Source organism: Ylistrum balloti, unplaced genomic scaffold (genome assembly GCF_031769215.1).
Source record: "Ylistrum balloti isolate Yb309-2 unplaced genomic scaffold, AGI_CSIRO_Ybal_v1 Utg369716, whole genome shotgun sequence".
NCBI classification, from domain to species: domain Eukaryota; kingdom Metazoa; phylum Mollusca; class Bivalvia; order Pectinida; family Pectinidae; genus Ylistrum; species Ylistrum balloti.
In genome coordinates this window covers 571,152-643,240 of record NW_026781939.1, presented here as the reverse complement: position 1 = coordinate 643,240, position 72,089 = coordinate 571,152, and the positions used below count along the sequence as shown (strand labels likewise).

At 35.2% G+C, this 72,089-nt stretch overlaps 1 protein-coding gene and 1 pseudogene across 1 annotated transcript; both read right to left on the bottom strand.

The window, feature by feature from the left end:
• Positions 1-16,258: 16,258 nt before the first annotated feature.
• LOC132565352 (orexin receptor type 2-like) lies at positions 16,259-56,781 on the bottom strand. Its single transcript, XM_060229997.1, has 8 exons — positions 56,389-56,781; positions 42,589-42,961; positions 36,923-36,955; positions 34,881-34,998; positions 34,003-34,121; positions 21,411-21,608; positions 17,950-18,053; positions 16,259-16,390 (listed from the first exon to the last, which is right to left on the bottom strand). The coding sequence occupies exons 1-8, from the start codon at positions 56,779-56,781 to the stop codon at positions 16,259-16,261; spliced, it is 1,470 nt and encodes a 489-aa protein (XP_060085980.1).
• Positions 56,782-63,743: 6,962 nt separating this feature from the next.
• LOC132565351 (uncharacterized) lies at positions 63,744-71,547 on the bottom strand (annotated as a pseudogene).
• Positions 71,548-72,089: the final 542 nt, after the last annotated feature.

The window sequence follows — 72,089 nt, the reverse complement described above, 5'->3', positions numbered from 1 at the left end:
TTAACTTGAATATCTTTTAATGTTATTTTGAAGAATTTTCTCGTTTTATTTTCGTTTTAACACAACATTTAGACTTACCCTTTGATAGACAATAACTTTCAAGCCATTAGTACTTAGTTTGTCGCATGACATATCAAGGCGTTATCAGCAGACTTGTAAGTGTAATGAATCGATGCATGGACACTTCTGATAATTCTGAATCTGAAGTTACAGATAACTTTCATGCTCGGCGTTGGTTTTGTTCATTGCAATTCATGAGCAGATAAATTGCGGCGTTCTCTGGGGACCGGAAGAGTCATATTCTGTAATCATTGCCGTTCCAGTTTCCCTCCTTTTTATTCAGTGTGTGTTGTCGAAGCAGTTTAAATCGGCCACATGCTTTGAGCTGTTGTCACTCGAACAGGATTGACAACAAAAGTATTCTAGACGTTTTGATAAGATGGTCAATGATATACCTCGGAAGAGTTATGATTTCCTTATGAATGAATATATATCATATAAAATATGATTGAAAAAAGTCTGCCAAATTGTCATTATAGTAAAAAAATTACCATAAACTTCAATCATTTCATTTTCCATTTTTCGCCATAACAATGACTTTATAAGAATATTGAACATTAATATCGTATTGTTTAGTATATAAACCACCTACGTGCGGATGAAAACGTCGAATAATTGTATTATACTTACTTTTTCGTCAGTAGAAACATTAGTCCGGTCATGTGTATTCTGATTTAATCATAAGACTAACATTATTGTCTATTTTCAATTTTGCAACCAATGTAGATTTTCTTAGTTATTAAATTTATTTATGTATACTCTTCATCGATTAAACTCATTTATATGCTTTATAGTTTGTTTTGTTTTGTTTTTGTTTTTTGGGTTTTTTTTTTTTTTTTTGTATTTTTCTCTTTTTTTGGGGGGGGGAGGGGGAGGGGGTTTGTTTTTGTTTTGTATTTTATTGTTTGGAATGCATAACAGTGTAAGTTATGTTATAAAAATTGGTACATTGGTAACTGTATGACATTTCGTTAACAAGTACAATCAAGTTAAGTCAACAAGGCAATGTCTGTTTAGTCAGTACAATTCATATTAATACATTTTGTGAAATAACCAACCAGTCACCTTATAAAATAACGATAAAATGTAGTGTCGAGTCTCTTTAAAAGAAAGGGCCGAAACATTCCTTGTGAGTTACCTCCCTTAGTGTTTATTTTTCTCCTATTCGTTACTTAACAGCTTTCTGCAATATTATCGAAAAACCAGTTATTGTAATCGATTAAAAGCTGTAACGTTACTATGTTTTATTTTATCTATTTTGGATGCAAACTAATCGACCTCGGTAATTCCATTTGTGATTGGTTTGCTATCATTTCTGGTATCCCGTCAACAGAAATAAACGTCTCTTGGAGTCACGTCGGAACAGAAGCTCTTGCCTTACGCCTTTTACCAAAATTACTATTTGTGTGTCATATAGAATAGTCGTACCAATTAACTGTAAATCGATCATATACAGTCATCTAACACTATACGAAGTTATGATAATAAAATAACTATTATTCTTTTATAGGCAATGTATGTGGAGTGTAACCTGCATTTGGTCGATAAGTAAATATTTTACCATGTCAGAAGTGGTTTTACGGATGCATGTCGCTCGGTTTTCTACCTTTATTTCGATTTGAACATAATACACACCTCGAAACGCACGTAAAGGAGATAATGGGGTAAGAGCAGGAAAGATGCAGCCAAAATCTGCAGAATAGACGATACATCCGCCAGGAAAATCACGGAATAGACGATACATCCGCCAGGGAAATCACGGAATAGACGATACAACCGCCAGGGAAATCACGGAATAGACGATACAACCGCCAGGGAAATCACGGAATAGACGATACATCCGCCAGGGAAATCGCGGAATAGACGATACATCCGCCAGGGAAATCGCGGAATAGACGATACATCCGCCAGGGAAATCACGGAATAGACGATACATCCGCCAGAGAAATCGCGGAATAGACGATACATCCGCCAGGGAAATCACGGAATAGACGATACAACCGCCAGGGAAATCACGGAATAGACGATGCAACCGCCAGGGAAATCACGGAATAGACGATACATCCGCCAGGGAAATCACGGAATAGACGATACATCCGCCAGGGAAATCACGGAATAGACGATACATCTGCCAGGGAAATCACGGAATAGACGATACATCCGCCAGGGAAATCACGGAATAGATGATACATCTGCCAGGGAAATCACAGAATAGAGAAGCTGACCATAGATATATGTTCCTAGGGCCAGGAACTTGTCATAGATCTGTGTTCCTAGGGCCAGGAACTTGTCATAGATCTGTGTTCCTAGTGCCAGGAATTATCATAGATCTGTGTTCCTAAGGCCAGGAACTTATCATTGATCTGTGTTCCTAAGGCCAGGAACTTATCATTGATCTGTGTTCCTAAGGCCAGGAACTTATCATTGATCTGTGTTCCTAAGGCCAGGAATTATCATAGATCTGTGTTCCTAGTGCCAGGAATTATCATTGATCTGTGTTCCTAGTGCCAGGAATTATCATTGATCTGTGTTCCTAGTGCCAGGAATTATCATTGATCTGTGTTCCTAGTGCCAGGAATTATCATTGATCTGTGTTCCTAGTGCCAGGAATTATCATAGATCTGTGTTCCTAGTGCCAGGAATTATCATTGATCTGTGTTCCTAGTGCCAGGAATTATCATTGATCTGTGTTCCTAGTGCCAGGAATTATCATAGATCTGTGTTCCTAGTGCCAGGAATTATCATAGATCTGTGTTCCTAGTGCCAGGAATTATCATTGATCTGTGTTCCTAGTGCCAGGAATTATCATTGATCTGTGTTCCTAGTGCCAGGAATTATCATAGATCTGTGTTCCTAGTGCCAGGAATTATCATTGATCTGTGTTCCTAGTGCCAGGAATTATCATAGATCTGTGTTCCTAGTGCCAGGAATTATCATAGATCTGTGTTCCTAGGGCCAGGAACTTGTCATAGATCTGTGATCCTACGACCAGGAACTTGTTACAGATCTCTGTTCCTAGGGCCATTAACGTGTCATAGGTCTGTGTTCCTAGAGAGAGGAACGTATCATTGATCTGCGTTCCTAGGGCCAGGAACTTATCATAGATCTGTGTTCCTAGTGCCAGGAACTTATTATAGATCTCTGTTCCTAGGGCCAGGAACGTATCATAGATCTCTGTTCCTAGGGCCAGAAGCGTATAAATGATCTGTGATCCTAGGGCCAGGAACTTGTCATAGATCTATGTTCCTAGGGATGGGAACTTATCATTGATCTGTGATCCTAGGGCCAGGAACTTATCACTGATCTGTGTTCCTAGGGCCAGGAACTTATCATTGATCTGTGTTCCTAGGGCCAGGAACTTGTCATAGATCTGTGATCCTACGGCCAGGAACATATCATTGATCTGTGTTCCTAGGGCCAGGAACGTATCATTGATCTGTGTTCCTAGGGCCAGAAGCTCATCATTGATCTGTGTTCCTAAGGCTAGGAACGTATCATTGATGTGTGATCCTAGGGCCAGGAACTTATCACTGATCTGTGTTCCTAGGGCCAGGAACTTGTCATAGATCTGTGATCCTACGGCCAGGAACGTATCATTGATCTGTGTTCCTAGGGCCAGGAACTTATCATTGATCTATGATCCTAGGGCCAGAAGCTGATCATTGATCTGTGACCAGGAGCATGTCATTGATTTTTACTGTATGAAATGTTATTGCTTGAATCATTCAGTCACAACCTCCTACTACTTGATCTGCAATCCCAGCACCAGATATTTATAATTTATCATTGATCCGTAATCACAACCCCAGTAGGGCAAACATATTTACTAGATATGTGATCACGGTAACACCCATTCAAATCTTCAATGATCAGAGGCAATGGCACATGATTGATATTTGATATTAAGGTCAATACCTCATGGTTGTTTTGTGATCCTACACTGTATGGCCAGTGACCGATCAATAATCCACCATGTTTATCAGCTTCTTTCTATTTTCTTTTTCATTGATTCACAATTAAGGTCTTGAGACTGGTTCGTTTCGAGGACATATTACTTCATCTTAGTATCCATGTGCATGTCACAGAAAATCGATTCTACACATTTTTTTTAAACTTTATCATCGAAAGATCGAGAAATATGGACGATCCGAATTTTAGGATTTTCCCGACAGTTGCATTTGGTTAATTTGTTTCTCCAGTTGTTTTCATTCATCCGTGATATCAGCACAAATCCAACATTATGTATTCCAATTTTCAACAACTCTCTCAATGCCGCATGTAAATTACCACATTTAGACTCGAAATGCAAAATTCTCTTGTGTGCCTCTTTGTTCAATACCACTGCTAGCTTTGACTTCCAACAATCACCTACATGTAACCTTATTATACACCATTTTTCTGACGTTGTTGTAATAACCAAATACCCAACTAGTTAAGTTGCCACCAGATCCTAACCTTGTTATATTGCCACCACTTCCTATTCTTGTTATATTGCCACCATTTCCTATTCTTGTTATATTGCCACTAGTCCATAACCTTGTTATATTGCCACCACTTCCTATTCTTGTTATATTGCCACTAGCCCATAACCTTGTTATAATGCCACCAGATCCTAACCTTGTTATATTGCCACCACTTCCTATTCTTGTTATATTGCCACTAGTCCATGACCTTGTTATAATGCCACCAGATCCAAACCTTGTAATATTGCCACGAACACGTGAAAATTACGGGAATGGCTGAATGATTCGGCTGGTGAACTTAACTGTCTAGATTTTATATTTCTTTCAATTACCTTGTATCATACGCCATCGCCTTTTAGGCTTTTTAGTTAGGGCCTTAGCATCAACGATGAGTTCTAGAAGGACGAAATAGCTGTATGCTCCAGTTTTATCCATTGTTTGGCTCTACTGCATCTCATTTGTATGAAAATGTGCTATTCACTGGCGTGCTTTTGTATAATCTATGCTATCATGTGTTTCAGGAAACCAAATGGAAACTAGCGAACAACATGAAATTCAAGAAGAAACAAGTTTTCAATGCATATTTCACATCCTAACGCTTTGGTGTAGAAAGTTTCAATCGTCACCCTGTTCTCATAAAATCATCACCTCTCGTAGAAAACTTTATTTGATATATTTTATATTTTTACACCACATACAATCCAACCCCTGCCTCAAAACTAGGGTTACGCTTACTCTCCTGAATTACAATATGTAAACAGAATGTATCACGTAGTTTTAATCAGACAAGAAAAAAATATATTTACTGCAAAATTGGCGTTTGATTGACAAGAAAAGCAACTATGTAAAAAGCAGTCCGTTCAGAAAGTCGAAATGAAGGGTGCCTTATGAAGGTTTTATCGAGATAAAACTATTAACTTGAATCACTTAAAAGATATTATAGCTAAGGACGTAATAAGTTATACTAATTACAGACCTGTTACAAAAGCGTTCCTAGTGGCCTACATAACAAAGATCTGCAATCATCCGTCAAAGTGTGGTTACAGTATTTCATGTGATACTGAGTGCAAGCCTCCTTATTGTGACTGTGGCCACTTCACTGAACATTGCAGTGCATGTTATTTGCAGCATCTTCCTCCAGGGCACATCCATAACGGAACTGGTTATCGGAAAATAACTTAATCAGAATACTTTTTGTCAAGTTGTTAAACATTATTATGAATTTGCTGATGCAGCAATAATATTATCAAGGTCGTGATGTGGAGAAAAATTTATTTCGTAATTTTAACGTATTTTTGTCATCAGGATTTGATTATAAATGGTTTAAAATGCAGCGGATTATAGCATAATTCTTGTCAGACAAAAATGTATCTAATGCATTGGGGTTGTAACGTGGTCTTTGTCAAATGTAGATCTAACTCAGTTGATAGTAACCTATCCCAAATACGGAATGTGTTACCGAAACAGAAATACTGTCAAAATTAAGTTAAGAACTAGTGATAAACTACAATTCACGGCCACAACATAACCATTTGGTTATCTGCACCATCTTCTACTTCGTTAACTGAAAATGAATGAGTAAATAAGATCTATGATAATGATGCATCGAATGTCGACTGCAAAGAGCGCAATACGAAGTCTTAATGTCTTAATATTTCGATGGATTTTGCAAACACACTTTTTACCGGGCCTATATTCTATACATTTGCCAACAAAATATATCTAACACAGGGTCCTGTAACGTGTTCCTTGTCTGACAAAAATATAACACAATATCTCACAATAGATTATCTATCTGTTTCCCCTCTCACCCCCATCCCTCTCAGCCCAACAACCCCACCCCACCCCTACCCCCTCTCTCTATTTCTATCTCTCCAAGCTAAAATTGTTTTATTACTGCCGATCTCTGGTACGAGCTGTTTTAAGATAAACTTATTGGTGCTGTAGCACGAACTCTTTACTTTTTAGGAATGATCGTGAATCTCGACATTACCATCAATAAGATATCAATAAGGTTTCTAATATCTTACATCGCAAGTCGTTTTTAACACGTGCCAATCATCATAAATTTAATACACAGATACATCTATCACTTCTGACCGTTATAGTAATCCCATGGTTTTGGAGTACATCACTACACTCAATGGACACTACATAATCAAATTTCAAATGGTATTTGAAACAGCCGTTAAGCCTGTTTGATTTCTTATTGACGATGGGATTAGCAAGGAGAGTGTTTAATGAAGAATAAAAACGAAGAGACTTTGACTCTCAGTTTACTTCAAGGTTCTGATAGTTATCTTAAATATAATTGGATGAACGAGAGAACATTGAATTTGTTTTAATTGCAGATATGATTAAAAGTAGCTGCTTTGAAAATGCAATTAGAAATAAAGAAACACGTAGCACAATATGTCTTGCTTTATAATTGTTTTAGCAGATTCCGTAAGCCAATAGTCATGGCCATTATTATTATTTTTCTAAACATGATGAAGAGTTTAATATTTTTTAGCAACAGTACTAACAGATGCATTTAAGAATATAGATAAAATGCAATTATCTCATTACACTTCAGTAATGTACAGTAACTTTTTTATCATTAATGCAGATGTCATCAAGAAAAAAGAAAGAAAAACAAGAAAATTCCAACATGTCAACTTAATCATTATTCAAATTCAGAAAACTAAAGAAAAAATCAACGAAAGACAGATTTACACAGAGACCTCGAACAATTACAACAAGAATAAGACCAGGTGTTCCAGAAGAGTAAGTGTTTTGAATGAAGTCAAATGATTCTCCATTAGCTTGGTAAATAATGGTCAAACGTTCTGTTATATTCAGTGACAACAACTATCGAATTGTTATGAAGGATGTGAGTTTAAACAATGCACGGGATGTTGTAGTATAATGCATTAACTATTAAAGGTACTCAAAGAGCTCCCCTCACCCCCATCACTCATCCCGCCCATCCTTCCAACCCATAACCCCAAACCCCGACGATCATCCCCAACCCCGACGACCATCCCGCAACTCCCAACCCTAACCCCAGCGGGTTCGTCTGGCGAGCGGTTTGGATAGTAAATATGAAAATACAATACTTCTAATGCCTCCAAAGCCCGGTTACGCCCCTGGAACTGTCGCACGCGGTAGACACGTGATATTGAGGATTGACTTCTTAACGATGACATTTATAATCTAATCTGCTTATAATTACACAACAGAAATAGGTTCGTGTTATATACAGCCTTAATATCAACTTTTTCATTTTTTGAAAATGGAGCATGGGATATAGAATTCCAGTACTGTTTTTCCTCTAGGATAGCTTCCATTCAACGTTATGACTGTGCAGGAAATTAACATTTATCATCGTATATCTATAACCATTGATCTCAAGTAGTGATGCTTAATTTTCAATTTCATCAGGGTTCATAACGAGCAATTTACTTACATTTTAATTGTTTGATAAAATTTGTTAATGAATCTCATCTGAAGTTCTTAATTACTCAGTTATGAGACGGAAGCCGTATTAGTTGTAAACATTTTTTTTTAATTACTTTATACCGGAAATACAAACTGAATTAAAGGGCAAGTTAGCTTGTAAAGCATAAATTGTCGAATTAAAAATATACATTACTTCTGACAGAGAGACGACATGTTGATCTCGTTCTCATATGTTTTATATTAAACAGGTGGTTGTGGCAGACAACCGACAAATTTAGGCACTAGCTGTCGTACAGTCATATATATTGCAGCAGTTATAGTTCTACTTGTACCGTGTAATGAGGATCACTCAAGGGATATATATAAATATAGATATTACCTTCAATCAGGAAAGACTGCTTTTAATTTGAAAGATTATACGTACGGTAAGCTTCGATCTTGCTGGATCTATATGGATTTTTTACAAAGTAAACATCGTCTGTTGATTTTTGTATCATCATCATCATCATCATCATCATCATGTCTTCTTTCTATATTTCTTTTCCCTCCGCTGCTTTAGCTAGACTTGTGAAACTTGCTGTGCGATCACTTCAGATGAAAATGAATTGATGAGAATTTTGTAGTTATTGTCAACTTTTCAAAAACCATACACTGTATACTAACAAGTCTTGAATTAATAGCGAGTATGTCTTTAACGGTAAGTGCCGAGTCTTGTCTCAATTACCTACGAGGAAGGAAGGAATATAAAAATTCGGCAGCTCTAAACAAATACCTTTAAATTTGAAATTATTTCATAAGAAAGCCTTACTCTGGTGGTATTGTTTACGTCAAGTGTACCCTACATAGTTCTCATCAGAGAATTACACAAATTTATTGACAGAAGTTAGTCGGCAAAGCTGTAGTCTGGCAATGGTTACAGTATTGTGAATATTTGTTCCTCAAATAACACACTTTATTTTACTCTCCCTAATTATATATCCTCTATCGTAACTTACGAAACTAGTTACTCTACTCTCATTTATTATACAAGAAAGTGGAATCCCTCTGACTACTCAAGATGGCGACTGTGTGCCCAATGCATCTTCAGATGTGCTGTGAAAAATACCGGAAACGTAAATGCCGATATTTATTTCCAAAATTAGCATAATTATTCCTAGTTTTTGCCAAAAAGGTCTGTTATTTCAACACAAATTAATGATTATTTCATTATTTCGTATCACGATGTAGAACTCCGATTGTCCATTCTTCTTATTTTGTATTGTATTAGATATCATTACAAGGATAAACATATACATTCTCCGTCGTTTATTTGCGTGTGTTTGATAACTGGTGCATTTGTTCAATATAAGCTAACATAACAATGAAAGGTGCCTTTGAAGATAGCTTCATTGTTCAGAACGTATAATTTGATATCGATGTAACACTGTGCTTCACAACATCATTAGATCTCATTTTTATGACATAAGACCCTGGGAACATTCTGACATTGTCAGAAAACAACTCCGAACATACAGCAACAAAAAAATGCTATTGAGAAAATGATTTCGTTTGACTTATTGAAGGAAGGTAACTCGATCGATATAACAACGCAGAGTTACGCCCCTTTTATCACCCATAGCGGGAAAACTGACGTTTATCTTAACATTGTAATCTTAAATCTAATATCTTTATCATTTTAATTTTTTGCAACATGTAAAAATATCTTAATTTGCAATTGGATCAATATGCTTATTTTTATGAAGACTAAGACAGATTTATATGTGCGTATATTTTTAGCTAAATGTCTAATCCATATAGTTCAGTTTTAGTAAGTCAAAGTTCAGAACACTTTAAAACTTCAACACACAATCATATATATATATATATAATATTCGTGTTCATCAACCTTTTTAAACGATTTATATCGAAATATTTTAATTTTTCTGTTCCCATAAAAAAAAATGCTCGAAACCAAAATGAAGGAATGCTTTCGTTACCGTATTCCTATATCCGGGGTATTAGATTTTCAAAAAAAAACCTCACCATGATATATTTATTTCTTTTATCTATTTACTTACCTTCACTCTGACGACCACTCGGATTTCGAGATACGAAATTATGTACGACCTTGCTACAACCAAGATCATCATGATTATACAAACGGTGTCCCTGACTGATTCCGTCTTTGGTGGACGCAATATATGTATAGTGTTAACACAATGAAATATCATATCTTGGTAACGGTTGGATGATGACCTACCCAGTCCATTATAAGCATCAGGTCAATGCACTATATTGATATCGTCTTTGCCGAGAAGGATGTCAAGCTTTTGACACATCAATAAAGAGATTGGGTATAAAAGGTCAAGAACCAGAACAGTTAAAGCGAACAACTTGCAAGGTATAACAAAGAACAGATTCCGTATATGTTTATTAAGTTACAATCAAGATTTTAAAAAACGATATCAACAAATTATTCAATCTTTACTCATTCTGCGAAAACCAAAGTCGAGGTTTTAATAAAACGTAATGATAAATGGGATGATTTTGGCTTTCCGTCATGGTTGATTAGATTTCAGTCGGCATGCTCTGATTATTTCTGAAACTACATCAGGTTCGAAACATGAAGATTGATTAGGACAAGATGAAACATTTATGGTTGCCATAACGATCTCCATGTATCTCATTGTGTTCGTTAGTGTACCTTCATGAATCACTACTCTGGGGAATGTTACAATGTACTTTAATCTGGCCTTTGTTGTCATGGTTACAGGTGATGTCGTTCACATAGCTTATAAAGTTTTTGAATATCCCCGTTACTATAACATCTTAAGTGTCTCACAGTGCAGTATAGACCCTCATTTAAAGAAGAGTTTATTTCATCTACCGACGCTCACGAATTCTGATGATCCATTTCTATGGAAACATTTATCAAATGGGCGTATTGATTTATGAATAAAACACATTATGATTCAAACATTTTGTAAGATGAGGAAATTCAGAGATTGTGTCTATGTTGATTGTCTACCTTCTTAAAAAATATTTGTTTTGTATTAATAGGAGAAAAAGTATTGGCGTAAAAAACCCAAATATACAAACATCCAAAATAAAATTAGACGAGTTTTCACTTCATATGAGATTTTATTAAACGAGTCTTAGAGGTATCTATTTATGTTTCAATCAAAATTTGGAGATACGTTTGAAAAAAAAACTTGCACTTTTTAAGAATGTGATATTTCTGTATTAAATTATTACACCTACGAAACCAAATGGCCCATGAGACCTCTATATCTCACCTGGTTTGGTTTGGTCACAATTTGCTGATCCAAACAGAATGAGAAAGATTCTAAATATTTTCTCAGTTGGCGTCAGACTTTTATACAAAATTAAACCTGCTTAATCCAATAATCTTTCCGACCAAAAGTGGTTCAAATTAACCTTATCACAACAAAGGAAGACAGACTTCCAAGCTTTTTCTCTATTTCATCTTTTTGACCGTGTCCATCTAACCCTTCACATACGTAATTAAGTCTCCTTTACTCAAAACTGCTCCAGAGCGGACACAAGTTTGTCTTTTCTGTATTTATTAAACGAATTTGCTGTATTTCTCGTATCTGGCCCCGCCATTCCCGCCCCAAGGGGCCGAGACCAACAACTTACACAAAATTGATTTTTCTTCACCCATTTATGCCCAGACCAACCAATAAGACGCTAAAATGTTTCTCAACTATCTTTTGACCGGAAATCCGTTTACTTGTTTATGAGTAACAGCGATTCGGAGAGGCAAAGATGACGGGGGACGGACAGTGCGATATGGCATAAACTTACAGGTCCTTCAGACCTGTTGAGCTGAAAACAAGTCAATGAAAAAAGGTGTTTTCATCATATGTTTTATAAAGTCATTAAACTAAAGCTTAGAATATGATTGAAAGTATTATTTATCTTGATTTTTATGGTATGTGTTGCCAGGAAGTTGAGAAACGGACCGGTCTGTTTTGGCGTGGTTGTGTTCTCTGAATGGTATGCGAGGACCGAGCTATGTTTTTTTCAGTGAGGTAGCAAACATGCAGGTACTTAAAGTCGACTTCGCCTTAAAATGACCATGGTTGATCACGGGATGAAAAAAAAATCAAACAAACGTTCTGAGAAAAATATAAACTTAAGTGCTTCCACTGAGTACTACATAAAAACAGAACTAACTCCTGAACATCCTAACTATATATCTTCTTACTTAAGAACATTACTGGAATGTTCTGAATTCTCTTCACTTTCATTTTTTTTTTCTTAGTCTCTATTTTAGTACAGGCCTCACGTTTACCTGTTTGGATTTTTGTCCGAAAAAAAGATTTAGTTTTCTTTTTGGCTAATACTTCTTGCTAATATATAACAACGGTTTAAGGGAAATAACTCTCATGAATTCCATGTTAATTGTTTGTGGTAGTTTGTAAATTGAATGATTATTTGTCGATGCAAACGGCTTAAGACTAATTTTAGGGCAAATGACTTTTCTTGGATATTTTTAGAATCAAAACGAATAGCAAAACGTGAAGATTACTATTCGAAATATTCAAATTCAAAGATTAAAGTGTTGTTTTTTTTTTTTTATACAGACGCAAGAGGATCAAAAAGGGAAAAACATCAACAATAAATTAATGTTGGAAACAAATCGATATTTGCCATTTCTTGATTACTGCTCCTATTGTATTGCAGGTTCAATGCCCCTTGGTGATTCAGGGAACCTTAACAATCACAAAAATGATCTTTTAAATCCGTCAATGATTTCTCCTCTGCACATTGATATTTCTCAAATAACACAATATTGTACGCAGCCTGTAAAAGTCCATTCCAGAACGAAGAGTCGGATGTACTGTTGATGTGATATCGAAATTGCTTTCATTTCTAATTAATATCAAGGAGCGAAAACCAAACTTAATTGAAACGGAAGTAGAATAAGAGACGAGAAAAGGTACACTTTTCAGGTACGTTTTTTCCTCCTGATAGATGTAATTATCATTATGAAAGTCCTATAATACACAGTGATTTCTCTCAAAAAAGTACATCAAGTTGGTCTACGGGGATATTCTTAATACAGTAGGATTTTTCAGTCTTGTCTTTATACCGGTACCGGTAAGTCAGATTCTATAAAGAAACAAACAATTGTTTAAAAAAAATATGATACCACATTTCGACCCTCAATTTCCATACCTTCTAGATGGAATTGCGAAAAATATGTGCTTTTTGTTCTCATTTGGGAACATAACATTATATAATCAGGTGAACCAAGGTTTAGATGGTAGGTGTATGTGATGAAACAAAAAACGGTTACACTTCCGGAACACATGTTTTTTATTCTCCTAGCATTAGTGAATCTTTCTGTTGTTTATATTTTTGAAATTTGACCTAGTTTTAGGTTTAGATTATGATTCTGTTTATATGTTGTAATTTTCTTGTTGTTTTTGTTAGTGGGATGATCACAAAGTTCTAAACAAATCATACAAGAACAATCTTAATATCTTAATGGAATATGAAAGTGTGTAAAAAGTATCAATAGTACTTAAGTAAAGCTATTGAAAGTTGCCACATGATATCCATCGTCAAGAACCTGATGTCATTTGTCAATGTGATGGCATTTACATTGAAAATAAACAACTTTTAGGAGATGAAAAAAATAAAACAAGATGTGTCTATGAAACACTATACCCCCATTGCATTAAAATCGCATGATCAAAATTTTGGTAGCACCTGAAAGATCCTGTCACAAGAAAACACATGCCAAATATGAAAGCCCTACCTCTTACGGTGCAATAGTGATGGGCAAGGTTAAAGTTGACAACAGACAAACAAACAGACAGACAAACAGACAGCACAAATACAACATGCCTCCTATCTTTCAGTCTGCTAACATAAAAACCCACATTGACCTGCATATTGTTCTGTTAATATTGCAAAAATTGAAATGCACTTTTCATATATGATCAACTTTATCCAGTGTTGAAAGCATAGCGATGTATCAAAGCGACATCTGAACTGCAGATAGAATATTTTGTTTGTTCCCAATCAGTTCCTCAGATAAAGTAGATGGACTCTTTTTGAGGAATGTATATATATTCGTAAACGGAGAAGGATCGGTTTGATAAATTAGGAGTAGAATGATATTTAGAAGAACTGTTTACAAATGGATTTCCATGTTGAATTCTACGGAGTATATTAATGTTGTTTTTAATCTGTTGATAAATTGTTTTCTGAACTAGAAGAGACAATTTACATTTAAATCAATTCACACAAATCAATATCTGTCCACAAAACCAGACGATTTTCTGTGTAGTTTGTCATTTTACATATCTATAGAACAGTGATTGATTCGACCTGACCATAACAAGTTTATCTATGTTATTGAAACATACTGTCCTACGCATAGTTAAAATATTTTCTAATTGATTAAATATCACATATGTGTTGAGACGGTTATGGTGGTTCCATGCTGTCAGAATCGTATACCTGGCCACGGTTGTTCAAAGGCTACTTTGATGACCAGTGTTTATAAAAAAAAACCTTCAAACATTTATTCAACAAAATTGGACACATGTTTTGTTTTGCTTTTTGCATAATTTGGCAGCTGTAGGTTTGTTGAAACAGGTCAGAGTGTAATTTGGCAGCTCTAGGTTTGTGAGTGATACGTTTTAAATGTAAATTTTGTATTAAACATTCTTATTTGTTCAGTGACAGCAATTTGACTTTTTCATCTACTACTGAAACATTTGAGCAACAGGAGCCTGGTATCTAATAAGAAAAGGCATTCCTCATAAAGTAATAACACTGCATTATGGGATACATTCGACCCGTCAGTTTTGTTGTAGCTTTCACATGGGCAATATCGTTTTTATGTTTATCATCGATCTGTGGAATGAGACCAATGCGGAATATTTGGCAATTTCAGCAGACTACTATTCTGTATACGTTCAGGTAAAGCCGTAGTCGCAGCAGTTTTAAGTTCTCGAGAAAAAGGGTGAAAATTCAGATATCAGATAGATTAGCACACGTAGTAGTTTATTAAGACGAGTAATTATAATCAAATCGAAGTTGAAGTACTGACATAAATACAACCCAATCTCATTATCTCGAAGTCGACGGGGCCGTGGGAAAACCGGGAATTTGATTGAAGTGAGTTAGAATGGTGTGAAATTTGGACTTGACCGATGAAGTACTTCGAATAAACGGAGTCTTCGAGTTATACATGTATGAGTTCGATATAACGAGATTGGACTGTATATCAATCATCTAAAGACTTACAGTTATCATCTATATAAGGAAAATGTGCAAGTGTAAACAGGACTGTTAGTTAGATATGTATATAATAGTGTCTACTATATGGATTGATTACTTCAAGATTGAATTATAACCATACTAAATTCACTATAACAACACACGAATTTCTACAAACAATGACAAATGTTTAATGACACGTCTCCCATAAAAAGTCTTCTTTTAGTCCAAACAGGGTATTGTCGACACTTAAAACCAATGGTTTTACACGTGTTGTCGATAATACCCAGAAAAATTGGTATTGGTGAATTTCTGTAAAACGTACAGATATGATAACCAGGATGTTCGCCGCTACTCAAATATAAGCAGTTGATTTGTTTTTAATGTCATTGTTTTATTGGGAAAAAAAGTAAATTACCAATCTATTACAGGGCAACTTGAACTCTTTTTTTTTTTTTTTTTTTGTAGTTCGGATGTGTATGACAATTGTTCTGTACATTGATAAGAATTATCCATGGACGGCATCAGTGTTAAATCTTAGATTGTGTTATATCCCATCGAAATGAAACAATTTTCTATTATATAGACAAATACATCCATCACACACGACAAGAGCATCAACTTTGTAATTTAACTACACCTACAAATGTGTCAATGGCTATAGTGTAACTTGTTGGACAACCACAGAGAAAGTACATTCAGAAAAGTCTGTAATGAATACAGATGTAAGACGAGAGACATTTCTTCACACTTATGGGATACATTAGCTTTGGTCGGGATCCTTAAATTGACAGAATTCCCATTGAATCTGGTGTTTTATTGCATATAGTAAACTGGAGCGTGATATAACTACTCTATTTTCGTCTCAATGTGTGTAGGTTGATGATCCTATATTAGAACACAGACACATGTTCCATCCATGTGACATTCAATAACTGACATGTTTATTTCACTTTGAGATAATGAACATGTGTTCTGTCATGCTTACAGAAAGTCATCCATTTAGGTCTGGTAGACCTAAAAACAAATTTCCATCAGATAACATTATCGTGTTATGCGTGTTCATCGTCATACCCTTTTTCTGAAAAGTCGCGTTTTCCTATGTCTCCTTTGACACTGTGGCCTTTTTTACCATTGGTTGAACGTTCGCCTCTGTGAGGAATGGAGGCTTTGGATTCTGGTCCCTGATAAACAGATGTACCAGTGTCTTTAAAATTGTAGTTTCTACTTCCTCCTTAATGTTCAGCATTGTGGTAAATAGTGTAGCGACGCCCTTTTTTTGTTATCAGTGAAATGTAATTTGATAGGGTGTCTTTACCAGTATGTATCGGTATGATAACTGACTATAAAGTCCACTTCAGTTCCGCGCTGTCACAAGGAGGCTTATATATATATATATATCTATATTGCAGCACTAAGCACATATTCTGAAACGTCCATAGTTGTTAATAGAACGTTTACCCCAAAAAAATTCATAACCAAACTGACATATGTTTACAATATTAGTTGTCTTGAAGAAAATGATGCGTATTCGTTGATAAATCTGTAGGAGCGTGACACAAGAGACATCAATGAACACGATTGACTTTAATGATACACCCCTTCAAACATCTATTGTCAGCTTTTCTAACGAAGATGCCATTTAACGCATTTGATTATTTGTTGTTGAAATAAGTGAATCAATTGACACTGGCAATATGTTGTAGTATTAAATTGTAATTTCACCACAAGCTTATAGTAACAATTACTGAGAGGATTTGGTCGTTTTCATTCTGTAAACGGCTCAACCGATAATGATGTCTTTTTATTGAACAGATTTTGCTATACGTGATCCCAGAAATCCCACATGCTGTCAATTAAGCTATCCTATCTTACTCGATAGATTTTGATGTCAGAATGTAGAACTTTCCGGCACTGTCATTAATATTATCGATTTTTCTATTCTATTAGGGTTTTTGATGTATCCGTATAGCTATGACAACAAGCAAGCGGGTCAAGAGTGCACAGTTTGTTCTCAAGTCATGGCTATAGATTTTTAAACAGACAACAAAGATATTGTCACGCAGAAATGTATTCGATCCTTGTCTTTGTCAAACTTTTAATGGCATGTGCTTCCTTGTTAGATCATGAAAACAAAAACAAAAAAAGTTAATAAAATATAATATTCAGTGATGAATGGAGATTTCTTACGTTCACTTACACTGCAACGGATGTTCCAAAGGACGCATGCGTATCACATTTCAGTACAACTTAAGTATATGACGTCGTGTATTCCATAATGGATTAAACTGCATCAACCAGCTGTTCTTGCCTTTTATGAGTCCATGGTGTTACCAGGGGCCATAAACAGATCTAGAAGGCGAATAAGAGTAATCAAGCCAGTAAAATCAAATGTTAAGATAGAGACTATAGGATACACTAACCTTACAGCTAAAATGTGAATTTAAAATATTGGATATTTCGCAAAAATAAAATCAAATTCAGTGTGTATATTATGAATCTTGTCACTGATCATGTGTCGCAAGCGAGATATTGTAAACCTTTATCAGGAATTTGGACAAATGACTAGCAAGTCGAGTCAGAATTTCAACGTTGTGAGTAAAGGTTGCGGTAAAGTTCAAAGATCTAAAATATTCAAAGTGGAAAATTCTTTTATCTTGTTTTGTTAAGATTGTTTTATTTGTCTCCTTCCATATTTATATCGACTCTTGTGATATTTACATATAACAGATAATTGCTCTACAACAGTCTTGTCTGGTATTTCTCTAGCATCTGCATCAGTTCCTGGAATGCGAAGGGGCGGACTTGAACTGCCATGTGTCTTCACCGTTCCTGCTCGTGTCTTTCCTTAAACACATGGGTTAGGATATGATTTGAGGTGATTCTCTTATCGTTGAAGTTTTTGCCTGATGCAAAAGTGAAATTTGAAAAAAGAGAAATATGAGAATTTTTTATTCAGATTAATCACAAAAATATTTATAAGCAGATAAACATACAATATAATATTGATATTGGGTTTGTTGTATATAATATTCTAAACGTTATATTACAATGTGCAAAAGTCGCACTAATATTTGTTAATCAGATCACTGTTAAAAATAGCATCCACAGTACAACAATTAGTGCAATAGTCACCTAACCACTATCTAATCTAACCACGATCTATACAAACAGGGAGATGATTAGATAAAAAAACATGCAGCAATTATCCTTAATTAGGTCTTTCGTTATTGTGTTATTTGCTTGAGAGTGTTTGAATTGTTCTCAGGAAAGAATATTTTGTATGTACGTTATACGAAACCTATTTATTGCTTTTGCTTATTTATTTCCGGGATTTCATTATTAAATCGACACTTCCACAATGATAAGGATACAAAATAAACATTATTTATCATATGTTTTCAAAATTCAATTACAATAGCTCAAGTGAGCAAATTAAACTCGTCACGCTTCATTTTTATTCAAACTAAAAAACAAAACAACAGAAACAATCAACAGTTTAAAAACTAAACAGTGTTCCACATCGCTATAACCAATAGTGTATATGACTTAATTGATCAGCTGTAAAACGATAGTAAACAGTAACGGACAAACACATTTTGTCTTCATTCTTCTCTCGATTTCTTATCTAGGACACAACTAAATAGATGATATCTGACACGACAAAACAGTCCTTTTTCGTAAATAATGTTAACCAAAAATACATTTCAATGTAAAATTTTATATTCTCATATAAAAGCTTACTTATTCATGAGAGTTTACCATACGAAAAGTTACTACGCGGCTTTCAATGTCGCTATTGATGTCCTTGTATTTCATATCTATTTGAATATTAAATCTAAACATATAAATGGTCTTCAAGTTTTGATATTGAAGTTTTTTCAAAATTTTACTTACTACCTAATAAGGTTACTGTTAAGTTATACATTTTGGTGGAGCTCAAATTCCGTACATTTTAATTTCAAGAACTTGCTCATGAAATACTATAATCCATATCAAGTTTAATATATTATTTCGTGGTGATATAAATTTTTGGATTGATAGTCACCAAGCAATCAACGAAAATAAAATCCCCACGAAAAATAATGATTTCACAGTAATAATGAGATGAAATTGTGTTCTTGACCAAATAGCCCGATGTTGCGCTGTATAAGGCTGAAGACAGAAATGCGTATAAAGACCAGCCGTTCACCCTTATAACATAATTACTGGAAAAAACATACAACTATGGATGAAAATATCTTTATCATATCTAGACAACAACGACAAAGAAAATAACAACATGTTTACAGAATCATAATCCAAACTCCAATGCCATGAAACCAGAGCTAAATATGAACAAAAGAGACACTTTCACGAAGAGTCGTGAAACAATAAACAAGGAGTATACGACCATGTGTTCCGGAATAGTAAGCATCTTCTGTTTCTTGGCTAACTCAATTAAGTTATGTCACGTTCCTAAACGTTAATAAATATCCACATTCCGAGGAAAACAATATAACCGTCTACAGGTATACGAGTAAATTATAAATATTTTAAAACTCAGAAAATTACAAACATAAGTCAAATATATATTGACATTATACAACAAATCTAATCGTCCATATAAAATGATATATCACATTCAAGTATATGGGTCAATATTTCCTGTTTTTGGTGGAATTTAAGGAAAAATGATACAGACGTACCTTTTACGTTATATATGTGACTCTAAATCTCTAACCCTACGAGATGTTTGTAGGCGTGTGATACGTTTTCTGCTAAAAAGCCCATCACCAATCAACTCATTTCGGTTCATTTAGTTTTTTAACTGCCTCTGTACATTCCATCTTTTTTAACCTTATGGAATGCAAATTCTACATCTTACCTCTCCCAAATCCTGTAAAAATACATTCTAACTTCTATCTCATCTCTTGTTCGATATAAAATGCACATTCTACATTCTATCACTCTTGCACTCTGTGAAATGTCATGTTCCTTTCTCTTGTACTTTTCAGTTCAAATTCCATCCCTCTCTCGCAAATACAATATTCACATTAATCATCTCAATTTCCTTGGAGACATGAATATCTCGTTCCTCCATCACTTTTTTCGGAAACAAAACATATCTACATGTACATCGTTCCCATTTTTAATAACTCTTTAAATTGTTATCTTATTTACATCATACAATATATTCATCTAACTGTTAATCTATTGGATTCAGATTATATGTCTGTGTTTCTCCAAAACAATGGACGTACCCTTTACGTACTTGGTATACAATAGAGACACACTTGTCAAGACAACCTGTTCCTTGCCAATAGTGCCGTATTGACACACAATCATGATACTGATACACTGTGTAGTAACGACAAACCTCTGGGGCTACCATCAGATGTTAGTGGCAGTTATCATAATACATCCCAGACATTCTGAATTATTGATTTAACACTGCATAAGATACTGTTGTAATTTTTCTTAACTTTTCTAAGTGTATGTATTTAGTTCCTGCTGTCGCCTCTTTATACCAAAGTTTGGTCCCTTAGTTTGATTTCTTACATATGTACGGTTTTTGTTTGTTTTGGGTTTTTTTTCTTTTGTACTTCTTTATGAGATCAACAACTGAAGAAAAGCAAAGTGGGGTGAATGTACCATTAAAGCTATGAATAATAAGTATGTTCGTAGTTCCGGTCCGAATTCCGGACACGCAATTTCCTCTTCCATTTAGAAATTCAATATCGATAGGTGTCATTCTGAGACACTCCTGTTTACTGTCTAGGGTTTCAATGGTCATCCTCCTCTGATGCCCGCGACCGACGGTCACTTGATTTGTCCAGCCTCTGTCAAGTCACGAAATCCTTCATCCTGTTCATTAATCAAATATATGTTGTGAGCGAAGTAATATCCTCACTTCCGGAAAATTCGGTGGTGAAGCACGAAGGGGGGTCAATTCGTCTTGATAAATTTACAAATATGAAGTTATTCTGGGTAAGACGTAGAAAGTATCTCTGAAAATGTTATAAGTTTAAGATGGCTATTTTAATAACCCATTTCTGAAATAAACAATATTTCTTTATTTAAAAAAACTTAATAATTTACAAAGCAAAAGTTACCAAGAGGTAAAGTATTTCAGTCACACAAGAAATCTGGAATACTTTTAAATTTAGGGCCGGTTCTATTTTTATCGGGTAGACGTTATCCGTATGTGGTTGCCTTTCTCACTTCCGGTGGAATACCGAGGTGACGTAATCCATCCCGGCTGTTTTATCGTCACGGTATTCATGGTGAACCTTTCTGTGCGAGGAATAGAGCTTCTATTTCGTGCCGAAGAGGTTATACCCGGTGGAACAAGTGACGAGCTCTGCCGACGACGACAGCGACAACAGGTCAAGGTCATTCGGAACTCCTTCCGGAACTTGGCTGAAAACATAAAGATATATCATCATTCAATTACATATACTTACATACTATAACCACGGATGACACAACAAGGTGAACACTAATTTTAATCCTCATTGCAAAAATTATTTTTGATTTTTTTTCTGTACAATGTCCGAAGCATAAGGAAATTGTATGGCACTTTGTGTCCAAAACTGAAGTTGTGTAATGACATGATACATGGTTATAAAAGGCTGTGACCATGGTCATCTAAATAGAATATCCCCTCGCTATGGTGTTAATAAATATCTAACACCTTTAATGTGAAGTTATTTATCATTATTCCCATAACGAGAAAGAAACACCAGAATCGCCCTGTATATGTACTATATTTCAAGGATCTTAGATTGTCCCTTATTTTTAGCTAAATTTGTATGTACAAAGTCTTTTCGGGAATACCATTACACTTCCATTTGCTTCGCTATTGTCAATGTTCAATTGAAACAAAAATACGTGCGGCTGCAACACAAATCGATGAGATATATCAGTGTTTCGTTTTGAAAGAGGTGCAACCTTGAATTTTCAGAAAATATCAGATGTTGGTTCACTAAGGATGAAAATCATTCAGTATCTACTTTACAAAGCTGACCAAAAGAGTGTAAACAAATTCAAGGACACTGAGCCAGATACATAGTGTGTGATCTTGACCTGTACTCTTCCCTTAACAATTCCGCGTGTTTAATTTCAGCTCAATATTCTCTTGCAGCTCCGTTGAAATGAGTGGAATTCGATCATTTCTTTAAACATATGCAGGACAATAATTCTGAGGTTATGAGTCGACTAGAAGTGAAGTTTCTCATAATACAACTATGCATTCAATTTCAAATCAATCACATGATCTAGCTATGAGAAAATGAGTGAATAAAGAGAAAACAATGATGGAATGACGCCATCCCTATATTACCTGGTCTATTCCTTTCGTAAGGAAAACACACATTAAGAATGACAAAGATGTTTCATTGAATGGTCTGCGTTTAGATCGAATTCTTTAAATGTTCTTTGTTTACATCGATATTTGTACACTTTAGTGATTCAAATGTTTCCATATGACATAGCAAAACCACAACAAAATCGATTTAAGCAGTTGGCCACATAATTTCCTCGTGAAACGGAATCTATATCGACCAACCAAAGTTTACACAAATTGTTTCGTCGCCTTAGTTGGAGCCACTTATCCTTCCGGAATATCTGGTCTTATTCTCCTTTTACATTTTTGTCAAGAGCCACAACGTATATCTCATTGCATTTTCGTATGAATTAGAATTCTGTGAACAAGTCCATATTTTCTTTGTTCTTTTTAAAAGTTTATGTTACTTATAGATCTTCATTCGGTGAATCTGATAAGCATACAACTATATTTTAGCTCTCTGTTTCTCACCTCAAGTCATTTGATAAGTAAAGAATGAGTCATTCAGATATGAAGTTTGTTATTCATTTGATTAATTTTCTCTCTCTCTCTCTCTCTCTCTCTCTCTCTCTCTCTCTCTCTCTCTCTCTCTCTCTCGTTAACAAAGTGCATTACAGAATCTGACATAATCACGGTGTCGTACACATTACACTTACATGGATTTTATTAGTTTTGTCACTACCTGACGGGTTATTGTAGAGATTTTTGAGTGAAATAGGAAAATCCGTCAGAGTTTCACGTTTTAAAGGACAGGTTCATCGATTGACGTTTGGTCGGATACAGGTGAAGATCGATTAATTGACCTGGCCACGATGAATGTAAAGTAAACAGTGTTGCTGTTTAAGGGAAATGCGCAAGTTTTCACCTAACATCAATTTAAAATTGACATGTGATCTCACATATTCTGTTGTCTGATCGATGTTTGGACCGATGCAATTTTCGAACATCATCTAATATTTATTTCCGCTCAAATTATAAAACCTCGTCGGGAGATAAATGGCATGGTTTTGTTTAATTTCTCGTTTATCATGTTATTTACATCGACAAAACATACAAATGCGCATTTGCAATGCGTTACATATGTATATGTTCATGTTTGTTTCGTGTTAGATACTGTAAAACTTGCAACTTTAATATCATGAATACATATATACATCTAGTTGTCTGCGGCAATAATACATTTTTTAGAAAATCTTTTTTTTTCAGTGATAAAAAGGGACTGCTAGATATTGTTAACTAGAAAATCGATCATTTTTATGATTTCATCGTCCAAATATATCTTCTTTGATGTGGACGTATTTTGTAACGATATACGCTTCAGCATAACTCATTAACATATTAGTAAACCGCCTTATGCTTTCCTAAAAAAAAAACTCTCGTATCAATAGAGTGAAGGCGTTCTTTCAGCTTAGAATGGGGTTTGAAGGTGTACAGAATGAATAAATCAAATGTTCTTATAGAAGAAATGGGTTTTCAAAGGAGGCTGTTGATCAAATGCTCTTTAGAGTTATTTGAATCAACGTACCATTAATTCGACTTCATGAGTAAGGAGTATCACAATGATATTATAACCCAGCTATGGTTAACACCGCAATGATTTCACTCTCGAGAGTGTCCACATTGCCATACCAGACTCTGGTGAACATGACAATAGTTTACTTTTAGCTGTGGGTAATATTTTCAACAAGACAATGTTAATTATACACAAATAATGCAATCGAGGATATGCTGTTGGAATGACTTTTAAACATGAGTGGTTCAAATAGCTTTCCAAAAAGAAGCATTATAGTAATCCTCATCAAAGTTTTGTAAATCAACTGCATATGTTTGATCATGCCCACTGTGTCGTCTTACACGCCAAGGAAGATATTCACTCATTAGGTATTCATGACGTTAAATTAAGAAGTTGGTATAACATTGTACAAAGTTATCATGGTTTTACATTGACCATCTTCTAACAAGGGTATCGCGATGCGGAACATTTCACGACGGCTCCATTCCAAAGTGAAATTCTATACCATTGTGATGTTTATCCTTCCATGATACAGAGAGATCGGTTGAAAACTATACAAAGAAGATATGAGAACAAATGGACTTACATAATAAGTGTGGTCAAGAGTAAAAAATTTGCAATAAATAAATTATTCGAATTTTGAAAAATGTCAGCGCTAGCATTACAGCAGACAGCCACTTAAGTTTCTCGTAATATGTGGTCGACAAAATCAAAGTTTGTTGGAATTAAGTTGTCCATGCTATCCATAATATTGGATTGCGGTGATATAAAAGCATACCACAGTTTAATTGCAATAGCAGCATATTTTATCATTGGTGGCACCTTCTCGGATGTCTCAAGTTTAAACAGTTTTGCTCCGTAGCATTATTGAATAAACTTAGGAACAAAACAAAGTTGTATGATGAAGTTCTGTATATATTTTGCTGTCCTGGAGTATTGAACGTATTTAAACGTTATTGATAATGGGGACATTTTACGGACATCATAAAGTTTGTTCGTTGTTTTTTTTTTTTTTTTGGGGGGGGGGGGGGGGGGGGGGGGGGGGAGGGGGTTGGTTAGTGCGATGTGCAGCTGTACGTGTTTGATGTTAGTTAGTATACCTGGATGTTTTTTTTTAACCTTGTCCTCATTTGGGAACGTCATTTGAGTTGACCAGGATTTAAATAACAGGTTTCATTGATGAAGCAAGGAACGCTTACCTTTCCGGAAGACCTGGTCTTATCATCGTTGTCCTTTTTCAGGAGTCTCAGTGTAAATCTTACCGTTTTTTATTTCTTCGCATTTGTGTTGGACTTATGACTTTGGACTTGTTAGCATGTTCGTATTTTTATTTCTTGTTTTTCATTTTTAAATAACTTAGAAGCAAGACGAGCAATAAAACACAAGGTACACAATGAAAATCTAATTGGAAGTCTACGTTTGCACTTATTTTTCCTCTTGATTGTGTTTACGGGCCTCGGTAGATTAAAGTGTGTCATAATTCACAAGGCAGGTCGTTCCCTCAAGCGTTAATTAACCTATAGCCAATACAATTACCATAACAGTGGGGGCGTAAGTGGCAAAGTGTCTCTCAGATCGTTTATAACTCGAACACATGCTTTAGATGTCCTCATGTTAGATTCTAGCAAAATACTTACGTTATTAATCTTTCGATTGTATTAAGGCAATGTGTTGGTGCATGCCAAGAGTTCGTAATGAGTTATATTTAATTCATGGCAACCAGACCTTAAGCAAACGTTTTACAGACTTTAGTTTAGAATGCAGACAATTTTAGGATTAGACCTGTACGTGGATATAATAATACTTACCACTTAATGAATACGTACAGTAAAACGCATACATTAGTATCGAAATCCTTTCATATATTTATATTTACGAAAAATAATATCAATCCTGTGCTGATGTGGATTCCAGAATTAACATAATTTAATATCAAGGGCTTTGGAAAATTTGTGTAGAAAATATCCCACAGACAAATGTCAGAATCGTTCCCTCTGTTTTAGAGAAAATTGTATGCATCTATTCATTAATAATGTTGTGACAAGTGACTTTCCCTTAAATGTCCTCAGTATATTAACCATCTGTTATCTCCGTGTCAGGTCAACGTCATAGAATCAGGATGTTCCTTTTATCATAACCCCATCGAAATGTAATGTCCTTAAGAGGATGGTTTAGCCCTCTGAACTTGTATCAGATTATCATGCAATTGTTTTAAAACTATTCTGCATATCAAATGTTGTACAATGACACCAGTAATGCAAATGTTGATCCAAAAGTAATTAAATATAGTAATTTTTCTGACATTAATGGTAGGTTGGACATATCGAGGTGACGGATTACCAAAGGGATTTCACAGAACCAATTACCAAGTCTAATGGAAGTTTCTGTACGCCTGTATTTGTAATAAATTACCTGTTGCGGGATCTTTTAAGATTTATCTCACGGAAAATTCAATTTCAGAAATCGGATACATTTTCAATTTTCTATTCAAACAAATAAAGCAAGGGTTGAATTACAGTTAGAGCAAAGGAAAATATTTGTTATGTATGTTTGCTAAATCAGAATGGCAATTATTCTTCCGTGTAGAATCTTATATTTTTCACGCCTAACTGAACGTTACTGTTGTTGCTGTCCGTGAATTCCGTGCCTCTTTGCAATAAATCAAGACAGTTGAAATGTCGAAGTCGCGTACATGTAATAGCAAAGGACGATTCAATCACGACAGTATTAACAAAGAGCTAAACAAACATTCTATGACACCCATAGTGTTATGATGACAGTCACAAACGATGGAGAAACATTTGGTTTTGACGTCACATTAAGCGTTTGAATTCCTTTACATCTAGAACGTTAGCACAGCAAAACAGATTTTATCTGAAAATATTTAAACACTGGGGAAATTGCAGAATGATCTTCGGAAACCTCGGACGTTATTGTTGAAAATTTTAAAAAATACTTCCTGTTTTTCCTTTAAATACAAATATTGACAAAGTATTTTTATGAAATATATCAATACAGAAAAAAATGTGTCGATGAAGTGAGATGCATCATGTCGAGGTTTGATGAAGTGATTTCTGTCAATGTTGCATTAAATGTTTATTATGTTCCTGACGCAGAACTTTCAGATAATTTGATTGAAAATCCTGATCAGACACAGAAGTTAACAATATAAAGCCGACCATATAAATCAATGAAAGCCAGCAGAAAACTGTATTGGCATTCTTCTTTTCTCTTATGAATCAGACACTTCAGTGCATGCGCGGCTGATACCATGTGACGTCACGTTAATTGAAAGGAAGTTCTGCGCCTCTCGATGTCAATGTCACATGAAGGAGAGGTCATTTTGATTACACAAAAATCTGATTCTTTAAATCAAATATTCACCTCAATCTCTCAAACATTCGACGATAATTAGTGTTTGATTTGACGATTTGATAGAAGAGGTAATTAACAACTTTTTTTGTCCGTGCTTCATCGATGACAACCGCCATGTAAACCTCGATCAATCCAAGTAAGTAATGTCACGAGCTCAAATGAGAACATGATATACAACAACGGAATCAACAAGCAAACTCACAAGCACCAAACGCTCCTAGCTTTATATAACAGAAAGAAAAGTAATCAGCATGGATATACATTATATAATTCGTTAAAAAGACACGATAAACATATCTTAATGTAGTATGTGACTGCCCGGAAGGTGAAAACTGAAGAAAAAACTCAACAGTACTAAACCATGGAAAAAGTCTCGTTATATCGATAACTCGAAAATATTCTTTGCCTGCCTAAATGTTAATGAAGTTAAATGGAAATTGGATCAGTTGTTGCTACGGCAAGTATTACTATAAACACACAACAGTACAGTATGAGCTTCTATAGAGTGTGTTATGACGGGGTTGTCTCAGTGAAGGTCATTCCAACAACATATGGTAGTTCAAAAGGACGCAGTTCATCTCGCCTATCTATTTATGAATCATAGTCTGCATTTATACGTACAGAAATACAGTAAATACCTGGACAGATATGAATATTTCGTGAAGACCCCAACATCAGGGTTACTTATTTGAATGAACTCCAGCTCCACCCCGCTCACCAACTATAGAAGGAGTTTCTATATTTAGTAAAATCCTGAAGGCTTGTCAATCCATTATAAAAGCAGCCATCTGTGAGCTCGTTGATATGGTCATTAAAAATATTCAGATAAATGAAATTGTCTTATTTTAGACATGATCTAAGAACTCCAAATATACTGATCACTACCATGGAGAGGCTTTATAAGTACACGTACAAAATTCTGAATATTTTACCAGCAAATGTAGCAAAAACAACAGCACAACAAAATGGCATTGTAAAATTTTCGCCCTCAAGAAAACTCGATCAAATTACTTGTATGAAACGACATTTGAATTTGCTTAGAGAATGCTAATTGTTCTTATCATATCTGTAAATGTAAAAAAAAATTGTTTAAACAAAAGTAGATCACAATCGACATAGATGTCAGATGACATCAGTTGGTTTGTCAAAACCGACTTTCACTAGAAAACCTATAAAACGAAAAGTAGCCTCTACACATTGTTCTCCAAAATGCGCCAACTACAAAGTTTGCAATGGCTGAGTTTAAAATGAAAGCTATGTTACTTATATTAGACTTAGTGTTGAACGAAGGAGAGGGGTTCCCTAACTACTAATCACGCCGTGAAGTTGACTTGAATACACAAATAAACGTACAAATGATTAAGGCTTTTAATCATATACGAGTCATACGCAATTTGTTTGTTTGTTTGATATTTTTTTTATTTACTTTCTTGCTAATCTTGAAGTTATGACTGACTCATTTGATGTCAGTTGGACTTAGAAAATACCATCGTAGCTTCCTATTGTAAACCACCATGATATGCCACCTGCTGGGGTTTTTATTCGTGTTTGTATTGACGAGCCATTACGAGCGATTATGAAAATGATACGATTAGCGCCATCTTACGGAAAGGAGATCGAGGTGAACCTTTGGAGTATAGTCCAGATAGCTTAGCACCAATAATGAATAAGATAATGGAGACGATCTTAAAAGGGACATTTGATAAATCACCAAGACAATTCCAATTTGTTTCAGGCAGGTCGATTATCATGCTGTTCCTTCATACACTGGGCAACTGGACAAAAGTTCGATATAAAATTTTATCCATAGATTGCATTAACAGGAGCTTTCCGATTCCTTTAACACTATTTTCAATTAAAGGTTACTTAAATAAAAAGTTACTTTATCGGTTACGGGAAGAGATTAGAAATTGGACGACTAACCTCACAAAGCCGGTGATTTGTATTAAGTATCTTACCATTATCTCAGTTACCTGTCTATTTGCTGGTGACATGTATTAAGCTGCTTTGATTGGTAAGTTGATTTGACCATGTAAATCTTTTGAAAAGATTCTCTACGAGGCAATACTAATTTCACAATTAGATCAAGCTATAGAAAGAATATACCATAAAAGGGGACCTTGTCGAGGATGTCCTGTCCTGTTTTAAGATCTTATGGCTAACGAATTAAAAAAACAGCTCAATAACCATTGTGAAATTTCGAGCTGTCCAACACATGAATGAAAACACGCCTTACCACATTTTTCAGGATTCATTTCACAGGTTCAGTATGTTTTAGTTGCCTATATGTTAAAGATATTGAATTATTGCAACCGGGGACCAACGAAGCGTCAACAAGAACATACCAAGATAAAATATATTCTACATTGGGAGGCAATGGAAATCCCATACTTATAAATTCGGGTCTAGAGACGTTGCATGTTTTGCTTGCCATTTCCAAAAGGTGGTCTTACATTTTTCATTTCTGTATATGCAAACTACTACCATCGAAAAAAGTATTTTAAAACATAATCCGTAATCACGTGAGTGATCAGCATCTAATTTGTAATCAGAAAATCTGATACTTGTGATGTCAAGTTAACGTATGTGTATTTGTAAATGTAAGTTCAGTAGAATATCTGGTATTGTGAGTAATAAATCTTACGTTTAATGATAAACTGGGAGATATGTTCAGATATTGAGACTTGATATATGTTGATGTTCAAGCAATCCAGAAATTAATTACTAAGTGATGGTATTTTAGTGTGACTTAAATGTCCGTCCAAATGTAATGGGATAGTTATGCTGTGATGAGGAAATATGTGATAAATAAATCTGTATCAATGTCTAGACAGATCGGACATTAGTTCATAAAGCCTAAAGGAATATTCAAGGTGGTGTGAAAACGAACATATGCATGACCTGCATAACCAACCAGGAGACAAAATATAAAATACTGTTAATAATCACGGGATAGGACAAACTGACACCAGCAGTAAACATCATACAATACTTTTAACAAATCACGGGATAGGACAAACTGACACCAGGAGTAAACATCATACAATACTGTTAACAAATCACGGGATAGGACAAACTGACAATAGCAGTAAACATCATACAATACTGTAAACAAATCACGGGATATGACAAACTGCCACCAGGAGTAAACATCATACAATACTGTTAATAATCACGGGATAGGACATACTGACACCAGGAGTAAACATCATACAATACTGTTGACAAATAAAGGGATAGGACACACTGACACCAGGAGTAAACATCATACAATACTGTTAATAATCACGGGATAGGACATACTGACACCAGGAGTAAACATCATACAATACTGTTAATAATCACGGGATAGGACATACTGACACCAGGAGAAAACATCATACAATACTGTTAACAAATCACGGGATAGGACAAACTGACAATAGCAGTAAACATCATACAATACTGTTAACAAATCACGGGATATGACAAACTGCCACCAGCAGTAAACATCATACAATACTGTTAATAATCACGGGATAGGACATACTGACACCAGGAGTAAACATCATATAATACTGTTAACAAATCACGGGATAGGACAAACTGACACCAGGAGAAAACATCATACAATACTGTTAACAAATAAAGGGATAGGACAAACTGACACCAGGAGTAAACATCATACAATACTGTTAATAATCACGGGATAGGACATACTGACACCAGGAGTAAACATCATATAATACTGTTAACAAATCAAGGGATAGGACATACTGACACCAGGAGTAAACATCATACAATACTGTTAACAAATCAAGGGATAGGACATACTGACACCAGGAGTAAACATCATACAATACTGTTAACAAATCACGGGATAGGACAAACTGACACCAGCAGTAAACATCATACAATACTGTTAACAAATCAAGGGATAGGACAAACTGACACCAGCAGTAAACATCATACAATACTGTTAACAAATCACGGGATAGGACAAACTGACACCAGCAGTAAACATCATACAATACTGTTAACAAATCAAGGGATAGGACAAACTGACACCAGGAGTAAACATCATACAATACTGTTAACAAATCACGGGATAGGACAAACTGGCACCAGCAGTAAACATCATACAATACTGTTAACAAATCAAGGGATAGGACAAACTGACACCAGCAGTAAACATCATACAATACTGTTAACAAATCAAGGGATAGGACAAACTGACACCAGCAGTAAACATCATACAATACTGTTAACAAATCAAGGGATAGGACAAACTGGCACCAGCAGTAAACATCATACAATACTGTTAACAAATCAACAAATCAGGACATACTGACACCAGCAGTAAACATCATACAATACTGTTAACAAATCAAGGGATAGGACAAACTGACACCAGCAGTAAACATCATACAATACTGTTAACAAATCAAGGGATAGGACAAACTGACACCAGCAGTAAACATCATACAATACTGTTAACAAATCACGGGATAGGACATACTGACACCAGCAGTAAACATCATACAATACTGTTAACAAATCACGGGATAGGACATACTGACACCAGCAGTAAACATCATACAATACTGTTAACAAATCACGGGATAGGACAAACTGACACCAGCAGTAAACATCATACAATACTGTTAACAAATCACGGGATAGGACAAACTGACACCAGCAGTAAACATCATACAATACTGTTAATAATCACGGGATAGGACATACTGACACCAGCAGTAAACATACAATACTGTTAACAAATCACGGGATAGGACAAACTGACACCAGGAGTAAACATCATACAATACTGTTAACAAATCACGGGATAGGACAAACTGACACCAGCAGTAAACATCATATAATACTGTTAACAAATCACGGGATAGGACAAACTGACACCAGCAGTAAACATCATACAATACTGTTAACAAATCACGGGATAGGACAAACTGACACCAGGAGTAAACATCATACAATACTGTTAACAAATCACGGGATAGGACACACTGCCACTAGGAGAAAAAACATTAAATGCTGTTAGGCCTATAATGGATTTTGGCTAGTTATTCATGAATAAAAGTAGGTCTGGTTTGGCGAGAAACTATATTTGGGATTGCGGTGAACATATTCCAATTTCCTCCGGAAAGAATATATCAAATCATGAGATTTTTTTATATCTGACATACGACTTTCATCTTACCATGTCTTCCAAAGATTTATTTCTCTTATTGATGTCATTCATTATTTTCTTATTTATCTATTTATATATCTATTTATTCATTTTTTAGAGTTTAAAATATTATTTTGTAGTTGCGCTATAGGCATCGGTTATGTCGCGTTGCTAGCAGCATGCAGGTGTCAAGTGATTGAAATATTTTCAACCCTGTCTGTCTATACATTATCTTGTAACAGGAAATGGTAGCAGATGGATGTCTGGTTAGTATGCAAGCTGGTGCAGGAAGAAATTGGTTTCCTCTATACTCCGGGTCCAGCAAATGCTTGATTCTGTGATAACAGCATAAGTTAACACCCGAGGGTTTAAAAGCAAACAGCTTCTGATTTGATTTATGTGGGAAGCAAACGCCAGAATGAGCGAGATGTGGTTTTGCGTGCAAAGACATCCAGCAGGTTTTACTTTGTTTTCACGAGAAGAGAGTAGGTATTTATTGTTGTATTGATTACTCTCGTTAACAACTGAAATCGGAGATTTCCTAGTCTTCAAGTCATGGTATGATCGTGCCTGGATTACAGTATTCTAACAATTCCAGTAATCATCACTGACCCCTGGCTGAAACATTGTAACCACAGAGAACTTCTTTTCATTTTAAGCGGGCATTGAGTTGATGCATAAACGCATTCTTTGTCGACGAAAACAAGAAAAAAAGAGGCTTCTTTTAGACAAAAAATCAACTTCCTATAATGTATATGTGACAAATTTGACAATTAAAAATACTCCAGCTTCTTTATGTTAGAATCTCCGATATAGTCACTTTTAACTTACCAGACATAAAGTTGTAGATACTTAACTTACCAGACATAAAGTTGTAGATTCTTAACTTACCAGACATAAAGTTGTAGATTCTTAACTTACCAGACATAAAGTTGTAGATTCTTAACTTACCAGACATAAAGTTGTAGATTCTTAACTTACCAGACATGAAGTTGTAGATACTTAACTTACCAGACATGAAGTTGTAGATACTTAACTTACCAGACATGAAGTTGTAGATACTTAACTTACCAGACATGATGTTGTAGATACTTAACTTACCAGACATGAAGTTGTAGATACTTAACTTACCAGACATGATGTTGTAGATACTTAACTTACCAGACATAAAGTTGTAGATTCTTAACTTACCAGACATTACCAGACATAAAGTTGTAGATACTTAACTTACCAGACATGAAGTTGTAGATACTTAACTTACCAGACATAAAGTTATAGATACTTAACTTACCAGACATGAAGTTATAGATACTTAACTTACCAGACATAAAGTTATAGATACTTAACTTACCAGACATAAAGTTGTAGATACTTAACTTACCAGACATAACGTTGTAGATACTTAACTTACCAGACATGAAGTTGTAGATGACTGGGTTTATCGCACTGTTGACATAACAGAGGATGTGAGAGAGGAGAGCGATGTTGATGATGATGGTGTCATCTACGTCCTGGAATGAATCCGTGAACCTACAACAAACCAGAATATAATGCTTACCAATGCTACACATATATCACACAATTTATCGAAATATATCAATTTGGCAACTGTACATCTCATGAAACGTTATGTTACTAAGTTTTCATTTTTGCGAGTCTTGTCGAGAAAAAAAAATTCAAAATAAGTTTAGCAGAATTTCATATGAAATAAAAACAAATTTAAGATAACTTGTCACAAAATTCAGAAAAAAGATAAATTTGACATGTTTTCGATATAAAAAGTTGTGGAAAACATCGAACAAGGGAGTCCATTGCCTTGCGCTATTTTCAATTAATGACGTGACGTCATTGTCCGTATTATGACATCACAATCAATTTCTAACTTGCGCAGCCGATGAAAAACGCTTCAGGATACATTATGCATGTGATACGTTGTATTTCCTTATACAAATTATACATAACATGATACAAAAGAATACCGAATGTGTCTTTATTTTATATCTTACAATTTTAAGACATACGAAACATAACTAAAGGGCACTTGTGCATTACTCCACAAACAGTTCAACTTTCAGTAAATTATATTTTAATATTAACTGCATCCAATATTTGCAGAATACGCTTGACAACATGTATTATTAAGAATAAGCTACATTTGCAAGCAACCATGTATAGTAATTTCACGATATAATTGCGAGCAAAAGACAGCTGTCCCTTTGCAAAATGCTATTTCAAAACAGGTGGGTTTTTTCATCACGCGTGCCAATATACTACGCAGTAATACATTACCTTATAAGGTTAAGGATGTGGACAGGTAGATAGCACACGGCAAAAATCACCACTATTGTCATTAACATCTTAGCAGCTCGACGACGTGAGTGAAGCTGGCTCTCTGGACCGGACATTGCTGAACCGGAACGGGAACACACGTGATCTGCGCATATAGAAACCCGGAACTGTCATTTCTGTTAGGATTTTTATCAACATGTTTTTCTATCAATATTTAATTTATATTATGATGCATACATCTAATGGAAAAACTTCGATGAAAACTGAAAGTGAAAGACGTGCTTAGCAATACCACAGACGTAAACCAATGACGTTTGGTTAAGGATATGACGATCATAGAAAATCGTATTCAAACTGCATTACTCAACACATTCTCGATAGTCCAGGAGGTTCCATGTGCGACTCCTTGTGGTTAAGACGAGAAGACAACTTGTTTGATAATAATTTGATGTAAAACAATATGTTGTACCAGCTTTGAAGTTAGGTGTCGGTCATTTGGTATCTTCGAATAAGCATATCAGTCTGATTGGTCAGGAATTTTTCCCTTGAAACAGTTTTGTCTGATGTATATTTATCTCATACCTTCTTTATTTTAACACTCTATCGGATACTACTAATACAAACGATGGTTCGTACTCGAAATTCTGGTTGTCCAATATATCATGATATTCTGCACATAACAGAACATAAAACAAAATCAGAAATTTCTACAGTTTTAAGATGATATTTATTTTCTTAAATCAAGTCGACAGATATATAGACTAATGCACAATTTAAAGCGTTCACTGATTTTTCAACAAAAATTTGGGATTATATTTGTATTTTTTTCAGCCGTTTTACTGATACTGGTCATATGAATACGCATAAAACGTATCCGAGGAGTAGGTTTCCTGTCACTCTTTATGTTTACCAAATGTGATAAGAGCTGTCCTCATACATCGAACAATCCATGACAGGGGTGTCTAGACCATTGATATAGTGTTAAGTCGTACAGACGTAAATCGCCTTCAAATTTAATAAGATGACTGCATATCTGAGCTCTGGTGAAAGGATATTGGCGATTCGGTGGTGTCTGAGTCTTTGTATCCATTTGAAAATTACAGTGTGCGAGAAATTCAGTTCTTAATATATCTGAAAAGATTTGTTGTATCGCCTATTTTATTTTCGAACATTTTATATGTAGACTGGTTTTCAGATCGTTTCATAAACATCTTTACAGTCATCGTTGCAGCATTGCTTACATCTTTGATAAAGACAGCCAATCAAAACACTTTTAACACTGAGGAAATAATTTCTCATTTTCTCAAAGAAAAGCAGAAAGTGATTCTTTTTCAACTGAGAACACAACAAAATAGTTCCATAAATAAACTGGAGTACATGGTTTGTTTCACCGCTTGAATACGAGGATATTCGGGTAATAATATGTCATACAGTATATCTCATCACAATTGTATAAAACAATTACAGGAACACTATGAAGACAGATATATACCAGTGATTGTGGTAACTGATTGTATGTTACTACGACAGTCAAACCTCACTGTAGGCTGCTGGACAATGGCATGCATTTGGCTTGTAGGTTCATATATGTATAGTGAAGTACAAATAAAAAAAATGCTGATAGTAGTCATAGTTTGTAACAATGGATATCGGTGATATTGTTCAGTACAGCATATATCAGTAAGAATACTATATCATACCTAACAAAGGTCTTTTCAGTATTCTCCGTCAAGAGCTTTCTTTTGTTCATATGTTGCTCTAATTTCAGTAAATTTCAAGTTTGGATCAAGATTCTGTTTATATGTTCTCGAACAGTGAATACGTTGAAAAATGATTGCACATTTGATATAGGCGTTGTACATAAATAAGTTGATCAGGTGTGCATAACAATAGCTTAAAAACAAATAACCTTAATAAAGTCTTGTAAATAGGCCTATGTAATTTATCTTTTTTATAATGGCTTCATGGCCTATTGTCCAGATCGGCTTACATTTCACACCGTCTAGTTTTCCAGATAGTTTTCTGTCCAGGGATCTCATGGCTTATCGACGTAATAGGTCTATTTTCTAGGTTGTCTTATTTTCAATATTCGTTTTCCAAGAATCTCGTGGCTTATAGACATAGTTATTTTTAAGACCGTCCTATTTTTGGGATTTTATGACATTTTTTTATTTTTGTTATTTTATAACTATCATCCTGATTCGTCATAACAGCAAATCTATCTTTAATACATTTCATTTTAATCTGAATACAGCTCAATTTGATCATGATTGCCAAAAGATGTAATCTATGAGTGTGAGTTCTTTAATGAGTTGGATACCTTTACATGATACGGCCTCCTGATAACAGGTTGTACTAAATACTGGTGGACTCTCAGTCCCCGTGGTTTGATTCCGAATAAACACATGTACTTGACGTTCATGTAACATTTTCACATATATGAACATTACGAAATTTACTGATTTATGGAGCTAGTGCACCTTCCCATCTCTTTTCGATCATTTTGGATTTGCCTCCGTTACCTCCTAGGCATCAAAACTAAGGCCCTTAGCTTCACTGAAGAGTCCTAGAAGGATGAAGACAAGCAGTTTGCTTCATTGTTTGGCTCTACCGTATCTTACCCAAATTTGTCTAAATGCTGCTAATCATTTTTGTGTGTCTTTGGTATAATCTTTACACGAAATCGGGTCGTTACTTTAATATTATTTGAGTTCAGTGATGGAGTAAACCCCAATGAAAGACAGATCAATTTGAACATTGCATGTTCGGTATTATAGCAGGAGATTCTGTCCAGCGTTCAATATCCTTAGATGTAAAACAAATAATATCAAAGGCCTTGTAACATTTAATAGACTTACTCGCCAAGAGCCTGATTGCGTAATTTGCTGTTATGATAAAACTTATGATATGAACATAATTTCTGTCTTTTCCGCAACTTTCATTGCACGATACGCCAGGGCATCTATGTTTATTCTATCGTTCTCATTTCTTTTTTAAAAATCCTTAAATTTGATCCCAAAATGGATTCCACTAATGAATGTAATACCATATTGATTTGTGTCAGCAATTCCTTGGTTACTGCAAATTTAAATTACTTTTATCTCTGTAAACAAATTTCTTCTTGGAATCATTGTTTCAAACCATTCATATCATAAACGTTTTATTTTGATCACCGATCGATTTATAGCCAGGAGACTTATTAATCTTACATGCCTTCGGCTCTCATCTACGTTCGCTATTTGATACTTGATGACATAGTGTAATGCACACAGATTTTGAATGCTGAGAATTATGATTGACAAAATCAACGTTGTCGTTGAAATTGATATTTGGATCTAATATGCAACTGTATAATTAATTGTACTGAAGCAAGAAGTACACTCTTTATAAAATAGATCACAGATTGGCGAAAAAAATCAATGATCGTATTTCGTCTTGGAAACATTGTATGTCCATCTGAATTTCTGCCGAGACATCCTTCAGGATGAATTGTAGTCAATTTTAGAAAATCACATCCCGTAACTTATACGCTAATTAGACATGACCTGTAGACTGTCTGTAATTATACAAGGTTTCATTTAGAATAAGTGGACATCAATGACCTCAGGCGGCGACCGCTTGGCTACTCGACAAACGGATACAAAACCTGTATGACAGTATGACCATGTATGCGCAGCAAGATACATGGACTTTTGGTGCGTAATAATTCAATACTATATCTGTTTGGACGAAACATAAACAGTTATTAGATAAATCAGTTTCTTGTCCGATCTAGAATAAAAGGTGTTATATGCTTTTATTGAGCTTGTTAGTTTAATTGTTGTTAACAATGTTGTAATTTGAGAACGTAATATCACTAACTTGAATCGGTCAATAATTATAGGCGATTGTCGTCTATGAAGCAGAAGGCGCATAACTTCCGGACACCTGTCTTATTCTCCTCTTTTTTTTTTATCTTTCTATATTTCCTTGTAAATATTTCATTTGTCTCATTATTTGACTTAGTGTCATTAAATTGGAGTTTAAATTAAGATTCTGTTAACAGGTCAAACCACTTTCCTTGCGAGATTTTCGATGGATACACAATAAATGGAAGGGGAGTAAATGCTCGTATGTCCTTCAAATAAGGACAATTTGTATCGTTTGATATGTAACTTAGATATCAAATCTACAAGACATTTACAACAGAACTAAAAATCCATAGTCAATAACCAAACATTCGATTACATGTGAAACAATCATGCTCTGTAAACTTAATATGTAATTCTAGTAATTCTTCTTTTATAGTATTCATCCTCTTACTTAACAAAACTTGTCATCTACAAAATGAATCATATATCACATATGGATTTCCAAAACAAACGTTTTATCTATCAAAATACACTAAAACAATTCTAATATAAAACATAGTTTTCGAATTCAATAGCGACTTTGAAGATTCTGTTATACAAATGTCACTTCCTGGAATATTAATTTTTTTAATTTTTTTTTTTTTTTTTTTTTACATTTGATGCTTACGAATATATGATATTACAAACCTATTGTCATGTATTGATTAACGAAAACGAGTTTCAGTAATATGAACCAATTACTGATGAAACATGTCCACTGTCTACGTTGGCTCTGTTGAACAGGACAAGAGGAGTCTGCTTCCTAATGATATCCTGTTAAATCAATCTCTCCAGTTTTAGGGTAATTTGTCGAACAGAACGTGGTAGATAAGATAAACCATTGCTTAATTAAAATTTGTGTTCAATAAGACCCTTGTTTTGTTTTTCTCTAAAACTGCACTGACAGACTTCAGGATCTATATTTCTGGTTTACACGGTATCATAGTAGACATGACCGGCTTCAACAATACAGAACAATTCGTTCTAGCTTGGTCTCAATCTACTTGTTGGCTTCAAATGCGGGGACTGGCTTGAAGTGCTAAAGGCAGTTTACCAGGGATCTGTATTGTATCTCTATGTTATGTAACTACATCTTAAACGTATAACTATGTAGATTACACCAGAGGTTGAGATTCTAACAAAGACCATGTTGTTTTGAAAAATAATATTATAAAACACTGTAGTAAATCAACAGATATATTCAAATAGAGCCATGCAGTCTAATCCAGGTACGTTTCTGGCCTTTTTGTAAAAGAAAAATGTATTGTAGAGGTTATAGAAACTATCCCTGATGGTGTAATTCTGTGTAAATTTTGACTTTCTTGAAAACTATGAGGCTCGTATTTCATTTGTTGGTAGGGAAACCTTCCAACAAATGTGTGGTCGAATTTGTTTATAATTCTTTCACCGATTCCAGTTTCAATACTTTCTCCTAGTATGGTATTTACGTGACACAACTCATTTTGGTTTTATCAAAAGGGTCAGTTTACATGAAAAGCGTTTGGAATCTTGTAAGAGTCATAGTTTACACTAAATATTACTTACTTACGAATCGCATAACCATATAAATCGAAGTTTTCCAATGGTTTCGCCTACTTCGAGATAACGAGATTTGACTGTATTTATGTAAATACCTATTACGTTGTATCAATTGTATTTTATCTTAGCACTTTATTGTACAAACTCTTGTCTCTAATATGATTTGTATCATACGGAAGTCAGGAAGTTATGTAATTAAGTTGCATTACGAGTATAAAAACTATTTCATGTGACACTAGTCGGCTTCCGTATTTATCACATCTATTATTATATTCTGTTTGGAATTGTTTCCGTTCCTTTGTTTGTCCAACAATACCACGCATGAGCTAACGTTCGCTGTTGATATCTCTGCGACGCTAAATGGTTTCTTGTATCTATTGTTTTGTTGTTTGTAGCAGATAAATCAGACAACATCGTCATCGCCGGTCCTAGCTAAAACTGAAAAACTTTTAATGAAATATTGGTTTTAATCTCCTGTTACACGTCATTCAATGTAATTCTGCTTAATATGTTTCATGAAAAAAGTCAATGCCATTATGTTAATTTCTCTTGAAATGAAATTTTTGGACGAATATAAACCGTAATAGGCGGGTCGTGGGATATATGACAATAATGACTTGAAGATATGTATATCTTTTCGTTTTAATTTCACTCAAACCCAAGATATTGATATGTAACATAGGTATCGTCATGTGCTGATGTAACGTCCCTTGGATAATTAGTTTCATATTTGTGTGTGTTCCAGATCTAATACAAAGTAGTAGAATATGTCAAATAACAGCACCCAACGCTTACAGGTAAAGTCTAGTTGTTCTGAAAAAAACTGTTCAATTTCGTTTTCTCTTCTTTTTTTTTACTTTTTTTTTATTTCCTTTTTCTTCCCCCCTTTATGTGTTGGTTGATACGTTTATGGAAGTGTGTATGTATAATTTAAAAGATAGAAAACAAATGGGGAACGTGTAGGTAGAAAAAACAATGAATTGAAACGATGTTTTTGAAACACATTGCATGAAAACATGTAATACATGTAATATTGGCAAGAAAATATTTTCTTTTTAATCTCAAGTCACGCTTCGCTGATATTTCCCGGTTTCCTAATTGTCAAACACCGATTGAACACGTAAATATGTTTATATTTAGAATTCACCGGAAATTTCTTTCTATGTATTTGCATTTACCGGATGCAACTTAATTCCAAAATACGTAACATTCTGCAGCTGATTTGTTAACTTTTTTCCTTATCAGATAATATTAAGCTTTTGTGGGAACGAAAATCGATTTTTGAGAATGCGTATGATAATTAAATGTGGTATAAGAAAGATTTGTGTCATCTTTTAAAACAATCAATATTTTCGCCGCGTCAATCAATCATGTAATCGGTAAAGACATCTACCTTAAGTGAATGTATTGACTATTTCAGTCGTTCTCTCAATAGTTTTAACATTTCACGTTGTAAACAGCATAATATCCATAATCTACACAGTTTCCGATCATAGCCACTGGCTTTTACAGGAGATCCGGCATTTCAGAACAACATTTATGATGTATGAGAGAGATATATATATATTCTAGACTCAGACTAGACTGTATCCCCTCGACAGGAAGTTCCAAAAGTTCCCAACGCAACGCGAGTAACGTTTATATCCTTACTGCTTAAGTCAAAATCGTGGGGAAACTTATACCACACCAAGATTTCATTTTTTGGCGATAGCGTAGTTTTGAAAATGTTCATTCATAATTTTTCTCCTGAAATTATCAGTATACCAATACAAATTTGATAAGAAAAGAGCAATGAACAATGTTCCATAAAGGTAACAAAATAAGAATTTGCATGTCAATGACTCATCTATCGACATATGGCCAGTTCACTGAACATGCGGGCCCTTTGGGCCATTTTAATCTAAAATAAGATAAAATGCATTCCTGCGGTAGAAGTCTGATGATAAAGTGCTTTAAGATACCCGATAAACAACAGAAAAAAGCACACTTCGATTAGAAAAGTTTGGCTCTTTAGATGATAATGAAAGAGCTACATGTTTAAAGAATACCTAGATACAAAGGTTAGCCAGACGTTAACTAAAACATAATTTGTTTTTCCATGTCTCGACGTCAATCGAGACCTAATTAACCTTTCAAGCTCCTAACGATATTTCTGATAATTTCAGTCCGTCGGGATGAAAACAACATCCACAGAATGTGAAGAAATTGGATAGTTGGGTTTCAGGGGTTGCCATTAACAGAAAAGGAGAAGTGGGCGGAAGAATATAAATGCTGCTTACTTGTTTCGGCTGTTCCAGGAATATCATTTCTCCATAACTGGCGGGAAATCACGGAATACGTGAAGGCCATAAGACATATAGGGATAGAGTAAAGAGCGACCAGAATAAAAAGCTGATAATTGTTGTCATAAACTACAGGCCAATCCTTGCTACAGTGCACAAGATACTTGGTCACTTGACCCGGAAACATTTCCCACAGTCTATTGTAAAGTACTTCCGGTATAGACGCCGCCATTCCTGCTATCCATATTACAACAATGACCTTGACAATGGTCCGAGTGGTAAGTCGCACCTTCAGAGGTTGACAAATGGCGAAGTACCTCTCCACAGATATAGCGCTGAGTGTAAGGACTGACACGGCGACGGAAGTAGTCTGGGAAAGAAAAAATAACATTAAAATTCGTACTTCGTCACACATATAGCTGTATATGTTGAATGAATGTTCATAAAGGCATTTGTTAAATGAGACAGTCTTGTTTGTTCCATAGCTGCGTTTTGAATTAGCCATTTCCGAAGTCGGTTTCGTTATAATTGTCAACCTTCCAAATTTTGTTCGCTCTACCAACTTCCAATTTAAGGTAAACGCGTGCTTGGAACCCATGAAATGTGCGTAATTCAAAACTGAAGCATTTTAACATCTCATATATAATTTAAGTTTATTCTGTATAGGCATGCCTGTCACATCTATATGCACAGAATTCGGTTTGGAACGTTGTAAGCTTTGAGAATTATTTCAATGATTTCTATACAGTATAATAAGTATAGTATACATAGTAAATAACTAATTGAAGAAGCTGGACTTACGTGTAAGTATATCAATTTTTGCGGGATTTTTTATACAATTAAATCTGGACTAAAGTGTATGTCTTTCAATTTTTGCGAGTTTTTTTTTTTTGTTATCTTTTTTTACAATATAAACTAAAGTGCATGTATTTCAATTTTTGTGATTTTTTTTTCATGTTTTTTAACAGTTGAAGCTGGACTTAAGTGCATGTATTTCAATTCTTTAATAATTGAAACTGGACTTACGTATGTGTATTTCAAATTTTGCGGTTTTTTCACATTTCCTGGTGTTGTTTATAAATGAAGTTGAGTGTTGACTGCTATATAGGTCAATCGCTAATGATAGAAACAGTGAACCCAGAGACCAAGTCACACATGTTGATTCCCAAGAGATTGGAAATTAAGTACAAGTCAGCAATCATCAGTTTGTCAATACCAGTTGGTGGTTCGTCAACGAAAATCACGAGCAAATGTCAATGTCGACGTCATCACGCGTGACTAAGTGTGAATATACAAATGAATGGTAATTGTTGTCAGAAATAAAAAAAAAACTACAATAATTTCACTGAAATAACATGTATCTGACATGACAAAAACCAGTAAGTCCGCCATCAACTTAACATGATTTATCAACACGGTTTTATGTTTAAAGTGTTTCACGTCATCGACATGTAAATGATTTCGAACTAAAGCGGACATTGATTATAATTGTGTTCCAGATCATCCCTATCTAGATCAAGGTTTACCTATGGAACCACGCCGAACACGGCCTTGGATCTGATCACAGATTTGCTCTCGTGCTGTGCTACATATCAGGGACATCTCAAAATTTATCATAAAGTTATTCAGGCATCGCCTATATATTAATGTATACATCTAATGATATAACTAATTAATTTATGACAAAGGATTTTTCGAAAAATTCTCATCGGTGTTCTTGGGACTAGATGACAACGTTAAACAAATCAGAGGAGAAATAGAATCTTGTATACTTGGACACGAACAATCTTTACGCTAGATACAGTTTACTGTAAATTTTATGACAATAATGACTTTTTTATATTGCTTAAACAAGCATTAATATCACGTGACGAATAAAACCTATATACGCTTACATGTGTGTATGTGTTCCTTTCTCTCCAGAATGATATTTGCATCCGCACCGTGTCTTTCCGTTGAAAGGTTGATAGGTGCCCTTTAGCATCCGTCTTTATATGACTATGCTGATACATTGACGTTAAACCCCGCCAAAACCAAATAATTATTAAATCACCACATGTTTCAGTGGGAAAATGTTATCTTATCCACAATTACAAATAAACATTGGATCTTAATCATATTTCCATTTGTTATATGTTTTATGAAACGAGTCGATTTTTTTTAATTTAAGATTTTCTTATCAAATGGAACTAATTTCTTTCCCTTTTATCACGTGATCGACGATCGATTATTCGTTCGTATATTGTAGAAACTCGGGTATTTTGTTACAGAGAACCCTGTACCCTGTTTGTTTGCCTATTTCGTCGCCATGTTTGCGGAAGCGGTTTATTTATGTTAACCGACTTTTGATTGGTTGCCTATTCCGGGTGGAACCAATCGTTCGCTTTGTAGGATTTTGTTAGTATGACCTGGTTAGAAATTATTTTGGGTCTATGAAGCCAGTAATGATCGGCTGTTCGCTCTTTGTACTTCTAGTCGGCAGCAGACAGTTTTCAGCTGATGTTAGCCTCCCTCCGTCTCGTCAGCGAGATGCTCTTTTCTACTTAAAATTCTATTCTGTCCCGTCAGCGGGATAACACCTCTGTTTCCTCGCTAACACTAATCCGTCCCGACAGCGGGATGACAGCTCTGTTTATCTTCTAGTCCTACACAAGTCCGTCCCGACAGCGGTGTGTTGCTTTGTTCCTAGTACTATTCTTATATCGTCCATATAGTCAGACAGACATGTAAGATAACCATGCACCATTAAGGACTCAAGTTAGCCACTTGTGTGGTACACGAAGGAGGTTACCCGCTATCCCGTCCCAGAGGTCTAACCCAGTTCCGGACTTGTCCAGGGAGAGTATTTATCAAGCGTCTGTGTCACAATTTTATGGTAGCCGCCATTTACCTAGTTCAGGATTTGGTTTCTGCCCTACAGCGTATTTCCCAAAAAGTTCTAGGATATCCCCTAGGAAAGAAAAACAGTTTGGCATATTTTATGGTAGTCAAGTAAATGGCAGGAATACATAGTGCATTTCGAGCATGTTGCATCATGGAATGGGTGTCCGAGTTGGAACGAGCTCAATTGAGCATGAGTTTACGGTGTACTGATCAAAAACTGCTGAGTAATTTTACTGCAGGCCAGTTATCTGATTATTTTACCCTGAGGTCTGTGATAGAGCAGCGTTTTAATCCTAAGGAAAGGGTTATTGCATACAGTTGTGAATTTAGAAACAGAAAACAACCTTACTACACGTGTATGACGTCATTTCATTATCTTAATTTGACTTCACACAGCTGTTTCGTCCATTAATAACTCGTAAATGATGCTATGGGCTGGTATATTGAAGCCTAAGCGCCGACTGAGGAAAATCTAAAGTGGTTGGAAAAAGTCACTGAATAACTAGGCAATCACGTGAAAAATGAATGTGTGTGATTTGAAATGAGTTTTCATTTCAGAACAGTTAAATGTTCACATTTTTTTTAAAAATTAGAATGATGAAAACAAAATCAAACTAAGGCAGCCATTTTGTTGTGTCATTTTCAATTCATGAAATAACGTAATTGTCAATATTATGAAATCACAATCGATTTCTGACTGTCGCAGCCAATGAAAAACACTCCAGGGTATACTATGCCAGTGACGTAGACACCAAAGTATCACATGGGCGAATTCCTTGGAAACCAAACGGGTTATGTGATAAAAACAAATATGACAAAGGATAGGTTTTACTCTATCATTATCTTATGGATAGATTTTACACTAGGAAACTGCATTAATGTATTTATCGCAAGATTTCCCTTACACCAAGTGTTCCTTCCATTGTGTTCAATGTCACCACCTGTAGTAATTACATTTCAAACGTGAAATAATATACATATATACTGTATATAAAGGCGTATATTTGAATACGGTTCTACAAGGTGAAGTTTATATCGAAGGTAAATAAAAATGTGATTAAAAAAATTAGTCGATCGACTGAGTCCATTAATCGTCACATTGACCTTGAACTTGGAGAGATGCTAATCACAATGTCGGCCAACATGACACAAACCACTGTATACAACGGTTTATGTCAATGTCACAGAGATAAAAACTAAGATGTATGTGTAAATGTCTTCATAAACGACTTTTGTTAATGTAGAGACAAAACACAGGTGTTCATTGGGCAACACATGTATACGTTAGAGAGCTAGAAAAGGGAGATAAATTAACCTAGTGTAATTTCAGTGCAATGTCAATCTGAAAGAAGTGGGTATTGATATCGAATTATTCCTTTCGTTCGCACCAATTTGTTATATTGTGTAAAACGTACGACCTTTCTCTAACTAGAAGTGATGCTGAAGTTCTACTTCAGACAGACAAATACATCAACACATGAGCTAAACCCGACAAGTGTCGTTTCAAGTGACACTAGTAACAAGAATATCGCTACTATTCCGACAGATATTGTTTAGTTGAAATAGATACTTCGTTGTGTACATCGAAATATGTTGGTATCCTACATACACTTCAGGCGGTGAGGTAACAAAGCTAAGTGTATAGGTTCTGATAGTTTTCAGTCGACATTCTACATCACGTAGCTCAAACTCATCAGTGGGGATTGCTGAGACAAACAACGGCTTATCATACACGATCAGTTTGCAACTTATGTAGTAAAATATTTATATCAAACGGATATTACAGGAAAATTGTTCGGAGTAAAATCCAGAAAAACTGGGCGTCAGTACGTGTACTATCGACCACCATCTTGTCCTCATTATTGAAACACCTAAAAGAGCAAAGTTGATCATCTTTTTGCGAGTATTGTCTACATGAGATTAAAATACCTCCATTTGGGCGCCTTTTATGATGGAGGAAAAACTCTTACCATGATGTTATTTTTTTTTCAATGATAAGTGTATGGAATTGTTTACTACCCAGCCCTGAAAAATGAACATCGATATTAAAATTCAATGTCAAATCTTAAGCGCATGTGTTGGAAGTATTGCTGGTACGTTGCTACAGGTTATCTCTATGTCAGAGTTTTGTGCTTTATTTTATTCCTTCGTGTAAGTATGTATAATATATATGATTATCTTTCGTCCCTGCTTCCCGCAGTATACTATATAAAATCGTCAATTAACGAGTCATTGGGGTACTGTCATATCAGAGAGTATAAACCTAGTGAACTGTTTATACTGGGAACACCCACAACACATCATTAAAGTTAAAAACCTTATTGAAAATGATGAATGGAGAACTTTGTGAGCAGCTGGTTCAGCGTCCATTCTATTGGCGTGGAATTAGACCTTGTGATTTCGATCAGGTTAAAAAAAACCTTGTTAAATTTCCTCATTATTTGATTCTATTTTAAGATCGTGAAGCAAATGTCACGGCCATTTTGTTCCATTATTAAATATCGTTCGGACTGCTTCTGGAGATACTTAATAGATCAAGATGTTCCGAAAGTTAATATCAATGATGTCGTTCCTTAGCAGTCACAATACATTATTGTTGTTAAAGGGGAATCGCAATACATCCTGGGAGAGATTGGTATAAAGAGGCTAAGAGAACGGAACTCCACTGTTATAAAATGTCAAATATATCTTAAAACATCATTTCGAAATTTCAGTTTTAAATTTGTTATAGTTGAAAACATGATAAAAACTAGCTATTTTGCAAATGTCTATCTTCTTTTAAATATTGTATTTGGCTAGGTAATGGATTAAAATTGGAAGGATTCGTGACCTTATGCCGTTGCGTGGCGTCCGTCGTCTGTCAACATTTTTTTTCTGAAAAATAGCTATTAGCTATGAACGAATTAGTTTAGATTTTGACCAAATTTGGCTAGCAGCATCTTTAATGGGAGGGAAACAAATTTTGTATAAATGGCGGGTCTCGGCCCATTGCGGCGGGAGTGACTAGGCCAATAGGGTAAATAGAGCAAAATAAAAAAAAAAAATTTTCTGTAGGAAAGCTAGGATTCTGTCATAATTTTAACTAAAAGATCCTTTGAGGAAGGAAAATCAATATTTCTATCAATCGTGGGTCTCCATCCTCTGAAGCCAGAGGGGCGGGGCTCAAAAAGGGAAATAGAGCAAATTCTTTAAATTCCTTCTTGCTCTGTTGGAAACACAATATTCTGTACCAATTTGGTCTGACACATGTTTGAGTGAATGGATGTTCCGTATAAATCATGGGTATCAGCCCCTTAGGACGGGAGGGGCGGGGCGAAATAGGAAAAATAGGACGAATCCTTTAAAATCCTTCTTCGGTAGGTAAGTTCTGTTCCAACGTCGTCAATAGGAACCTAATAGGGGAAACAGCATGTTCTTTCAAATTCTTCTCCTGAAGGAATGGCAGTAATCTGGTCTGAAACATCATTAGGTGAAGGAAAATCAATTTTGTATAAACCGTGACTTCGGACCCCTGGGACAGAAGGGGCATGGTCCAATATGGAAAATTGTGCCTTTTTTAAAATCTTTGTTTTGTAGAAATGCCAGAATTATTTCACATTTTGTTCTAACGCCTACTGGTGTAAGGGATCTCAGTTTTATTAAGATTCGGCCCCCTGAGGAAGAAGGGTGGGGCCATACAGTGGAAATATAGCAAATTCTTTTAATTCCTCCTTCTTTGGAAATGACAGAAATTTGTCCATACGACAGACTCAATTTTGTAATTAAGGGTTAGACCCCTTGCAGACAGATGGTCTCGGACAAGTAGGTGTAGTACAGGAATATCTGGGAATTCTGTCTTCTGTTGTAAGAAAGGTTACTTTATACCTATTTTAGGTTGGACTTTACAAGTAGGTGTAGTACAGGAATATCTGGGAATTCTGTCTTCTGTTGTAAGAAAGGTTACTTTATACCTATTTTAGTCAGAAGTACCAGTGGAGTGATGGATCTTATTTTGTAGAAATCAAACATCTGACTCACCTGGCGAAAATATTTAAAATGCTTCCTCTTCTGTTTAGATAAGCAGTGATAACAGAACCGAACCGGACGAGCGATACAGGACCCATGGGTCTCTTGTTTTTCATATCAGCGCAATTAAAATTAAACTTATCAAACTTTTCCAGCCAAGTATGTGATCTGGATTATTTCTCGTTATTTTGTAACCATTCTCCATCTCCTGTGTATTACCGTGATATTCTTTAGTCAGAGGATCCTTTCCATTATCAACCTGAGTCACTTTTTCTGAGTGATAGAAGTATTTATCTCTCGTGCATTCCCATTAAAGTTTTGGCGGCGTTGTTCGAAATGATGAAAAGTTATGCGAAGTATCAAACATTGTATTCGGTGTGTGATATATCGAATACATAAGTAAGTATTTCGAGGAAAATATGCAAATGAATGGAAAGCGTGATATTTCTTGGAGAGTGGCAGCGATATTGTGGAGGTTAGTGGTAAACGATGGAAATAATTGAGTTTTTGGGGTTTAATACATATCCAATCTGTATGTTTCAGTTGATTAATATTTTCTAACCTCGCCTTCTAGGTTTTAAAACTTCAGACCCCCAGCTGTATCTATGTATGACTTTCACATATTCTGCCTGTTATCTAAAGATTTCGTCGTGTGATGTCTTTACATATATATCACTAGTGTAATATGCCTTGGAGCATTTTTCATTGGCTATGTCAGTCAGACCTCGATTGTAATATCACAATACGGACAACTACGTTACGTCATGCATCGTCTCATGTTGAAGCTTTTCTTTGCCAAGATTCGTAAAAATAAAATTTCCTAATACTCGTTTTATAAAATATCATGATATGAAGACTCCTTTAAGATATTATGTATACAGTAAATCGTTGGTATTGGTTTTGTTGTTGTGTGTCTGTTTGACAATCCCGTGACGATGGTGTGGATGTTGTGTATGGTAATAATGTAAGACACGGAAATTGGCAGAGAAATAGCGGATGTGCAGGTGAACTTAGATGCAGAAAGTTTAGATGTGTTTTGGAATGGCGGTAAGACGGAAATGCGCATGTTGGAAAATAAACTATATTAACCTTTGATATATAAAATGTAGACATTCAATTTTATTTTTTGTTTACCTTCGTACGGGAGTTGGAATTAAATTGCCATCCATCACTTCCGCTTATGCAAGTAATGTTACAGGATTAAGAAAAATAGCAATATATGATATAACAGCATGACATTTTGTTTCTTGATCAAAACAAATCTTAAATACATCCCGACACATACGTAGGATCTCCCAATCTGTCACGTATAACAAGATTGATTACCGGTCTCTGAATACCAAGTATCAATAAACGAGGTATTCGCCCAATATCCTGATGTGTCGGGTCATGCGGGGGTGAGTTCTCAGTTTGATTTACGGAAATGACCCCTATTTATTAAACGGGAAAACACACATGATAAAAATCCACTTTAGAAGAAATCGACTGGACTGAAACCTGACCTCAAGGACATGGCTATTTACAATGAATCGAAAACTGAGAGGGCGTTGGAATAAAACTTTTTGGGGGCGTTGTACGTTCGACCCCTACCCTCCAACCCCCTATAATCAACATTCGAAATATGAACCACATGTGATTTGCAAATGGAAATGAAAATATATAAAATGCAGACATTTTAAGACACATTATATAACGAGTTTTAAATCTGAACTGTTACGTTTGACTAGATAATATAAGGAATAAAAATACACAACGGTTAAATCAAGTAATTATCATTCTTCACATCGTATTTAAATTACGTAAAAGTCTTGTAAAGATGTTTTTGTAGCTAATTTATAGAGATTCAGTGTCTGATTTCGCTGCCGGATGAGTGTCCGACTGACAACTTAATGATGCTTGATGAAGTCTGGTGACAGTTTTAGGGCATGATATATAGGGAATCATACACCAAATTAAAGAAAAATGATTCATTTGTTGATTCAAGTCGCTCTCAGTGAGAATCTTCAACGTTTCAGTGACAAGCACAATTTTCCCGAAAATGGGTTGTCTCGATAGTCCGATTGGGTTATAAACTTTGTTTTTAGTATACGAGTTTATCGACAGAAGAGGTGGTACCTTTGATTGAATAGGAAAATAAAGTAAATAAATAACTGGACTTACCTATTCACTGTAAGTTCTCCTGGATACTAAGTTAGTAAGTAATGGGAAATAGTACTGAAATAGGTTTCTATCAATTCTATGATTATATTACCATTACCTGCCATTATTACAAATAATTTACAGCTTTTAATTCAATGTATGCATGAAAACATGTTCAAACGTAAACAAAGGACCAAGTTGCCATGTAGTGTTGTTCAAACTTACAATTTCATTAGCGCTTTGAACTTCTTATTTAGATGTCCATTATCACATTGCTTCCGTGGTTAATGTTGAACAGAATTGAATTGAACAACTTTTAAATTAGGAACCATCAATCAATCACGGTTACAAAAGAGATACTATTTTTAAGATGAAACAGATATGGCTAACGGAGACTGTGGGTAAATGCGATGAGAAAGTACGTTCTCTAGTGGTCCATGTTAACATTAAAGAGAGGGCCTTAATCCTTTTTCGTGTAACGATTTGCTTGTTTTTATGTGGTTTTACGTCCATATTACAGACAAATGGGACGGAGTGTACAGATGATAAGTCTACTCTCGAGACTATTTCCAATCGCCATCACATTCATATCATACAAACATCCCACCCCGTCATAAAGTGCTGTCTGACGCGAAGTTTCCAAGTCTGAATCAAACAGAGACCGGTAGAAATATTTGTATAGATGTCGGTTTTCCATTTTGATCGATTTTGAAGAAAACGCTAAGGCCAAAACGAGGGCATTACCAAATATGGCCCCATGGAAGAATGTCTTAAACAAAGCAGAGTGAACACAAAGAAACTAACGTTTGTAATGATGGCAACAGAGTATACAAAGGTAAATCCCATTCCTGTAACAGACCTCCACATTAGTCGCCTCTTGACACACATACACTATGATATGAAGAGAAGTGATATAAGTAAGAGCGATTTGTACATATGTATAATATGACATTACTGGTCATGTAATCTACATGTCACAGTTTAATTCATTTGAATATCGGTACGGTACCGAATAAACACATGTACTTGACATTCTTTAAATATTACCAAATAAATGAAAATGAGAAATTTATTGAATCAAGGGACTAAGGTAGATTTTGACGTTTTCATCTCTTAAAATTTCTCTCAGCCCACTAGACTTCAAAACATGGACCCTAAGCATCATTGTCGAGTCCTAAGGACGAAACAGCTGTATGATACAACTTAATTATTTGACACTACCGAATTTAACTCCAAATTGATTAAAAATTCTATTCATTTCTTTGTCTTTTGTACAATCACTATATGGATGCTGTCGCTAAGCACAAATACAATAACGCATACAACGTAATAATTATAACAAATAGTAACTTGTCCAGGAGTGCTTTAGTACAGTGTAATAATTATAACAAATTGATCAGCTCATGCTTTAGTACAGTGTAATAATTATAACAAATAGTAACTTGTCCAGGAGTGACTATTTGATCAGCTCATGCTTTAGTACAGTGTAATAATTATAACAAATAGTAACTTGTCCAGGAGTGACTATTTGATCAGCTCATGCTTTAGTACAGTGTAATAATTATAACAAATAGTAACTTGTCCAGGGGTGACTATTTAATGAGCTCATGCTTTAGTACAGTGTAATAATTATAACAAATAGTAACTTGTCCAGGAGTGACTATTTGATCAGCTAATGCTTTAGTGTCCTTGTTCTTCAATTAATTTTATTGCCATAGAATAACAACTGACGATTATGACATTGAGGTTGATATTTTTTGGAATATCACCGTTTATGCCTCTAGTGTAACTATCACCAATGGAATTGTATTATATCGGACAGTAATTTAATCACATTATAATGATAAATCTGTCCTTCAAAGTCAGTCATGTAATCAAAAATAAATCCATCTCGACTAATTCAATCATGTAACTGCGATTAACCTGCCCATGCAGAAAACATCTTAACCATGATTTGTTCTGTAATGGTTGACTTTTAGTTTAATTAATACTGAGTGACGAGGAACCCGAACCATGCTTGATTTCTTTCAGCTAAAAATGTTACAATAATAATGACTGGCGTGATATTTGCCGACATTCCGCACGGAACCGCGGTGTTAATAAAAAAAGATAATTATCAATAATTAACTTTGCTTCTTTTCTTTTGGCTAAAGCTTCGAAAATGAGAATTGAAAAGTAACTTCCGGCGTCGCCGTAACTAATTGCACGAAGGTAATAATTTTCCGGATTTACGTCACCATTAAGGTTTTTTACTTTAGATAATATTATATAGACATGAACGCACGTACCAGTCTCCATTTGTGTTCCTGTGACTTAGTTGCTATTTACAAACAACCAATACTTATTGACGCCTTCAAATGCCGCAAACTTGTCCGTTCACCACCAAGAGTTACCGTTACTTACTGTCCTCGGTTCAAACAGAAAACCGCTTTGGCATTTCCAACGGTTTTCTTGAGTTGAATGAGCCTCCCATTGGAGCGCGGTGTGATCTGCTTAAGTGATCATGTGACAAATGATTGTGTTTCGTCAAACCGTCCAGTATTGTGGCGTTTGTTAGGAAGACTTGATTGTACCATCAATCCTGAGTTTATCAATCTGGCTTAATGTTGATCGCTTTGTGTGTCTTAAATCAATCGGACTATTAAACTACATGTTTGTGAAGGAAAGTTTCACCAATCACTTAGTTCAGCTTTAATCCAATATATCTTTCGTGATTTAAGTAACATAGTTTCAATGTACATTAATTTAAATACCACCCTCCCCCTTAGGCTTTATTCTCAAAGATGCCTTAAAATGGGATGTTCGGGGGAGCTTTCCATTCAATATGTAAGCAAAATTCTAAAAGATGTAATAGCCTTAGAAAGTAATATATCAGTGTTCAGGGCTTGGTACTTATTTCTGGTAATTTGCAGGTACAAGTCAAATGATTGGGAGCTGTGGCACTGTGCTGTCTATGATATGTCCTCGTGTATAGATTTTTTTCACTGTATGACTGTTAAGACCATCGACCGACAGCTTCTATTTGTCAAAGACAGGACCACAACTGTGCAAGGATTCAAACAAGTTATCTTTCGTAAGGCACAAACTTTAGAGTGTGCTTTTATAAAGCGCTAACTTAGCAACACTGGTTCCTTACTAAGAAAAGTCCTAAACTTTCCGACCTTGGGACCATGATGTTCGATCTACATTATCAGTACTAGGTGTCATAGCTAAGGTTTGATGGTTTGTTACTCAACATAAGTTGATAGCAGCTAGTCACAAAAAAAATGTGGCAACAGAAAAAAATATCTCACAGCAAGATTTTAAAATTTTGTTTCTCCTAATAAAGGGATGACAAGTCTAGCAGCAGTTAAAGGAGAAACGTTATTGCTAAAGTTTATTTAGTATCAATTATTGGTTAGACAATTTGAATTGTAGTTTCGTTAATGATATATATATATATATATACAATGTAACTATCAATGTATATCTATAACTAGATCAGATGTATTGAATCGGACATCCAGTATTGTCTAGATGATAAAGAAACTTGTGAAATAAGAAGAAAAACAATGTTCTTTATTTTTGTATTTTTAAAAACGTGTCTTTATTCCCCATTTAATGAGAATTTTGCATCACGTGTAGTTACATTTTGACTAACAAATCTGGCATTTTTTCTATTCCGTGGGCTAAAATCAAAAACAGTTTTGAGGTTCAAGTACATCGTATCATCCAGTGTTTAGAGAGAAATAGTTGCCGTAAAAAAGCAAGACATCAATGACAAAAGTAACGTACCAATCTGGTCTGTCTCAATTAAGGCTGTCTCTAATTTCGTTTGATTTATATTTAATTTTTTTTCACTAACCACTGCTGTTGTACTTTTACTCTTTATTATCTATACTTTTCTATTGCGAATTAAGTCTGAAATTTGTTTTCTTAGATATCAACGGTAAAAGGTGTAACACAATATCTGTAGACTGGATTTTCGTTTAACGTGTGTTGTTATGTTAAATCCTCAGACCAAACTGGTTTAGTCCTCTTATTTAACATAACATATGTTGACCTCAAAACGAGTCAACAAATGTATAAAGTTCTCTTACCAGATTTTGAACAACCGGGACCTGAAAGCGAACCGTTCTAGAAATTAAAAAAAAAAAAACGAAAAAAACTAGACCGAAAAAAACATATATGCCGTAACATGTATTTTTAAAATCCCTGGCATGTTGGTGGAATATTGACTAAACATGATACAGGATATAAATTAACGGTGTGATTAAACGGGAATCGCGATGTACGGGTGTGGTAATATTTTGTATTGCGTGAACGGGGTTAAATTCAACACTGTGAATTGGAGTCCTTGTAACAGTGAATGTAATGTCACGATTGATATTTGATTTATAACTTGTTGACAAAGCTCACGTTGCCTATGTTTATTTATTGTTAAAACATTCATTAATTCGCTTTTTGTGTAAATATAATCCTTTTTTAATATCCAACCATTTTATCGATAATGATATTCAATACATATTGAAACCGTTCGTTAACATGAAACCAGGATGTGAAAGCAGTAAAATTCATTAGCTCAACCGCTGAATTTTATACTGTAACCAAAGCGAGTAATTGCTGCACGTGGAACTAAATTGTAAAATATCAATTAAATTGTTTATATCATTTATCAATTCGTTACGCAATTCAAAAGTGACATTTCTACATCTTTATATACACTATATTTTGCCATTTTATGGCTGTATATAATAACTGTAGGTATATATGTACATAATTTTGACTTACCTGTAGAAAGGGTATGATTTTACACATCATGTCACCGAAATACCACGTTTCTGTTATGTCAGCTAACATGGTAGTCGGCAAACAGAAAAATATGACGAGGAAATCCGCCACGGCTAGGTTAAAGATGAAAATATTGACAACAGTTTGCATGTGATGACTATGACATATCACATAACATACAAGTGCATTTCCTATTAGACCAAACAAAAACAAAACTCCATACACCGCTATAAAGGCCCATTCCAAAGGGCGCGGGAAAATATACTCCTCAATGTATTTCCGGCAGGTTTCAGCGGAGACACACCCGGTCAAGGACAGACACGTATTAACACAAGGTTCTACCGTGTCAACTACGTTATAAGCAATGGACACACCAATGTTCTTTAGCTCCATTGTGCTTTGTGTTCTCTGTATTTCGTAAACCTTCTTTCAACCCAAAGTTTGATTTGAGAAAAATTAAACCATCCTCAAAGCAATCGAGTTATACCACAGTACTGTTACTATCCAGGATTCTCGTCTAACTAGAATGTCATCCATTTATTCCACTCGAGATCTGAGATTTAAATTCAATCTCTGTTTCGAATAACAAACCAGTCTTCACTACTGCGCGTGTATCTCAAATTAGTGATAAAACAAACAAACATAAACTTTAATTATCCCAGATAAAACCTTAATTTTGGAATGAACGATATCGTCATGGCTCTAGTTCCGTAAGCATGTTCCGCCTAGTTTTGTTCTCAGCTACCAACAGAAAAATCCAGAGTTCATAATCCGGAATTTTCCTGAAGCAATATCATTTGTATTGTTAACGAAGCAGAGATACAAGAAAAACGCAATTTTAACTTTTGTCGTTGGATCGGTAATTTTCCGATTTTTTCACATAAAAACTATATCAACAACTATAATAACGACAAACATGCCACGTCATCACTAATTATCCCTTTACAATAATCCATGTTCTCGATCGCTGTCTGCTGAACAAAATTTGCAACGTCATTTGCAAAAAATCGAAAATTTCGGAACTAGTATTGAAATATCTGTACACTTAAAACCTACTGCAAAGTGCCATGTGAGGTTTATGACAAGGTCTGACCGAAGCGCCAGCTAGTTGTTCCTAACTAGCAGCCAGTGCAACAATATCGCCACGGTGTTCCGCCGAACACTGAAGTCTAACATCCGTTGGTCTCGGCCATATGACAGCGTATCAATTATATAGCACAGTGAGGTCCACAATTACGGCTAAACGAGATTAATACAAAAGCCCTTGTTTCGTTTCTAGTTTTGTACTACGTGTTGTCAACATGTATCAACTGTCATTATTTTGTAATATAAAGACAATGATCTAGATTTTAGAATTATAAAATACATTTGATTCTAAATTGATTATACGTACGGGTTTTTGTCATTAACGTTTTCCCTATCAAATAAGAGTATTTCTATATCAAATTCCGCGGTTGTTTCATATTTCTTCTTTTTATTGCGTTTTTCGTGTGAAACTGAATTGCTACACAATACTATCAAAAACCCCTGTAGAGTTATAGACAGATATGCTTTACAAGAAAGTGCCATATAGTCTCGAAACTGAAATAAACTTGATACATATTACCTGATCAAATGAAAAGCGGAACTTCTGATATATATGCGTGTCCATGCAAAGCAGTATCACAAAATATGGTTGATTTTGTAAATTGATATGAAGTAGTTTAATTGAAATTTCAACATTAAGAACACATACCTGTTCTTACTATTACTCTGCAAGTCTCTATTGGCTAGCTATATTTAGACGGTGTAGAATTCACCCATTCATTATTAAAAGCTAGTGTTGACGTTTTGGATTAAATGCGTAATATGATAACATGCACAGTATGCTTTTTTGTGATGAAACACGAACCTCTATGTTTCATTTAAATCGCGACAAATCGTTTTTGGCACATGTTGCAAATTTGGATATTTCTCAGCTGTAATAATTTGGTGCTTCATATGTCTACTGGCTAATGTTAGAGTAATAAAAAAATTATGTTACTTCCGCAAGTAAACAAGGTGTCTGGTGTCTACAACAGCTTTGTACGGACAGACAATATATACGTCAAGTGTCTGTAGTAAACTTTTATGGAGATATATGTCTAGTGTCTTCTTCAACTCTGTACGGAGATAACTGTCTAGTGTCTACTCTGACCTGGATGGAGACAAAACGTGTAGTGTCTCCACTAGCTCTGTATCTAGATACTAATCCATATTGTCGTCTGGACCTCTGTATTGAAACATGTATCTATTGTTAAGAGTAATTCTGTATGGAGATGTATGTCTAGTGTCTACAGTAATTCTGTATGGTGATGTTTGTCTAGTATCAATTGTAACTCTGCCTCGAGATATGTCTGGTGTCTGCTGTAAGTCTGTATGGAAATACGTACAGATATATTTGTCTGGTGTCTACTGTAAGTCTGTATGGAAATACGTACAGATATATCTGTCTGGTGTCTACTGTAAGTCTGTATGGAAATACGTACAGATATATCTGTCTGGTGTCTACTGTAAGTCTGTATGGAAATACGTACATATATATCTGTCTGGTGTCTACTGTAAGTCTGTATGGAAATACGTACAAATATATCTGTCTGGTGTCTACTGTAAGTCTGTATGGAAATACGTACATATATATCTGTCTGGTGTCTACTGTAAAACTGCATGGAGGTGTATGTCTAGTGTCTACAGTAATTCTGTATGGAGATGTATGTCTAGTGTCTACAATAATTCTGTATGGAGATGTATGTCTAGTGTTAACAGTAATTCTGTATGGAGATGTATGTCTAGTGTCTACAGTAATTCTGTATGGAGATGTATGTCTAGTGTCTACCGTAATTCTGTATGGAGATGTACGTCTAGTGTCTACAGTGATTCTGCATGGAGGTGTATGTCTAGTGTCTACAGTAATTCTGTATGGAGGTGTATGTCTAGTGTCTGGAGTATTTCTGTATGGAGATATAAGTATAGTGTCTACATTAATTCTGTATGGAGATGTATGTCTAGTGTCTACAGTAATTCTGTATGGAGATGTATGTCTAGTGTCAACAGTGATTCCGCATGGAGGTGTATGTCTAGTGTCTACAGTGATTCTGCATGGAGGTGTATGTCTAGTGTCTACAGTAATTCTATATGGAGATGTACGTCTAGTGTTAACAGTAATTCTGTATGGAGATGTATGTCTAGAGTCTACAGTAATTCTGTATGGAGGTGTATGTCTAGTGTCTAGAGTATTTCTGTATGGAGATATAAGTATAGTGTCTACATTAATTCTGTATAGAGATGTATGTCTAGTGTCTACAGTGATTCTGCATGGAGGTGTATGTCTAGTGTCTACAGTAATTCTATATGGAGATGTACGTCTAGTGTTAACAGTAATTCTGTATGGAGATGTATGTATAGTGTCTACTGTATGACTGTATGGAGATGTATGTCTAGTGTCTACTGTATGACTGTATGGAGATGTATGTATAGTGTCTACTGTATGAATGTATGGAGATGTATGTCTAGTGTCTACAGTAACTCTGTATGGAGATGTTCGTCTAGTGTTAACAGTAATTCTGTATGGAGATGTATGTCTAGTGTCTACAGAAATTCTGTATGGAGATGTATGTCTAGTGTCTACAATAATTCTGTATGGAGATGTATGTCTAGTGTTAACAGTAATTCTGTATGGAGATGTATGTCTAGTGTCTACAGTAATTCTGTATGGAGATGTATGTCTAACGTCTACAGTAATTCTGTATGGAGATGTACGTCTAGTGTCTACAGTGATTCTGCATGGAGGTGTATGTCTAGTGTCTACAGTAATTCTGTATGGAGGTGTATGTCTAGTGTCTGGAGTATTTCTGTATGGAGATATCAGTATAGTGTCTACATTAATTCTGTATGGAGATGTATGTCTAGTGTCTACAGTAATTCTGTATGGAGATGTATGTCTAGTGTCTACAGTGATTCTGCATGGAGGTGTATGTCTAGTGTCTACAGTGATTCTGCATGGAGGTGTATGTCTAGTGTCTACAGTAATTCTATATGGAGATGTACGTCTAGTGTTAACAGTAATTCTGTATGGAGATGTATGTCTAGAGTCTACAGTAATTCTGTATGGAGGTGTATGTCTAGTGTCTAGAGTATTTCTGTATGGAGATATAAGTATAGTGTCTACATTAATTCTGTATAGAGATGTATGTCTAGTGTCTACAGTGATTCTGCATGGAGGTGTATGTCTAGTGTCTACAGTAATTCTATATGGAGATGTACGTCTAGTGTTAACAGTAATTCTGTATGGAGATGTATGTATAGTGTCTACTGTATGACTGTATGGAGATGTACGTCTAGTGTCTACTGTATGACTGTATGGAGATGTATGTCTAGTGTCTACTGTATGAATGTATGGAGATGTATGTCTAGTGTCTACTGTATGAATGTATGGAGATGTATGTCTAGTATCTACAGTAATTCTGTATGGAGATGTATGTATAGTATCTACAGTAATTCTGTATGGAGATGTATGTCTAGTGTCTACAGTAATTCTGTATGGAGGTGTATGTCTAGTGTCTAGAGTATTTCTGTATGGAGATATAAGTATAGTGTCTACATTAATTCTGTATGGAGATGTATGTCTAGTGTCTACAGTGATTCTGCATGGAGGTGTATGTATAGTGTCTACAGTAATTCTATATGGAGATGTACGTCTAGTGTCTACAGTAATTCTGTATGGAGATGTATGTATAGTGTCTACTGTATGACTGTATGGAGATGTATGTCTATTGTCTACTGTATGACTGTATGGAGATGTATGTCAAGTGTCTACTGTATGACTGTATGGAGATGTATGTCTAGTGTCTACTGTATGAATGTATGGAGATGTATGTATAGTGTCTACAGTAATTCTGTATGGAGATGTATGTCTAGTGTCTACAGTAATTCTGTATGGAGGTGTATGTCTAGTGTCTAGAGTATTTCTGTATGGAGATATAAGTATAGTGTCTACATTAATTCTGTATGGAGATGTATGTCTAGTGTCTACTGTATGACTGTATGGAGATGTATGTCTAGTGTCTACTGTATGAATGTATGGAGATGTATGTCTAGTGTCTACAGTAACTCTGTATGGAGATGTTCGTCTAGTGTTAACAGTAATTCTGTATGGAGATGTATGTCTAGTGTCTATAGTAACTCTGTATGGAGATGTACGTCTAGTGTTAACAGTAATTCTGTATGGAGATGTAAGTCTAGTGTTAACAGTAATTCTGTATGGAGATGTATGTCTAGTGTCTACAGTAATTCTGTATGGAGATGTATGTCTAGTGTCTACCGTAATTCTGTATGGTGATGTACGTCTAGTGTCTACAGTGATTCTGCATGGAGGTGTATGTCTAGTGTCTACAGTAATTCTGTATGGAGGTGTATGTTTAGTGTCTAGAGTATTTCTGTATGGAGATATAAGTATAGTGTCTACATTATTTCTGTATGGAGATGTATGTCTAGTATCTACAGTGATTCTGCATGGAGGTGTATGTCTAGTGTCTACAGTGATTCTGCATGGAGGTGTATGTCTAGTGTCTACAGTAATTCTATATGGAGATGTACGTCTAGTGTTAACAGTAATTCTGTATGGAGATGTATGTCTAGTGTCTACAGTAATTCTGTATGGAGATGTATGTCTAGTGTCTAGAGTATTTTTGTATGGAGATATAAGTATAGTGTCTACATTAATTCTGTATAGAGATGTATGTCTAGTGTCTATAGTGATTCTGCATGGAGGTGTATGTCTAGTGTCTACAGTAATTCTATATGGAGATGTACGTCTAGTGTTAACAGTAATTCTGTATGGAGATGTATGTATAGTGTCTACTGTATGACTGTATGGAGATGTATGTCTAGTGTCTACTGTATGACTGTATGGAGATGTATGTCTAGTGTCTACTGTATGAATGTATGGAGATGTATGTCTAGTGTCTAAAGTAATTCTGTATGGAGATGTATGTCTAGTGTCTACAGTAATTCTGTATGGAGATGTATGTCTAGTGTCTACAGTAATTCTGTATGGAGGTGTATGTCTAGTGTCTAGAGTATTTCTGTATGGAGATATAAGTATAGTGTCTACATTAATTCTGTATGGAGATGTATGTCTAGTGTCTATAGTGATTCTGCATGGAGGTGTATGTCTAGTGTCTACAGTAATTCTGTATGGAGATGTATGTCTAGTGTCTAAAGTAAATCTGTATGGAGATGTATGTATAGTGTCTACTGTATGACTGTATGGAGATGTATGTCTATTGTCTACTGTATGACTGTATGGAGATGTATGTCTAGTGTCTACTGTATGACTGTATGGAGATGTATGTCTAATATCTACCGTATGTCTGTATGGCAATAGGTACTGTCTGGTGTCTATTGCAACTCTGTCAGCAGAAATACGTCTTGTGTCCATTGCAATTATGTAGATAGATATATGTCTAATGTCTTCCGTTACTCTGTATGTAGTGTCTACTCTAACTTCGAAGATACAGGCCTGTGGTTACAGTATGGTCATTTAATTAAGAACGGCGTTTTCTTGTACGCAGGTTAGTGAATGTGTTGAGTGCATGTTTTTGGAGGGGGTCGTGACGTGGAGCCTCCTTGTGACAGTGCTATAACACTGAAGTAAATTACCGAATTCACCCAGCAGGATACCCAGTGCAGAAATATTATACAGTAAATAGGTAAGTCAATCACAATGCTGTCATAATGCTGAGCTAGTAACTTCAATTTTGAATTCTTTCATAAGGCTAGAGCCCAAAACGCGAGAGAAAACAAAAATATCCATGTTTAGTTGACTCGTACGATCATGTAGTGGGGGCAGAAGGTATATTCTTCCGCCTACTTGCAAGTATGATATGTGTAAGTTTTGTGTCAGTTATATGGTCATGTAGATAGCCGCATGGCTAGATGGTGTATTGTTGAACTTCTCCGTTAAAAAACAATAACTTCTCAGTCTGATAACCGGATTAGTGATGGAGCGATCAACTGTAAATCAAAATGGACATCTGAGACAAAAGAAGAAACAGCACAGCTCCACATCACGCTATCTTTGTTACAGGAGAGCGTGACACCGACTCCAACATATCACGTGACATCAGAATCAATTCAACGTTTGATCTGTATGTTGTCTTCACTGTACACCATAATACATATATGGGGATAGTTCCAATGCCATTTAGTGTGGTTTATGGCTTTTAATCATCATTTTACTATAAAGCCATATTCAACGATCGAAATATAGAGTCTCGAGTCTGTCATCAACAATGGGTGCAATATACGCCACATCTGAATTTGTTCTGGAGATTTCGTCATGGTATGGGTATTTTGGTAACCATTTGTTCCCATGTGTTGTCAATGACACCATCCTTTCTTATCTCGATTATGACACCCGCGGCATTAAACTGTATAATTCAAAAACGTTTTCAAAACATTGCTCTGAGCCTATAATCTCAACTCGATCTTAGGGAGATGGAGTTCTGAGCTGTCAGTGATACTGCTGGTGAATGCACCAGACAGAAATATCTCGGTGACTTCAATGCTTAACTTTCTGATTTATTTCTTACACTGGCGTGCGATAATAACACAGATATACGCTACACGTTTTTCTGTATAAGGTATCATCGACGTCGTGATATCCAGTATCAATTATTTATGTTTATATTGACCTATACGATGGTTATCATTGTATTACACAAAAACTAAATTAGCACGATATGAAATATCGAAAGATATTACGTCCGGAACGAATTTCTGATAACGGTATGGTATGTTGTAGGTATCACGATTTATTTTTTTCCTTTTATTCTTTACCACAATTGTAAAATATTTTTCATAAATCATTCTAAGATATCACAGATATTATTTGAGCATTTCTTAAATATTTTGCAGATCCAGACAAGCTAGAATGATGACGCCAGTACGAAAATAAAACATCCTATACAACCATATCATAAACAATGATATATCGACATGCTTTCGTTCATATACTCGACTTCTTGTTCCATACAAAAACAATTTATGTAGAAAAGGTTGGTTGTTTCTTGATAAGAGCATTGATGTCCCATCAATGGGATGCACGCCCGTGAAAAAGAACAAACGTTTCCACCCGCGATGCGAGATTTATTTCTTATTCATCAAGAAGCACGGAATATACTGTTGGTTACATTTTTCTTTCATTCATTTTTTTGTTTAAATATGCCGCCCTGTCCGATATTACATTTCCACATTTAGGATATCAGTCTTATTAATGTTATACAGAAGAATCATGAGCAACACATTATAGCAGAGCGAGAGCTTCTTCATGTTTCGTTTGACGCACGACAATAGACAATCACAAAAAGTGTTCATGGCTGTGCATAGAAGGGGGAGGGGTATGTGAACTAGCTAAGGCACCTGTCAGGTAACGTTCAGTAGTCTTGATTATATAACTAATCACCATCCTCTATCAGGAAAGTCTATACAGTTTCTAACCGAAGATCAGAACAAAGAAACTGAAACGTATAAATACGGTGGTGGACACAAAGACCACCTGTGGCATTTCACTGCAAGCATTGTTATCTGATTGGTCAACAGTGAGTATAAATATAAAAAAAATGAACACGTTGTGGTTCCGTGGGATTCCCATATCATATACAGCATGAACACATTGTGGTTCCGTGGGATTCCCATATCATATACAGCATGAACACGTTGTGGTTCCGTGGGATTCCCATATCACACACAGCATGGACACGTTGTGGTTCCGTGGGATTCCCATATCATATACAGCATGAACACGTTGTGGTTCCGTGGGATTCCCATATCATATACAGCATGAACACGTTGTGGTTCCGTGGGATTCCCATATCATATACAGCATGAACACGTTGTGGTTCCGTGGGATTCCCATATCATATACAGCATGAACACGTTGTGGTTCCGTACAGCATGAACACGATTCCCATATCATGTACAGCATGAACACGTTGTGTGGTTCCGTGGGATTCCCATATCATGTACAGCATGAACACGTTGTGGTTCCGTGGGATTCCCATATCATGTACAGCATGAACACGTTGTGCTTCCGTGGGATTCCCATATCATGTAGAGCATGAACACGATGTGGTTCCGTGGGATTCCCATATCATGTACAGCATGAACACGTTGTGGTTCCGTGGGATTCCCATATCATGTACAGCATGAACACGTTGTGGTTCCGTGGGATTCCCATATCATATACAGCATGAACACGTTGTGGTTCCGTGGGATTCCCATATCATATACAGCATGAACACGTTGTGGTTCCGTGAGATTCCCATATCATATACAGCATGAACACGTTGTGGTTCCGTGGGATTCCCATATCATATACAGCATGAACACGTTGTGGTTCCGTGGGATTCCCATATCATATACAGCATGAACACGTTGTGGTTCCGTGAGATTCCCATATCATATACAGCATGAACACGTTGTGGTTCCGTGGGATTCCCATATCATATACAGCATGAACACGTTGTGGTTCCGCTGGATTCTTGTCCCCAATATTAAAGTGACACAAAAGAATGGGGGTCAGTAAGCTGGAAGTATAATGTTACTGGCATACAGAGGAGAGAGCATGACAAAGAGAAAGTTCTGCAACTCAAATGATATTCAGTCATAACTAACAAAAATAATGAATTAGATTTATATCGTGATTCCACCCATCCATATAGCCTTCTATATAATCAGGTTTATCATGGGTGTGATAATACTAGTTTAAGTTATAATTTCCATCCCGATAATTGAGTCACGCCTTGAACTGTGATTTTTTGGTATATTATATATCAATAACAACAGATTAAGAAATACATCCAGTAATGTCATTTTATCAAATGACGAATAACATGGCAGGCACGGTAACAACTATGTTGTACAAACATGTTTACAACATGAACAATATCATAATCTTGATATAGCCAAAAAATATATAATACGCCACAGGACTGCAGTGCTGTCAATCATAGCAGTTTACCGCCATCGTAAGACTCGAGATAACGTGTAATCTCCATCATATCTGATATCCTAGGTAAAATACAATAACATTGCACCATACAATAATATGCAGATGGTTCAAGTTTACTAATCGGTGTGATAATAGCAATTTAGTCAAATTGGGAATCCTGTCGAGCGGTAGATTAAATTTCATGTAATGGGAAATCTAGATATTTTGCTCGACCTCTAGTAAGTTCAATCTTAATGAATTAGTCGCTTAATTTTCAATACAAGTACTTCTGTGACCATGATTTATATAAATGGATAAATAATACAGCGTTACTTCATTACCTAGGAAGTGTTTTTTTCTGAAATGATCGATATTTTAAAGTTCACACCCGGACAAAATTTAGACATTATTTAGATGTTTGCCGAATCCCACCTTCTGTACAATTATTTCTGGATTAATTAGCAAACTATGTGCTGCGATATGAATTTGTGCGTGTTCGACGTTTGTTCGGTATGACAACACTTTCTTGGATTGACCAAGATTTACATGGTGGGAGTCAGCGTCTAGCCACTTTGTTTTTATCTGCTTTTTACTAAATATTTCCTCACCCAAATATCCTCGCCGTTTACAAAAGGTAATGATACATATAAAAATCAAGCCCTTCATGAAAATTCCCCGAGAGATTTTATTGTCCGTTTGTTGATGTCCAGATACATTACGGACTCTCTAGAGACATGACCCTAGGCCACACGTTTCTTTATGGAATCTTTATCCTCCGATAATTGACCGAACCCATGGCAAGCTTAATGTTCTTAAAAGTTGGTAATGTTATTCTTGTACATGTTGCCACTTTCAATTCAAATTGAAAGAGGAAAGAAAAAGAAGACATGCAGCACAACCCTCAATTTCATTTTACTGGAAATATGAAATATTAGTTTATTGCCTTTTTGTAATTGATAATCATTTTAACAAATATCATATGTTTGGCAACAGCGACACACGTGTATTTTATATTCAGTATCTGACTTTAACCTTAATTCCATTGCTGTAAAATGTTGTACGTTTCTAACTAAAATTCTAACAATTTCATTTCGTAGACAATACTTAAATCCTGATGATTTCTGAAAACTAGCGTTTTAAATGTATACCCTTTGCCAACTTCCCGATTCCTAATAAATTGCAAATGTACATTTTTTCGATGCAATATTTTTATGAAATAAAAACGGAAAGCTTAAGAGCAATTCGATAATGTTTGAGAAGTGCTGTACGATCGTCCGTTGATCCTAAATTCTGTCACCTGCATCAGACATTACAACACATGGAGAAGTGCTGTACGATCGTCCGTTGATCCTTAATTCTGTCACCTGCATCAGACATTACAACACATGGAGAAGTGTTGTACGATGTTCCGTTAATTCTAAATTTTGTCACCTTCATCAGACATTACAAAACATGGAGAAGTCTTGTACGATGTTCCGTTGATCCTAAATTTTGTCAACAGACATTAGAACACATGGAGAAGTCTTGTATGATGTTTCGTTGAATATAACACATTGAGTCTTGTATGGTATTCCATGATCATGGATTCTATCACCTTCATCAGACAATACACTAAGAGAAGTGTTGTATGATGTTTCTATAATTAATATACGATATAGTGAGACTATGACGAATGCGTAGGTGATATCAATGCAGGAGAAAACACGAAAGAGTGACGAAAATATTCCATAAAAATTTACAAATCATAAATTATCACTTATAGAGTACTGATTAATAATTGATGGATATGAAATATATTACATTACAAAATGCAGGTTGATGAAAATGAAAGTTTTACGATCGTTATAATGATCTCATTGAGCAATGTTCTATTTCTTTGTGCAACATGAATCTGGACGTGTTTAATGCTCATTATTTTGTCTGTTGGTTCTGTTGTTTACCCTTTTCTCATTTGCGAACGTAACATTACTGACTTGGATTGACCAAGGTTTACATGGCGGGTGTCGTCGATGAAGCAGAAGACGCTTGCTGTTCCGGAACACCTGATCTTATTCTTGTACTTTTTCATGAGTCTCCTTGTTAACATTTCTTTTAATTTCTTTCTTTTTATTGAATTCGAGCTTGAATTATGATTATGTTGACATGTATGTATTTTCTTGTTGTTTTCTATACCAATTTAACCTTTTGAATAGGAATCTGCATGTTAGAATAAATAGTGCAAATGGATTGGCATTAAATGGGTCAAAATACCACTTACAACATCTTCTATATTTAGAAAATGTTCCTTCCACCATTTGTAGGTATGCACTTTAGACAAAGCCCTGGTTTCACATAAAAGAACTGCGAGCTGGCAAGAATGAAAGGGAAGAATCGTATTTATTTTGGTGCAAGACATAAAAGTACATATGAAGTAACCTGAGAATTTAACTCGATTGTATACAGGGTAATAGGAAACCCGATTACAAATCTTACGGGAAATTTACAAGTAGAGTCATGGTTGTTGAAGTGGTACTTTTCTGCATTAATTTGTTTTCATTTTTTAAATGTCAGACGGTGTTGGTTTTAGTGTTGTTAGGTACCAAAGACTTTGCAAAATAAAAGTATACGTAAAATATTTTGAAAAAATAAGTAAGAATTAGCTAGACTATCTGCTGTTCCTTAGTGTCCAGTAAACTAAAACTTGAAAAGGATACGATGTACACAGATCAATTCCATATGTTTCTTGTTATATTGATAACAACTGTATGTACTTGTAGCGTAGAACGAAGCTAAACAGACCAATTTAAGTCCGTTCGGGGAGAATCTAACATAAGAGTACCAAACCAACTTCCATGACGTTTTCAAGAAACATGAAATTATCAGATAAACATTTATCATAACAGTATATTTATTTCTACTTTGTTAGTAATGCCATGATGTAGAAACCAATCAGAATTCTGACTTAACCGGTCGTTAAAAAGGCAAACATTGTCCATAGTAAACAATGTATTTTAGTTTTGATAACATGTGTAGGGGATAAAATAATAAGCATTGTACATTCATTTATCATTATTATTATCATTTGACAGAGTTTGCACACAAATATCATATTGCATAGCTGTCAGTTATAACGGAAATACATATTACATAAACACAGTTCAATGGTCAAAGGCAAAAGAAACAAAATCCAGAAATAATAAGATATTCCAGATAGCAGCTACGAAAGGATTTGAATTAAGCAGAAAATGTATCAATAAGTGACTGGCTACCTTTCCAAGGAATAGTATGTGAACAATTTTCTTTAAAATCTCGGAATTAAGCTGTCTTGGATTTGTTTTATTTTCACTTCTCCTCATTGGAGGTCATGACTCACTTCAATAGTATCGTTGATTCGTCAACACTTTATGTATGTGTCTACGCAAATAGAATGTAGATGTTGAACTGACAAACTAATAATCAATTTCTTTATCTCTTATTCGTTATTTGTTTAAATATATATTCATGATTTCTAGTCACCAAGTTCATACAACAACAGCAACATTTACAACACAATGGAAAACCAAATAGGTAACCCAGACTGTGAATAATTTATAAGAGACAAAGTAATAGATGCTTATCAATGGACGGGAAATGGTTCGACATTCAAAGTCTTCAGGAGACCCCACGAATCTCACTGGTCTGGAAATTAATTATATATGAAATGGTCTCTCATCGAAAGAGACAATGAAAGCGGACGAAATCAAAGTGAGATAAATTGAGTATTACGTGTACAGACTGTCATTGTGTTACAAATCCCTACTTAGAAGCTATTTCTGTCGATGTCAGTGATTTAGATGATATGTGTTTTAAAATTACAAAAATACAAATTACTTTCAATTTCTGACAATACTGAAAAAATGCATCTTAGAAACTGATCATCATCTTTGGTTTCATTTGTCTTTGTCTCGACTGAATCCACAAAATTTCCTGTATCTAAAGATTGTACCCTTGTGAACCTAACCCCTTTCCCAATCTCTTTAACTAAGTGTGCCCAGTAGGAAGCGCGTCACTATCGAAAGAAATAGGCATCATCAAGCAAAACAAAAACAAATGAGATCATCGAAAATGCCATGGCTGTGCATATGACAATAAACGATACCATTTATGTACCATGTATGTACCATGTATTTACCATGTATGTACCATGTATTTACCATATATGTACCATGTATGTACCATGTATTTACCATGTATGTACCATGTATGTACCATGTATTTACCATATATGTACCATGCATTTACCATGTATTCAACATGTATATACCATGTATGTACCATGTTATATCATGCATTTACCATGTATGTACCATGTATATACCATGTATGTACCATGTATGTACCACTATCGAAAGAAATAGGCATCATCAAGCAAAATAAAAACAAATGAGATCATCGAAAACGCCATGGCTGTGCATATGACAATAAACGATACCATTTATGTACCATGTATGTACCATGTATTTACCATGTATGTACCATGCATTTACCATGTATGTACCATGCATTTACCATGTATGTACCATATATGTACCATGTATTTACCATGTATGTACCATGTATGTTCCATGTATTTACCATATATGTACCATGCATTTACCATGTATTTAACATGTATGTACCATGTATGTACCATGTTATATCATGCATTTACCATGTATGTACCATATATGTATCATGCATTTACCATGTATGTACCATGTATTTACCATGTATATACCATGTATTTACCATGTATTTACCGTGTATGTACCATGTTATATCATGTATTTACCATGTATGTTCATGTATGTACCATGTGTTTACCAGGTATTTACCATGTATGTACCTTGTATGTACCATGTATGTACCATGTATTTACCATGTATGTACCATGTATTTACCATGTATTTACCATGTATTTACCGTGTATGTACCATGCTATATCATGTATTTACCATGTATGTTCATGTTTGTACCATGTATGTACCATGTATGTACCATGTATTTACCATGTATTTACCGTGTATGTACCATGCTATATCATGTATTTACCATGTATGTTCATGTATGTACCATGTATTTACCATGTATGTACCATGTATGTACCATTTATATACCATGCATTTACCATGTATGTACCATGTATGTACCATGTATATACCATGCATTTACCATGTATGTACCATGTATGTACCATGTATGTACCATGTATATACCATGCATTTACCATGGATGTACCATGTATTTACCATGTATTTACTATGTATTTACCGTGTATGTACCATGTTATATCATGTATTTACCATGTATGTTCATGTATGTACCATGCGTTTACCATGTATGTACCATGTATGTACCATGTATGTACCATGTATTTACCAAGGATGTACCATGTATTTACCATGTAAGTACCATGTATTTACCATGTATTTACTATGTATTTACCGTGTATGTACCATGTTATATCATGTATTTACCATGTATATTCATGTATGTACCATGTATGTACCATGTATTTACCATGTATGTTCATGTATGTACCATGTATTTACCATGTATGTACCATGTATGTACCATGTATGTACTGTTCAAACATCAATTTCATTAGTGGGTCTTCCTTCAAACTATATCATATACAATGATATACAAGAACACAACAATCAACGGTTTCCATCGGAATCGGATTTATAGACTA

Bases quoted from the DNA above. Each gene is read 5' to 3' on its own strand.
- LOC132565352 (XM_060229997.1), bottom strand. From the start codon at position 56,781: ATGGAGCTAAAGAACATTGGTGTGTCCATTGCTTATAACGTAGTTGAC. The intron at 36,956-42,588 runs GTAAGCAGCATT...ATTGAAAATAAG, and splicing joins TCCTGGAACAGCCGAAACAA to ACAACCTAGAAAATAGACCT. The intron at 16,391-17,949 runs GTAGAGCAATTA...TCTGTTTATCAG, and splicing joins AAATACCAGACAAGACTGTT to GGACCAGAATCCAAAGCCTC.